This window comes from Primulina eburnea, chromosome 3 (genome assembly GCF_022965805.1).
Source record: "Primulina eburnea isolate SZY01 chromosome 3, ASM2296580v1, whole genome shotgun sequence".
In the NCBI taxonomy this organism is placed as follows: domain Eukaryota; kingdom Viridiplantae; phylum Streptophyta; class Magnoliopsida; order Lamiales; family Gesneriaceae; genus Primulina; species Primulina eburnea.
This window is the reverse complement of record NC_133103.1, coordinates 19,403,664-19,474,407: the sequence shown is the minus strand read 5'-3', so window position 1 is coordinate 19,474,407 and position 70,744 is coordinate 19,403,664. Positions and strand designations below refer to the sequence as shown.

At 36.3% G+C, this 70,744-nt stretch overlaps 3 protein-coding genes and 3 long non-coding RNA genes across 8 annotated transcripts; 3 read left to right on the top strand and 3 right to left on the bottom strand.

Moving 5' to 3' along the window:
* The first annotated feature begins 952 nt into the window (after nt 1-952).
* On the top strand, nt 953-5,284 carry LOC140827214 (syntaxin-31-like). Its single transcript, XM_073189841.1, has 6 exons — nt 953-1,307; nt 2,730-2,980; nt 3,070-3,215; nt 3,517-3,555; nt 4,444-4,641; nt 4,912-5,284. Exons 1-6 carry the CDS (start codon nt 1,076-1,078, stop codon nt 5,069-5,071), a joined length of 1,026 nt encoding a protein of 341 aa, XP_073045942.1. The 5' UTR covers nt 953-1,075; the 3' UTR covers nt 5,072-5,284.
* Nucleotides 5,285-12,681: 7,397 nt separating this feature from the next.
* LOC140827212 (uncharacterized) lies at nt 12,682-15,583 on the top strand. The gene is made up of 2 exons (XR_012116931.1): nt 12,682-13,348; nt 13,535-15,583. It is a non-coding gene; the product is annotated as an uncharacterized lncRNA (long non-coding RNA).
* Nucleotides 14,613-62,716, bottom strand: LOC140827213 (uncharacterized). The gene is made up of 2 exons (XR_012116932.1): nt 62,655-62,716; nt 14,613-14,791 (listed from the first exon to the last, which is right to left on the bottom strand). It is a non-coding gene; the product is annotated as an uncharacterized lncRNA (long non-coding RNA).
* LOC140828393 (uncharacterized) lies at nt 25,500-27,523 on the bottom strand. The gene is made up of 2 exons (XR_012117174.1): nt 27,371-27,523; nt 25,500-26,377 (listed from the first exon to the last, which is right to left on the bottom strand). It is a non-coding gene; the product is annotated as an uncharacterized lncRNA (long non-coding RNA).
* LOC140827211 (sorting nexin 2B-like) lies at nt 30,209-36,417 on the top strand. Its single transcript, XM_073189839.1, has 5 exons — nt 30,209-31,443; nt 32,863-33,072; nt 33,454-33,714; nt 35,180-35,266; nt 36,076-36,417. The coding sequence occupies exons 1-5, from the start codon at nt 30,460-30,462 to the stop codon at nt 36,148-36,150; spliced, it is 1,617 nt and encodes a 538-aa protein (XP_073045940.1). The 5' UTR covers nt 30,209-30,459; the 3' UTR covers nt 36,151-36,417.
* Nucleotides 38,780-50,388, bottom strand: LOC140827210 (clathrin heavy chain 1-like). 3 transcript variants are annotated; one of them, XM_073189836.1, is made up of 30 exons: nt 50,139-50,388; nt 49,670-49,874; nt 48,762-48,850; nt 48,549-48,627; nt 48,320-48,447; nt 46,949-47,047; nt 46,757-46,865; nt 46,521-46,600; nt 46,186-46,413; nt 46,037-46,102; nt 45,466-45,582; nt 45,092-45,289; nt 44,692-44,967; nt 44,476-44,562; nt 44,292-44,375; nt 44,060-44,194; nt 43,911-43,973; nt 43,737-43,841; nt 43,501-43,613; nt 43,155-43,407; nt 42,938-43,074; nt 42,579-42,857; nt 41,499-42,501; nt 40,888-41,373; nt 40,619-40,789; nt 40,362-40,547; nt 40,118-40,240; nt 39,814-39,924; nt 39,218-39,404; nt 38,780-39,116 (listed from the first exon to the last, which is right to left on the bottom strand). In XM_073189836.1, the coding sequence occupies exons 1-29, from the start codon at nt 50,181-50,183 to the stop codon at nt 39,255-39,257; spliced, it is 5,205 nt and encodes a 1,734-aa protein (XP_073045937.1). In that variant the 5' UTR covers nt 50,184-50,388; the 3' UTR covers nt 38,780-39,116; nt 39,218-39,254. The 3 variants fall into 3 exon arrangements, with proteins under 3 accessions (XP_073045937.1, XP_073045939.1, XP_073045938.1); XM_073189837.1 differs by having other exon boundaries at nt 38,782-39,404; nt 44,692-44,751; nt 44,851-44,967; XM_073189838.1 differs by having other exon boundaries at nt 38,780-39,404; nt 50,139-50,345.
* Nucleotides 62,717-70,744: the final 8,028 nt, after the last annotated feature.

Genomic DNA, 70,744 nt, shown 5'->3' with positions numbered 1-70,744 from the left:
TCTCTCCAAAATATTGTGTGTGCCGTGTATTTGCTTGGGGACAAAATTTACAATCTGATGTTGTGTGTGGGGCGGGGGGTTGTAGGGTTATGGGATGAGTTTTGAGTATTAAATATTTAATTAAGCCACTAATAAGGCTTAGGCCCACTAAAGAGGTTAATTAGGTCTATTAGTGCTCAATTAAAATATTAAAAATTATTTTTGATAGAAAAGTTTGTGAATTTATTAGTCGGGTGGGTTGTCAAAACGTTCATATAAAAATTACGTCCCGACGTTTAAAATCACCTCAAAACTCCTTATTTCGAAAATAATAATTAGCACCACCCCTAGTTTAAATAATTAAAACGATTAACTAATAAAAACATTTTCTATTTTTTCAGCCATCGGTCTCCATTCCTCGATCGCAACTCGAATAACCCTTATAATTATATTTTAATGCAACCATGTAGAAAAGTATATTTCAAACATGTCAATATGCACAACATACTTAATTTATACACCTAAAACAATTAATTGAAATACATAAAGAAATACAATAATAATATAAATAATAATTATTTAATATATTAAAACCATTCTATCATGTCGATTTCATTTATGTGTTTTAATTCTAATCTTTATGGAAATATCAAAAGTAGATCTTTTAATATCGACCATTTATTTTACGATTTGAACATTTAGAATTCATCTTCTAAGACACAAATATTATAAACTAAAAAAAACATCAAAGTTTTTATATGCATAGGTTTGTCCAAGAAATTGTTAGTACTATAATTAAACTCATGACTATAGACCAAAAATAACTCCAATAATTTGAATATCTTCAAAGGAAGATAATAAAGTATATTAACATATTAAATTAAATAAACATATTTTTTGCAATTTGAAAAATACTGTATTCATTATTTTTAATTTAGAAAAATTCAAATTATATTTGTCTCTTTAAATTCACCAAATTATGTTGTGTCCGACGGCAACAAGGGACAACGATCGAGCACCCTAATTCTGATGCTTGCTTTCAACCACGTTTCCCGCAGTAAAGTTGAGGTTTCCCGGCAAAATCCGGTGCCGATCAATGACCATGGCGGCGGCTGGTGCCTCTTCGTACCGTGATCGAACGTCGGAGTTCGTTTCTATAACGAAGACCTTGAGAAAATTTGTAGGAAATTCAGGAACTCCGCCCCAAACGCAATTAGACCAAGACCCGAGTGCTGCGACTCCGGATCGCTCCGAATTCAACAAGAACGCTTCCAAAATCGGTCTTCGAATCCACCAGACCTCGCAGAAAATCGACCGTCTATCTAATTGTAAGCTTGCCTATCTCGTCGAAACGAATAGATATAGCGGTTTTGCTTGGAATTTGGTTCATCCGTTGCGATCGTTGTTTCACAATCTGCTGGAATTTGTTGTTTGAGGTAGTGAAGTTATCGTGTTCAATGTTATTTGAGCAATTTTAGGTTAAAACGTTTTCAATTTGCTTATTGACCACAAGATTCATGGTGAATTTGCGATAATGTTCTAGCAGGTAAAACAAATTCTGCAAGTTGCTAAAATGAGGTCAAAATAAATATAATTGGACATTCTTCTTCTTAAATTGAACAGAAAATGATTCCATAGATTACCTCTATAAATATTTTCTTTCAAATTTCAGCTTATATACCACGCTGTTCTATCAGAGGAAGTTTGGTTGTTTATCATTTTGAATGACAATTGATTCCGAGCATAACCACTAAGTTTTAATGTCGATGCACTAATTTTTTTTCTCATATCATTCTTTTTTTTTTCTTTCTTTTTATTCTCATGTGGCGAACGATCATATTTAAAGTTACCATGTCTGTCTGGACGTAAGTAACGAGGCCAGTCATTTGTCAATTTTGATCTCTTCTTTTCGTCCACTAGAATTCTACTTTTAGATGTCGAACAACTTTAAAAGGGTAGTTCACTGGTCTCTTCCTTTAATGCTCAATCACGAAAGGTTCATCCTTATATCCAAATTTTTTCTACTGTGTTTTATTGAACGCATTATGCTCTTTTGGCGTACATCAAGAAGGTAAATAAATTCATGCTGAGTTTTTTTTTTTCTTTTCAATCTCGCTAAGTTTTTTATTCATTACTGCTCTCAATCCTCGTGGAGTGGTCAACAGATTCCTGTGTAAACTTTTCTGGCCGAATGTATAAATGGTTTTTTCCTCTATTAATTTTCTTTTCAGGGTTCTCTTATTGGAACTTATTGTTGATTATCTGTTGTTTCATATCATGCCCACTCCTTCAATAAACCTTTTAGAAATAACAGATGCTGTACTAGGTAGCACGAATCCTATTAACAAAAATTTCTTACATATTGGACACAGATACAACACAGATACGGATATGATACCGTGACTTTTTGTAAGTTTGACCATTTGGATACGTCTTGGACACTGCTAGGATACGCCACACACATGGCGGGAAATGTTCCGGCAAATGCTTTTTCTTCTTAAGTCATTCCTCTGAAATTGTAAATTTTATATATTTACATATGCATATATTATATATAATATTTATGTATATTTTAATAATTGTCGTATAACCGTATCCGTATCGTATTCAATACGATACCCGTATCCATATCCGTATCCATGCAACATAGATGTTAAACCATCTAAGTTGTAAAACTATCCATTAACACTAGATCGGTGCAGCTGTTAATCATAGTGACCTGAAATTAACATAATTTCATGGATCTGCAGTGACCAGAAGGTCATCAATATTTGATGATCGAAGCAGGGAAAATGAAGAACTAACAGCCCTGATTAAAAATGATATCACCACACTCAATTTAGCTCTTTCCGACTTGCAAAGTCTCCAAAACATGGAGATAACTGCAGGAAACTATTCAGGAGACAAAATTGTTCATTTGACTGCTGTTTGTGATGATTTGAAGAGCAGGCTAATGCATGCTACAAAGCAGTTCCAAGATGTCTTGACCAATAGAACAAAGGTACATTTGGTATATTGGATTATATCACATTGTTTTGGAGAAGAAAAACTGGCGTCATCCTTCTTATCACCTTGGTCGTTACTCTACAGAGCATTAAGGCTCATGAGAACCGGAAGCAGATTTTTTCCACAGTTGCCTCAAGAGAGACATTAAAGCATCCCCCTAATTCTCTGACAGAACCACCCCCTTGGTTGAGTTCAACTGGTACATCAGAAATGAATCCACAATCATCAGCGTAAATTCTTTTCTGCCGTCCAAATTTAGATGTCAATATTGTCCTCATAATTAACTTGTGATAGAAAAGATTACTTTTTTTACACGCGTCTCTAGCTATTTTATATGTGCCTATTTTTGTGGCTCAACAGTTTTTTTAATTTACTTTGTTTTAAATTATAATCTGCAACATGCCATGAAATGACCATTATAACACAGAAACAGTCCTGTTACAGTTTGATGTCTCTCAATCTTCTAATTGTGAAAATATTTTTTCCTGTGAAACTCTGATCTTAATCATCTTCTGTTTTCTTGTGTATCAGATCAATAACAAGTGGGGTTCAACTTGGCAGCCAACTAAGGTATGATCTGGCACATGATACATTACAGCTTTTTACTTGTAATCATGCGTGCATACTTTATTCTGTAGGTAAAGTTATTAAATGAAATGGATTGTTGTCTTAATTTTTTCACTTTATGTAACTTTTATTCACTCAGATAGAATGAGAGCATTGTATTGAACTTATGCCACATCTATGTTCTTGAGATTTTTTGCTCAATGAAATGTTGGATATACTTTATTCACAGAGAAACCAATCATACACAATGAGTTCGTATAGCTTAAGCGAGTGAAAGTAACCACATCTGTCAGGAAGAAACAAAACATATATATCGCTGATTCAAAAACGAAAAGAAACACAAATTTACTAGGAAAACATTTCTCAAAAGGACAACGGACTATTTTCATAGAAAATTCTTCTCGTAAATAAAACAGACAGACAGTGGGTGTAGCTTAAACCGCCTTCTTGGTTCAACTCTTGTTGTTTTATCAATATTCAGAGTTGATGGTTCAAGTTAGTTGTCCTTTTCACGTGGGAATTCTTTTTACTCCAGTAATTGAGAGGACATGTCCTTGAAACTATTTCATCACTCGTTTGGTGTACCTAAAAATCATGAACAGTTTTCACCTGAAAAGTATTTGTAGTTCTATTCATATCATGTTTACTGTTCTTTCTTGAAGCATCGTTGTTTGACCAATCAGTGTCAGTAGATATTGAATATATTGTAACAAATCGATGATAAAGATATTTTTCACCAGACAACATATATATATTTGTCTTTCCTTTGAATTTTTTGAACGGTCCATCTTTTCAAGAAAAACCACTCTATATATTTTCTTCTTCCTTGTACATGTAGTTCCACATGATTAGGGTACTTGTTGACTCTGAGTTTTGATATCCTGTATATAGGCGAAGAATGGCAACAGATACCAATCCGTCCCATCAAATGGAAGTGTCCATGTTGCAGCAGGTGGTTCCAAGGCAGGATAGCGAATCTCATAGCCGAACAAATGCTCTACAAAATGTGGAATCTACAATTTCAGAATTGAGTGGGATTTTCACTCATCTAGCCACAATGGTTGCACATCAAGGAGAGTTGGCTATTAGGTAATATTTCACCTTTTCCATCTATATAACAGATGAATTGCCAGTTTTTGTCCCAAAAATTCTAAGATGATCATGTCAAACAGCTGAAAAACCATCATGATTCCAAAAATACAGCTCGTTATTCCCAACTTGGGACCTTTGATGTTGTGATACGCTTTCTTAAAATCAAGGACATTTGTTTTTTAACGTTTCAACAAACAACCCAAGTGCAATTAAACGATTGACCACGCTCAATCAACATTCAAATTTTGGGGGGATTTATACACGCAGGATTGATGATAACATGGATGAATCTCTGGCAAATGTTGAAGGTGCTAGCAATGCCTTACTGAAATACTTGAACAAGATATCATCTAACAGGTGGCTCTTGATCAAACTGTTTCTGGTAATTATTTTATTCATGACTATTTTCATAGTTTTCGTGCTTTAATGTTCTTTCCCGGAGAGCTACATCTCTGGAACATGCTATCTTTTGTCTCGGTTCGGGGGTTTAATGTTGGTCCTGTGTATAATAGCGGGAAATGTGTTCCATGATTCAAGATGGATCTCTCATAATGTTCTATTTCAAGTCCTTCACAGTATATTATAAGGAAGACTATCGAAGCCAATAAATGGTGAATGGCATATGTTATTTTTTGTTGTATTTGGTTATCTGTCTTCTACAATGATTGAATTACTAAATACATCTTATTGTCTTTTAAATCACAAACATATGACTCAGTATCCAATTAATCTTGAAGCATAAGTTTTAGCTAAATATTTGAAATTCGAGGACTTCAACGGGCGTATAGTTTAAGGCTATGGTAAAAAATTATCCCGATTCTGGTAAAATAGAGCTTGTAAAAACTCGACCCATTTTCTTAATCCAACCTGTTTGACTGCTCAGAAAAATTTGTGCATCTAGTACGATATCACAATTCTATCCATTACCCAACTAAACGTTTTAACATAGTTGGAGCTAAGTTTTAGCTAAATATTGGATGATCTTCGCTTGAACAAATATTTTAAAATTTTTTTTAGTGTTTATTAGTGAAAAAACTTAAAGTGTATTTGGATAAGATTTTCGTGAATCGTTTTCAAAAAATATTTTAAAATTTTTTTTCTCCATGTATAATTTTAAAGTACAATAGAGATGTGTTTTTTGATGTTTTAGAGTAAAAAACGTGGGTTGAACAAGAATTAAAAGGTTTTTAGGACATCCGCATCCGTCAGAATTAATCCATGTTAATAACTCTCCATCTCATAAAAAATGATGGGGTCCACGAGTCACATATTCATTAACATTTCCCCATTATTAACACACACTCACATTCATTTAATTTCAACTTTCATTATTTATGGATCTCACTGTCCACTTACTCATTTTTTTTTATTTTTAATATTTCAATATCTTTCTAATATTTTTAAAATTTTACAACAAATATTACTAAAAATAAATAGTATTATTATTTTAAAAATAACTTAATTAGCGACGGTTTTTGAAAAACCGTCGCACATAGCGACGGGTGTTAAAAAACCGTCGCAAATAGCGACCTTTTTTAAAAAAAAAAACCCGACGTTTTTCACTTTGCGTCGCTTTACGAAAAACTGTCACAAATTTGCGATGATTTACGAAAAATCGTCGCAAATTTCGAAATAACATTATTAATTCTTGCGCCTACATTGGTGGGCGAAAATTAATGGATGTTATTAACACCCATTAACCAACTAATGTGGGTGCCCTTATAAAAGTAATTGCCGAATAATATGCTCACTTTTATTTTTTTAAAAAAATATTTCCTATATTTTTTAAAATATTCGTTGGAGAAAAGTTGTGTGTATTCACGTATTTCTACAGTAGATCTGGCACAAATAGATTGATTTATTAAATAATTTTTAAAATTAAATATTTATACAATTAAATCATATGAGTAGATCTGACACAAATACATTGTTTTATTAAATAATTTTTAAAATTAGAATACAGTAGATCTGCACAAATACATTGATTTATTAAATAATTTTTAAAATTAGAATATTAATACAATTAAATCATATGAATTGAGTCATGTCAAATTATAATAGATATTTTTTATGAAATTTAATTTACTATGCTCGGCATCCCCAGCCCACCAAATCATTAAATAAATTTCAATCCTATTGATTTAATGGTTTTATTATTTTAAAATTAATGTATTTGTGACATATCAATTATAGAAATTAGTGTACCGACGCACGCTCTTGTATAATATTTTTTATAATTCATTTGATTTATATACAATATTTTTTATAATTCATTTGATTTATATTTAAATGAGGATCAAAATATTATTATAAGAAATAGTGAGGGACTACAATGTAATTTTGATATATAAATTTTAAAAAATTGAAAAATAAAATAATAAAAAAATGACCTCAGTAAGAATTGAAGTTAGAACTCAAATCTCAAGAAATAATAACTCTATCCACTGAACTACATATAACTTACATTAAGGTTTATCATTTTATTAATATATATAATTATTAAAACAGAACATGATACCAAAATTAGTTACTTTAAGTGTCTCAAACTTAATAAAATAGTATATAAATATAGATAGTATAGATAAACGTGAGGTCCATACTCATTCTAACACATTCATATTAACTATAGCATTCATTATTTCTTGATTCACTATCCAATCATTATTCTTTATTCTTATTTTAAATTAAATAAATATATTTTCAATTTTATTTACACAATTTAAATGATTATTATTTAAAATAAATAATAATATTATTTTAAAATATATTTATTAATTAAAATTATTTCATCTTATATTAAATAATAGTAATATTAATATCCTCGATTTGAGCTTGAACGATTATACGGTCACATTCATCTTTGAAATACAAGATTAAAAAATTTCAAATAATATTATAATTTATATTTTTAAAACTAAAATATTTTTTTAAAAAATAGCCATTTAGAAAATGCTAAAAAAAGTAATTAATTATATGTTAACAAATCGATTAAAAAAAGGTTGGAGAATGTGGGCCTACCACTTGCCGTTTTGTGGCACACTTACGTTGATGAACACCATATTAATGTTCGCACATTGGTTCGCCGAAAAACCTTCAAGATGAAATGAACGGGCTTGAACAGAAATAGCAAGATGTCCCACTGAATTGATAATGAAGAACATCTACAACAGCTTAAATTGAATCAAGTTGTCCAACATATTTCGATCTCTGAATATTTGATATACTCTGATGGCTTGTTTTAACAAAATTTATATGTTCTTTAAAGAACAATATGATGACTGAGAGATTAGAATATATGCTTACTTATCAGCTCAAGATGATGACATGTGGTATGTCATTATAGACGGATTCATAAAGATTATGGGTCCATCAACAATTAAGAGATTATGAGATCACTGCATCTGAGTCACCTATCTTTTTTGTGATAATATGAGTGCAATTGACATCACTTACAATCAAGTACTACACTCAAGAACTAAACATATTGACATAAAACATAATTTGATCAGAGACCATGTGCATAAAAGGCATTTGCTTGGGACATGTGTATACTGACAACAAGCAACAGATATCTTTACCAAACCATTATCCAAGATCAGCAAACTTCTCAAGGATGCTGATTTCAGACTCACATCTGAAAAAAAAAAAATGGTACTTCAATCACTATGATTGATGTTGATAATGTTGTTGCCCTTCGACCTAAACCATCTGCCCCTGAATTTATCGCAGCAAAGAAGGAAATCGGGGTCCAACAAGAAGCTGGTCAAAAGCAGAAGAGGACCAAGATGAAGCTTATCAATGTGGTCAGAGATTCTGAACAAACAAGGTCTGAATAATTCTTTGATTTCATTCAACCGCCTCCAAAACCAACCTCATCAAAGAAGAAAACCAAACCTATTATCAGCATAAAGAAAACAACATCCATTTTTTTTATCTATCCAACCCCATCTGATAGTGATAATCTACCCCCATACCAAGTTTTCAACTGTTGTTGCCACTACTGTTGTTGCACCACAAGCCCCCCAAATCTCATCTACCCTAAACCATTCAAGCTCCTGCCCTAGAACCAAAGAGATCAATAACTGGAAGATTAAGATATTTTCTCATTGATCCCAGACCAACAGGTGGAGTGGTCATTCGAGATCCTTCCAGAATCAACTCGCTCTAGAAGTAAGAAATCAGTTTCCACTGAAAAGGCAAAGGAAAAATGGATGTTCTTCTTGAAGAACTAGTGGAGATAGGTCCCGAATCTTCTCTTTAGATAGCCATTGACCTTCACATGGAGGAATTAAAAAAATCCGCTAAAAAATATATTGCCTTTTTGATGACTGTGTAAATATCCGAACAGTTTGGAAGCTATCAACATTCAAGACCAATGGGGTGACTATGCCAAGGCCTTGAAAAATGCAAAAAATGGTGTTTGTTGCTGCCAAAACAGATTATGTCATTGAAGAAATGAACAAAATTAAATAGATAATTTTGAAGTTCAAAATTCATAAGTTGAGTGAAACACTGGATTTTCTGAACTCCAATTATGATTTCCAAGATTAAACTGTCTATCACGATCAAGCAGCGATCACTCATATCTCTTTTGATTTCAGAACCTTAGAGATGCCTTTCATGGTCATCGAGAAGACTTTGAGTGAAATGTGGTTGGAATTCCAGAACCATTCAAGGTCAAGCAGGTGAGGAAAGAACTAAAACCCTTCCAAGGGATGAGATCTCCAGCACTCCTAAACTCACATGCCTAGTTTTAGTTTTTACTGCTGCTGCTAATCCTGCTCCAGCGCAACAAAATTCCTCTTCACTCTCAATTGTTCAAGAATTTTCTGCAGTAGAAGAAATGAATAATTTTATTGTTCAAGAAGTTGATGTAGAAGTCACTACTGTTGCTCCTTCTTCTGTTGCTGAAGATTTGATAGCTTTTGTTGTGTCTTCTACTGTCTCAATCACCTTGAAATTGAAGAACGGATTGCTGATGCTCCCCTAGTCCATGAATATGTTCTTCTTGATCTTGAAATATTCTCTGTTGAACATCGACAAGAAATGAGAGAAATATTGATTGCTGATCAGGAACCATGTACATATGTGACTACATCTATTGTTCAAATGCCTACTTAACCATAATTTCCTATTGATCCAAATACTTCCATGATCCTACATTCTAATAATCCAATTGAAACTTCCTTTGAACAATCTGTACATATTGCTCGCTTAACTGAGATTAAAGAAAGCATTGGATGCAGCATCTCCATCTACTGATAATCAAAATTCCCTAAAACTTGAGATGGAAGATGATAAAAGCGGCCGAAACATAATCATTAAAGTCGTTAAGGGCATTACTTTTGAGCAAGCTGCTGCTAAATTTTCTTTCCACTTATTCAAAAACAACTTGGCTAAACAAATTTTGTCTATTAGCGAAGATGTGACTAAGATGACCTTTCAGCTTTCTGGTTTCAAATGCAACTTTATCAAAATTCAATCAGATTTTATACTAGCTCAGACTGATCTTTCATCTTTTTCTACCGCCCAAACAAAATTTCTCTGTTCACTTGATTCCAAAGTCGACGCTCTAGATGATCAATCTCAATCTCTTCAGACTTTGAATAACCGATTTGGTAACCTTTCTTAGAACTTATTTGAATTTGATCGTTGGGTAAAAGCCAATGCTGCCAAAAATGGGGAAGAAGATGCAAGAAAAAGAGCAGAAGCAGAACCCTTACAATATCAAGTTGAAAGCGAAGATGAGGAAATAAATGATGAGGGGCAGACTGAAAATCAACATTTTTAAAGCTTTTCTTTAATTTGGATAGAATATCTCCATCCATTGTTATGATCTCGATGTTCTCAATTTGCTTATTTTTGCTCTTATCTTGTTTTTTTATTTGCTTTTATAACCTTATGGGTTTTGGCATCACTACAAAAGGAAAAATTGTTAAAGAAATATTATTTGTGGTGATGTACTGCTTAAGGAAAACTAAAACCTTAAAAAAAACTAAAACCTTAGTTTTAGTGATGTAGGAAAACAAGAATACTGACTAAGAAAAAACTCTAGTAGATAGTCAAAATCAGACATCAACAAACCTAGAATTCAGTAATTCAAAACTAGAATGCAGTAATCATGATGCTAGTTTCTTATGATAACATGTCATACTAACATCAAATCATATAATCTTTAATAAGAGACTATTGTTATCCGTTTTATTCGTACTACATATCAAATGATATCTCTATTTAATGTGGTTGTTCTATACAATAGTACACATCATTTAATGTCATTAAATGAACCATACAAGATCATTATAACTTAATATAACAAAGTCTATTCTTGGATTCAGATATTCTTAATGGCAAAAGAGTCATATTTATTTGAACGTTGAAGATCAACTATGCTTTTCTTCGAGGATTCACAAAATAGTTCTCCGACTCTCGAACTGTAAATTTACTATGAATCATCTTTCAAAAAGACTAAAGCCTTTCAAAGTCTCAATAAAACCAGCAGCGCTTTAAAGCCTTGTCAGATTTTGAATATCATTGGTGCTATCTTTATTCAAAATTCTTCATTGTTTTAACTACTATAAAGGGTGAAGCTTTTGTAATATGAGTAAGATTTTTTTCCCATAATTAAATTTCATAAAGTGATTGCATCGTAATACTAGTAATTTCAGTAGGCAAATGTAAGAACTACTAAAGTGGGTTTGTAAAAGTTTGTACCAATCAAAGTTTCTAGTGATATATTCTGAAAATGAAAGAAGGGGATACGTAAAATAGTTTCGTCCTTCGAACTTCCAGAAACAAGTCTTTTGTCTTCCTGCTTTCTATTACTTTTAGTTTCATTAAAGTGTTGTGGACTGATTCCGCACTTCTCAAAATAATCTGCTGCAATTTCAAAGAACGAGACCAGCTTCTAACTTCTTAAAACATTTCAGAATCACAATTTTCAAAAGTATAAGAATTTGAAGTTTGAAATGTTTATTCAACCTGGTTCCTTTTAAACACTTCATCCATCCTAACAAGAAGATCACCCACTATGTCGCAACAGGCATGTGTTCGTCCATGGTAGAAGAATGTTTCATTCCTCCCCTATTTTTAAATGAGGAGATGAATTACTTAATGATTTGGACGATTTTGGTTTTATGTATTCGTATAAGGTTGACTCTGAGATGACAAACAAAGAAATATGTAATTTAATGAAATGTTGATGGAAAAAGAGCATTTTCTTGGAGGTTTCCTACTGGATTACCAACTTGATAAGATAAAAATTGGATGTCATGCACATTGAGAAAATGTTTTTGACATTGTCTTTAACATGGTGTCGAATATTACAAGACGTACAACGACATGGGTATAAGACAATATTTAAATCTTGATGGGGTTACAAAAAGATATCTTTAAGTGAGTTACACACTTGAAAAGCATGCAAGAAAAGTTTTATGTAGATGACTGAATGATGTTCAATTCTCTGATTGTTATGTTTCAAAAATGTCTCGGTGTCGACATGAACAATGTAGAACTCGTAAATTGGACTACGTATAAACCATGCATAATTCTTAGTATTTAAATTAAAAAGATTTTTCAGTGCAGGAGTATTTAAATTCTTTTCTTTAAACTTAAGTATTTTATTCAGTAGTTTAATTGCTATCTTTTCAGTTAAATACGCGAGGCCGGACCGGAGTTGGAGATTAGAGATAAGATTAATAATAAGAAAATATTCTTAAATTTAATTTAAGCCAAGAAATAATTTAATTTAATGATAAAGAATGTTTTAGGATTTTAATTAATTAATTAGACTTAAGTTGCTAATTAATTCTTTTATGTTCAATAATTAATTAAAAATAAAAACTAAATTAAAATGTGTAATCAAATGGGATAAATTAATCTAGGCCTATTTTATTTAAGAAAATTTCAACCTAGCATGTTAGTAATTTATTAGCCATGCCATGTAAAATGATTATCCTAAATTAAATTAATAATTCAGTAAAATATATATTTATTATTTTTTAAAACCTTAAGAATTTAAAAACACAAATCAACAAATTTCCTTACCAATTTCATAGCTATTTTCGGCCCCTCAACCAATTTAATTAAATTTGGTAAACCCCATCCTAGTCAAACCTCATTAGCTCTCCTTAGTATAATAATTCCCTCAATTCTTACTTATCAAAAATTAATCATTTATGCACTTGTATTCCACCTAATCAAAACATTAATCTAGCCTATCAATTCACATTTTTCGTACAGCAGCCAAGGAAGGAATAATTTGACATGCTAATCAATTCCTTGACTTTGAACTTTCATCCTAAATCATTGCATAACTCCTTCATTTTCCTTGCAACTTCTCATTCATTTTCCTAGTCTTCTCTCCATCACCATTCCACCGAAATGCAGAAGAAAACTCAGCACAATTCACGTGCAGCATATTGGAGGGGACCATGGGATTGACAATAAACACATTCTTTGTACCTAGCTAGCATCTAAATGCATGCATGACTTGACTTCTCCATTTTTCCTTGTATTTTTCCCCTTCATTCCTTAGCACTCCATACTTTTCCCTCATTCGAAAATATCAGTAAAATAGCAGCAAAATAGTGTGTGAGCAGCAGCATAAATCGAGAGCTTCCATCAAGACAATAAGAAAAGAAAAATCCGACTCCGCCGTGCCGTGCCGTCGTTTAGTTTGTGTTCTTCCTTAATCAATTTCCAGGCATGTTTATATCATTCTTTGCTCTTCAATCAAGTCTTATAAATATTTTAAAACATCACATGTTCATGATTTAACTTGCATAGAAAAAAAAATTCTGCACAGATTTGACTCCCATTTGTGTAGAAAAAAAAATTCTGCATAGATTTTGACTCCCATTTGTGCTTCACGTTTTCTGCTGTTTTGAAGGTTCAGGGTATGGCTCGACTTCCAGGCTCCCAAGGCTGCATCTAGACATGTACTAGGACATGTTAGGATCGTATTGGTCCGTTCGGTCAAGCCCCATACATGCTGGAAATTTAAAAACTGACAGCAACTCTCCCTTTATGTCATATTGTGTCTCGATTTTCTATTTTTGCTGTCAAGGGAGATGAATCTGATCTTGGCTGCCCCAGGGGCCATAGCCATGGTTAGAACATCTCCTTATTATGTCTAAGACGTGATCAAGTCGGCCTTTCAAGGCTTGGTCCATGGTTGCATCGGTTTTCAAATCAAAGAACAAAAACAGCCTCTCGGCCCTTTCATTTCTCTGCATGTGAAGTTTTGGTTTTGTGGGGTGGTGTGAATCTTGGTTGGTCTCTGGCCCTTAGCCACGGTTCATACCATGACCCTTGATGTATGGATCGTGTCATGGTTAACCAAATGACCACTGGAAAGATCCATGACAGCAAACGAAGCAAAACCCCCCAAGCGAGCAGATTACGTTCTCGGCTAGGAGTGAGGTCGTGTTTCTGGTGTGGTTCGGATTGTGGCTGGCCTAGGCCCCTTAGCCATGGTTCAAACCATTCCTTAGGATGTTGGTAAGAGGTTCTGGTCGGTGGTTCAAGCCCAATGGCCATTAGCCTCGCAAACGACGCAAGGAAAACAAAGCGCTGCTGCTTTAATTTTTGACAGCAAGTGTGCTGCAGTGCAGAGGTGAATTCCGGGTCCTTGGTTGGCTTTTAGCCTATGGCCTTGGACTGGACAGTACCTCAATGAGTTGGGAAGGTCATGTTTTTGGCCTCCATTCACTAAATTTCGAGTACTGTAAATTTAGGAGCATTATTTCATCATTTTAGGCGTATTTTAATCATGACTAAATGATGGTTCGGTGTCGGTTCGGGTTGGTACGGAGTCACGATTAAATACGAAGTCGATAGGCGTAATTGTCTAAATTTTTGGATTCAATTACAAAGTTTGGTCAAGTTAAATCAATTGCATAATTTTCATGTTAGATTTAAGTCGCAGGGAGCCTGGGAGCGATCCAACCCAATCAGTAAAATTATTACAGGATATTTAATGATGTTATTTAATTATATTACGTGCAAAATATTCATTTTGAGATTTATGCGATATTGCTTGTGGTCACTTTACTATCATGGGATTATTACTTCACCCGGTCGCCAGTTACCGGTCAGTTCAGTTTTGTACCACCCGGTCGCCAGTTACCGGTCAGTTCAGGGGCCACTTGCGTAGACCATAATCTCACCAGAAAATTATTACAAGTTATTTCATTACAGGGCTTCAAGGAGCAAACATTATCACTTACGATATTTTCATTTCAGTTATGCACGTATTATAATTACTCATGGAATGATATTTTACGTTAAACTTCATGACATGATATTTTCACATGCACATGGAACATCTATGTATACATCTTCCTAACCAAGCCGGCATAGCGGGTCCTATGCAATTTAGATGGATGTATTATTTTGAAAGATTTCTCCAAAATTTTAAGGACACAGTGTTTAACAAGACACAAGCTGAAGGATCCAAATGCAATGCATACTTGGTTAGAGAAGTGTCTATATTATGTCAGCATTACTTCCGTGATTCAATAATAACCAGGGAATGCCCGCATGAGCTTAGCTCAGTTGGTCAGCAGCAGTAAATCTTGGAGCAATGACCAGGGATCGAGTCTCGCAAGCGGCAGTGTGGGAGTTAAATTTCCTCCAATGAGAGGGAGCTCCTTGTGCGCGGCGTAGCATAAGGTCTAGCTGCTGCTGGTTGGCTGAGTCACCATGATTTACTTCCTCTCACATTCCTATCGGGCCGAAGGGTGAGGGGCGCCTAAGGTGAGCGATTTCACCTTTTGGAGCAATAATAACCAGAGAATGAAAAATTAGGCAAGTACCACATCATAATGTCAATGATAACAAAACTCAGATATGTTAACCATATTTAAGCTTCGTTGTCGGCTGATTAGCACTGCAAGATCTAAATGGCTTATGAATGAGTAATATCATATTGTTGCTACTTTCGTTCTACTTAATTGTGTTGAAATCAAACTCTTTGTAAGGTATGAAATGTAAATTCATTAAGTGAACATAATTTTATTAATAAAAAATTATATAGTCCAAAATTTATATACAATTGAATCATTGAATTTAATTAAATACAGCAGGTACAAAAATAAAATGCATCCACAAAATTCAGATATAAGTGTATATGGTGTTGAGGCGTTGTTGCAGACAACTTTTTTAGGATGGTTCAAATGTTATGTAAGACTATATAATTAACATTGTTATTTTTCTAACCATATATACATCAACTAACTTATTTTTCGTCATGCGAAACATTGCAAAGTATTGAATTCGATTCTCCTATGATTAAGAAAGTTTCATTTTGACCGTTGAAAAAAGTGAATATTTATTGAGTTATTGTGTCAATGAGTTTAATTTCTACATTGTCAATGAGTTTAATTTGCTACACAAGCTTTACAAGTTGTTTACTTTACTTACCCAACAATTAAAAGAACAAATTCAGATTGGCTATTCGTGAGCGTTTTAGATAAAAAGCTTATGTTAGTAACAAATATAGAGTCAAATGTCAATTCAGTTGATGTTAATAAAAATTATTTTCAAAAACAATGAAATTGAAAATCATTTCATCAAAACTCAATTTTTGTTTACGTCACAAAATCTTCTCATTTTTCTGCCATCTTCTCGATTTCACGGTTGTTCACATCAAGTTCATTAATGAACTTGATGTGAACAACATTGACAATGAGAGAGATGATGTTGTAACGTCAAGCGACAATGTCTTTCAAAACGACTCTAACCGTTATTAGAGTTAGCATTGCATGTATTTTGTACCTTCGATTGTTTTTGTTCTAAAATGACATGTCTTCCTTATAGTAATATTCTATTTGTATGGTTGTTTATGTTAAACTTACTTAATCTGAAGTTTGAGATTGGTCAATTTCAGTTTGGGTATCGACATTTAATTCAAATTATATATTTACATTTCTCACACTAGAATTAGCATTAATATATATATATATATATATATATATATATATATATATATATATATATATATATATATTTTGCATGTAGTTTGTTTAGTTTCAATTTCTAGGTATATAGTACTTATGGCTTCAAAGAAGCAGTGCGGCGCTCCTGTGGATGGATACACTCATACACATAGATGGATGCACGGTAACATGTAAGTTGATTAGTTGTGTTAAATAAATTATTTAAAAAATAGTATTATATTATTATAAATGTTGTTGTTTGTTAATTTATTACAATATTTAACTACATTATTCATAACAGATTTATGTCAGATAATAACAAGGTGTCGAGATACATTACTTTTAGATTTGCGCTGTAGGCCTGCCTTAGTAGGCATTCGTGGAAGTATGTCATGCCTGATCAGAGGCATTGGTACTGAGATAAGTTCTTCGTAACTACTATAATACTAAAACTTTAATTTTGTTTTTAAATTGATTCAATATATGTTAACTTTTTAAAATTTACATTTAAATGAATAATAAATGTTACTTCAAAATTTTCCGATTAAGTATTAGTGGGTCAAACAAGATGATGATTCGGTAAGACAACTATGGTTTAGGCAATGTTGTAATCTTCATCGTCCCACCATAAACTTGTGGAGAAATTCTGGGTAGTATCCTCAAACAGTTAGTGAGGAAAATGGGCCATGTGGAATGTTGTTTGGCAGAGTGAAGGTTGAAAGTCAAGGGCGTCAAAGAACAAGGACAACAGAAACAGTGAGCCTGCTGCCCAGGAATTGGCACGACCAAGCATGTTGCAGGCTCAAAGTCATATGCTACACACAGATCTACTATGGTAACTAACTTGTATATTATTAACGTTTTACATCATACGTATTTATTAGAATCAAACTTATTACATTAAGTAATATTATTATTTTATTGTTATTCAATTTTGAATGCAACATCAACGGCATGGGTGAGACCCTACACTATGGGAGCTCTATGTGCACACCCATACGAACGAATATGGATAGTTCGTTGATGAGTTGTCACGACTTGTTAATGTAAGTTTTATGTTTGAAATTTACGATAATTGGATGAAGCAATTTCTAAAATAATAGTAATTCAAATAAGTACTCTACTACCGACAAAAGTTATGAAGTCGATTAGTTTATATTATAAATGGAAATGGGGCGTGCCAACAGTTCATCACGGAAATAAAAATTGTATTCTTCCTCACAGAAATCATGGATATATATATATATATATATATATATATATATATATATATATATATATATATATATATATATATATATATATGTGGCTGAGTAGTTGATACCTTACGAAGATGGGATGATACTGAATACTCTTAGTTCATATGTGGTCAACACCATGTTCAAGTTGGTGACAGGTAGGGCAAAAAAAAAATAAAACGGATGTATGGTTGTGGTTCCATGGATTCCATGATTTATCATAAGGAGATGACTCCACGTCGACGTAGAGGTTCTAGTAGCACTGAGACATCAAATACTACGGAGGATACATTTATCCGCATAAAGGACGTGGTCTGATGTACTCCAAATGGATTTTCAAGAGTCGAAGAAGGAGAATGATATGATTATTCAAGAAAATGAAAAGCAGACGCGATCTAGACAAAGCCATGCTCTCGATTCAATGAAATGAAGAACCCGTTGTATTTTCCCGATTTTTTGAAACAAGTATTATTGTGAAATGAAGAACCCGTTGGCCATTTTAAATTCACAATAAATATATTGGGAAAATGGAGTTTGATGTACTCCAAATGGAGTTTGAAACAAGTATTATTGGGAAAATATTGTGAAAAAACAGATGATATGCATTGGAGATGACCTTATTAGTGATTATTTGTTAAATAACAAAACACAAATTGATCATTGAAAATACTAATAATCTGAATCACTATACTCCTCCAAAAAATGGCCAATAAGATCATCCTGAAAGTGGATAGTGACACAACTTATCTTTTATTTGACCATGTCGTGCAAGAAACTCTCGAAATCGAACATGCTCATCACGTGCCATTTCGACATCTAGGTGGGTGCTTCACGATAATCTGTGACTGGAAAATCCTCATCCCTTTCATCTTCAATAATCATATTATGCATTATAATGCATGTTGTCATGATATCATGCAAGACTCGTTTGCTCTAGACTCGGGAGATAGTATCCCATGATGTATTTTTTTTCTTGTATGATATAGTTAGTGGGAGGAGCTACCCCATGACCAAATTAGCATATAGATGAGATTTTGACAACACATTAATGTCGTTGTTTGAACATGACAAACCAAAGTATGCATGCAATATCCACAACTCGTAATCTGCTACAACCTCCAAAATGATTGCTGATTTTCTGATACGACCTACATATTGTCCAGCCCAACCTGTTGGACAATTTTTTCACTTCCAATGCATACAATCGAGGCTTCCCAGCATCCCAAAAATCCACGTTGTTTTCCAATATGGAGAATCTTTTTAATGTCCTCGGCATTGGGAGACCAAATATACCAGTCACCAAACACCTCCACCATAGCCCGACAAAATATTTTCAAACTTTCAATCATAGTAGACTCCCCAGTTTTAATATATCTATCCGTTGAATCTGCCGCCACACCATATACTAAGATACACATTGAAGCAGTTATCTTCTAGTATGGGGACAACCTGAACCTCCCTAACGCATCTACTTTCTGTACGAAGTAATTTTCATGATGTTGAACAGATTCCATAATTCGCAAGAATAGGTGACGAGACATTCGAAAAAGTCGCTTGAACATTGACTCACTGTACATTGGAGACTCTAAAAAATATTCATTGTATAAGTGTTGTTCAGTGGCCAATATATCTCGATTAATCACAATATGGACAGGAGTCGACCCTCTATAGTGCAAATTATCACCTTCTTGGAAGTAATTGGTGACAATGGTAGCACTACTTATTAGTTGGCTTAAAACTGTTTGTTGTTGGTCAATGAGATGAAACTCATTGTTTTTTTTATCTTGGCACTAGGCTTCTCTTTGCCATCAGATGACGACGAGGATGCATAGAAAGAAATATTTGAAGGAACACCCTTATGAAAATTCATTTTGAGTAGGATGAATAAATGATGACCAAGTCAAGGGTCTTAAATAGTCATTTCAGTAGGATGGGTAAGTGTCAGAGTTGTGTATTTGCAACGAAAGCAAAAGTACGGGTTATGTCATTGCAATAAAATCCAAAGTTATCTAGTTGTGTATTTATCCTTTATCTTAAATAAGTGATGTGAGTTGTAGTTTAGATATGTTACATATCTTTAAAAAATTTAATATTTGATTCTTTAAAATTTGTCACAGGTTGTGTCATTGCAATAAAATCCAAAGTATGAGTGGTCTAATTTGCAATAAAATACACAAGTATTTGTCACGGGTTGTCTATTTGCAATAAATACCAACTGACGGGTTGTTTATTTCCAGCTGTCGCATGTTGTCTAGTCATAATCAGAGACAACTCATCTGTCAACTCTTGTCTAGTTGCAGCTGTCACGAGATATTTAGTTGCAGATGTCACGGGTTATCAAAGATGCATAGTACAGTCTAAATATTGTTTTTTCAATAAACACCTTCAGATCAAATTTCGTATATCCAGAAAAATAAATCAAACTAAATTGAATTTCTATCGTAATATCAGATATCCTTTAATCTAGACCGTTGACCCGGATTTCTTATCCAAAATTTTTGGGTATAAATTGAAGTATCATTCGTGGCATTGATGTATATCATACACACTCTATAATTATTTACAATCAAATGACTTCATCTAAATGTGGTGTTGCTTTCTCAATCGAGGAGGTCAAATTCCTTGTGACGACTTATCTTGACGTCTCCCAAAATCCAGTAATTGGTACCAATCACGTGATAAGTTGTGGTCACGAGTTGCATCTACCTACAATGAACAACTCACTAGTAAATCAACAGAGCCTCATACTATTAAGGCCCTCCAATGTCATTGATTCAATATAAACAAGATTGTCCAAAGCTTTAGTTCATGTGTTAGCCAGGTGGAACTTAGCCCCAAGTGGTGCTTCTGAAAAAGACATTGTGAGTAATTTATTTTGTTAACATATATATGTCAAACTATTTTTTTTTTTAAACGTCTGCTACTCGCTTTCTTATAATATGCTAGAAATTTTTTTTCTCCTTAATCTCCATAATTAAAAATATACACATATATAAATAATTTAAAATATTTTGTCACCATTTTAAAAATAAACATCCAACTACCATTTAAAAATCCAAAGGAAAATATTTTAAAACATAAAATTGTCAAACGTTTTACCAACCAAAAAACATTATTTGAAAAGTATAGCACATACTATAACCTCTCAAAAATCTCTCATAACATAAATAAAAGACGTAAAAAATATTTTTAACATTACTTAATATCATAAATCATAACTAGTGCGGAAAACCAGTGTCGGTCCTCGGGTTATGTGCACCTTCAGTCCAGCGAAGTCAACCATCAAGACCTCCACTAATCATAATCACCTGCATCAATCACACCTAGTGAGTCTAAAGACTCAACATATCATATCCTTGATAATAAGTAATAAGTAATACAGTTCACATACAACAATGAAAAATACTTGTACTTAGAATATCATTTTCGTACTAATGCATAAACTTTAAACTTAAACATTTTCATAAACATAAACATATCAACATAAACATATTCATATCATATCCATATTTGTATTCATATTAATATTCATATTCATATTAATATTCGTGTTCATGTTTGTTGAATTCAGATCGTGATTGTGACTCATATTCTTTATCGTATTGGCCGATGGATCCATCTAAAGAAAACCACAGTACTGGGCGGCGGGAGACACCAGCAACACTCTTACCGGTCAACTGGGCCCTGGCCAACGTATTAACAATTCGTATTCATATTCGTATTCGTATTCGTATCCGTATCCAAGGAAACACGATCGTCGTGCTCCCACTAGGACCATAACCCTCACGATGTTTCCACATATTTAGTCATAATCCTTTCCCATCCTTCAATATTTCTTATTTCCATCACTTAATAAAAACATGCATAATAATATCGTTTTATTTTGAAACCAAGCATGCAACATGTCTTTTAAATGCCCATAATTAAATCATAAAAATCATAGACATTTAAAAATCGTACTTTAACATATAAAATTTCATAAACATCCATAAAAGTTTTAACATCATAAAAATTTAAAATAAACATTTAAGTCATAAACATTTGAAATAAACGTTTTAGAATATTAATTCATAAAACATTAAACATATTAACATCTTAAAAATCCATAAAAATTTAAAATTGACATATTAACATATAAACATCCATAATCATTGAAAATAATCATATTATCACATAAAACAACATTCAGGACACTGTCACAACGTTTACTAGTTTCTAGGTCTAAAAAGAGCGTTTTACCTTTAGACGTAAAATTTCACGTTTTTGACTTTTTCTTAATTCCATTGACTCTAACATGTCCCAAATAATTATTTAAGCTTACATGAATTTTCTCATATTTTTATTTAGCATAAATCGAGGACTTTTAAATTAATCTTTAAATGTGACGTATTAATGCGTTTTAATTCCGAATAAAACCAACCTTAATATAAAATTCCTAAATTCAAAACTTAGACTTTTACTAATCATTTGAGCTTAAATATAATTTTCCATAATTTTATTAAGCATAAAACTAGGCGTTTCAATTGATTCGTTAATTAACGTTTCGTGCAGCGATAAAATCCCAGATAAATCCAAAACTCATTATTTTGAACCCAAATTTTAAACATAACATTTTTATTATTTATTATACCCTTCCAAGTCATGAGCCACACCCGTGGACCCATGAATTCATTTTTAGCCTTTTAATTTTCGAAATAGACACCTTATCGAACATACCAAGCCATCTCCTAATTTACTCGAGCCACGCCCGAGCCACCTCAAGCCAAAACCTATCCAACCCATCTAGGGACCCTACTGATCAAGCCCAGCCCGAAAAAACAGCCCTGGCCCGCACAAAAACTTCCTGGAAGTCGACCTAAAATTCTGCACGTGTGTGTGTTTGTAGTGTCCTTGTTGCATTGGGACTCCTAGCAGCCTAGGACTCTACTAGCCCTTAACCACCGACCACCCATGACCCTAACCTTCCCTGGACCACGCCCAGACCAACCCAAGCCCCTGGACGTGACCAGAAAACCACTGAACTAGTGGCAGCATCCTCGCACGTACATGCTTATCCATGCTTCATCATGTTTCTACTCGACCAGCAACCAACCAGGCCGCACCAGCCCCTGTCCAGACCCTTTTGCACTCACCTAGGACCATAAGGATGCACCCTAGTCCAGCCCTTGACCCCCAGGCCGAGCCCCCAACTCCTGCACCAGCGCAGAAGCTGCGCCCTTCCTTAGCAGCTCTCGGGTAGGAGTCCTTGTTGGCAAGGACTCCTCCCAAACCCCTTAGCTCGAGTCCTAGCATGGCTAGGACTCTTCCCTTCACTCCCCCATGACCTTGGCTAGCCCTTGAAACCAGCCAACGCCCAGTCGAGCCATCATGGACCAAGACCGAACCCCCTTTTTCCCATGACAGCAACATACTTCTCCAGATTTTTGTTTCGTGATTTCCAGCGTGTGTTGTGATTTTGGTTGAGTTTTATGACCCTAAAAATTGAGTAAATTCATGCTTGATCAAGTCCTAATCATGGCAGACCTTTTTCAACACATTAAACATGATTTTTGGAATAAAAAACTCAAGTTTAGAACACATAGGCATGTAGTTACGAAAATTTCAACTTGTGTGCTATGTTTTTCCTTAAAAATTATGCATAAAAAATTACTATAGTGTGATGATGAGTAAAAAGAGAATATGGTGGTGTGCCTTTGTGTTTTAAACACACAATTATTTGTTGACGATTGACGAAGAACGGAGCAAGACCTTGGCTTTGAACTTTCCTTTGAGCTTCAAAATTTCTTCTACCGAATTGTGATGAATGTGTGCTGTGAATAAGGTGGAGAGAATTGTGAAAGTGGCGTGGGAAATTTTGTGTAGGGTCTGGGTGATTTAACATATATTATATACTAATTAAACCCTAAATAAGGCTTAAGCCTAATAATCTAACAATTTAGGCCCATAAGTCTCAACTAGGATTTAATTAAATATTAAAATAGTTCTGGTAGAAATAAGTCTGTGAATTTATTAGCCGGGTTGTCAAAAAGTTCGTATTTTTGTTGAAAAATCAACACCGATAAATTTACGTCCCGGTGTATAAAATCACCTCAAAAACTCCTTATTTTAAAAATAAGAAAAATCATCACCCCTACTTTAAATAGTTAAAAACAATTAATTAATAAAAACTTTTTATGTTTTTCCGCCATCGATCTCCGTTCTTCGATCGTAACTTGAATAATCCTTAAAAAAATACAGTTTTATTGCAATCATGTAGAAAATATATTTTAAACATGTAAACAACACAATTAATTTATGCAATTAAAACAAGTAATTAAAATACAAGAGAATTTAATAATTGCATGCATGTGACTTGCGTGGAGCTTTAAATTTTCGGGGTGTTACATTTTTAGTGTATGTAACTAAGATACAAATTATTAGTTAGATCAAGCAAAAGTCTTATTTAAACAATAATCTTGGTCGACTTGGAGGTTGGATCATGTTTGCTCGTTACTTAAGGATCATGAGAAGTTTATACCATCCAACGCTGTATTACCTAATTTCCTACCAAACCATGGAATATTGATTCTTCCCAGTCAGACTATTCCCCCAAAACAGAATCACCAACACCCAATTCTCTAAGACTATCTGGGTATGATATAAACCTGGATAAAAATAACTCATCAGGGAGTTCTCTACGTCCAATTGTCGTAAAAAGGCCAAAGCCAAAAGAAAAGCTAATGAAGAACACTTGAAGGACCTCTTTCCACCATGGCCAAGTTTAGTGAGAAAATGGTGGCTGTGATGGAGAATGATGAGGTCCATCGACAATAGCTCATTCATATTAAGAAACAAAGGAATGATATAATGACTTGTAAGAAAGATAATATAATACAAGAAAGATAATTAAATACTAAGGTTGAATCCCATGTGTGTTGATGAATCAGTTCAGGCATACTTGGTCAAAGAGCAACAAAAAATTTGACAGAAAAGATTAGTGAAGGGGGATGGCTTTTACAAGACTTCTACACCGTTTGGACAATTCTTCGAAGAAACTTCACCATCTGGGCCCGACTTTTGGACTACTAATATATTTTCATGATTGCAATGAACTAAAAATGTGCTTATTTTTATTGTACTTTGTGTTTGTATATTTGTTGGTTGTATATATTTAGTATTGTCTATTTTTCTGTGTCAAAAAATGTCGCATGTTTATCAAGTTAAATTAAGTCGATAATAAGTGTTTTTAATAAATTGTGTTATGTGTTTTTTTTGTCATGACCTTGTTCATTATTTTCATTTGGTTTTTATTAGAAATATTAAAATTACAATTAATTAATGAATAAAATAAAATACTTCAAATAAATTAGAAAAAATTTTAAAAATTGAACTCTAAAATTAATTTAAAAAATATAGAAAAATAAAATGGACCAAAAAAGTAAAAAAAAAAATTACAAAGGACCATTTTGCAGTTTTGGCGGATGACATTTTCGTAATTAATGCCATCCTCCAAAATTGTGCTCCAAATCTATATGGAACATCAATGTAGCACTCTCCAAAATAAAAGGTACATTTGGAGTATGGTTGGAGAGCTTTCCTTCCTCTAGGAGAGTTGGAGTTGCTTTAAACAATTGAATTCAAGAGAATATTCGAAGAATTCGTTTTTGACAATCCGCGTGAAAAAAATTGACAACTAGAATAAACTTCAATAATCTGTATGATAATGTCAAGAATTCGTCCATATATATTTTTACAAAACCAAAAGATAATGATTTTGATGTTTCCTAAATAATTTGGACTCTAATCTAGAAAATAAAACTTTTTATGCGCGTCAATGCATGCAGGTGCCTGTGGGCTGCTGTAATTCTTTATGTTGGACAGCAGGGGGCACCCAAGTGTTGCCGCAGTGCTTTTTTGTGCCGCTTTTTGCGTTTCGCACATGGCTGAGCGCTCAGAACACGCGGGGTGCATGGTTGCTACTTTCCTCTTGATCTTTTATCACTTGAATGATACTGCAACAACTCTAACTTTGTGGTCATGCTCCCCAAACCATTCTAAACTTGGCGATATGTTTGTAGGCCCTTATTCGTAGCTCACCATGATCCCTTGAAGCGCTTCCTAAAATTTATTGATTCATCCTCTCTTTATATGTCCTTTCGACAAATTTAAAGGATCCCATGTTTTTTTGAAGCTCGATCATCCATGGTCTCATCATCATCCCCTTCTTGAAAAAGATTTGTCCTCAAATTTTGATCATCTCCTACATCAAATAACGAAAGATCAGCAACATTAAAGTTGAACTTACATTATACTCACCTAGTAAGTCCAATTGGTATGCATTGTTGTTGGTATTGTTCAGCACTTGGAATGACCATCACCCCTTGGTAAGAGTTTTGAAAGACGCTTCTCCAAAAATCTCTCCTTCCTGAAATCCAATCACACTCAATCTCCCGGTTCAAAAATCACATTCTTTTTCCCTTTATTATTTGTTTGGTGTATTGCAAGTTCTTCTTTGCCTTGACCTTCTCATGCAAGATCTGAACAAACTCCGCCTTTACCATATCGTCCATGTTTAACCTTTCCTCATAGACAAAGATATTAAATTCAAATGAATTAACGGGTTAAAATCATAAGCAATCTCAAACAACGAATAATTTGCAGTAGAATGCACATTACGATTATAAGCAAATTCAAAAAATGAGAAAACGTTCTTCCCAACCTTTTAATTCCTTTTGAGGATAAAGTTCCTACAGTCATATTTTCAACTTCGGTTTGTCCATCTATTTGAAGATGACAAATAGTAGAAAACAACAATTTTTTTCCAAGTTTAGCCCACAAAATTTTCCAGAAATAACTCAAAAACTTGTCATCACAATTTGACACATTTGTCTTATCGTACCATTAAACCTAATGACTTATCTAAAAAACAAGTCCGTAATGTTAGATACATCGTCAATTTTATGACGAACAATAAAAGGTTTCATATTAGAAAACATATCCACACTAACAAATATAGAGTATCTCATTTTCTTAATTCTAGGAAAAACCTAAAACAAAGTCTATAGAAATGTCAATCAAAGCTCATTAGGAAAGGGGAGTGGAGTATACAATCCATGTGGTTGTCCTAGATTTTGCTTGTCTACAAGTTATGCACTTTCCACACACGCTCTTTACATAACGCTTCATATGTGGCCAATAAAAATGTTCATGAAAAACATTCAATATCTTCGCCATACAAAAGTGTCCCATTAAGCCTCGTCCATGTGCATTCCTAAGCAATTCACGAATGGAAGATCTAGAAATGCACAATCTATCCTCTCTAAACAAGAAACTATTATGAAAATAGAATTTATAATGTGGACCATACATACATATTTCAAAAATATTCTTAAAGTCCTCATCCATCACATATAATCCCTGCTCAAAATAGCTGCAACAAATGTGGTAATACATCATACTCCTCCGTCAGGCAAATGATAAATAAAAATACAAGAAGATCAATTACTGGATAAAAACACTTACATTCATTACTTATGCAAAGTAAACAAGCTGAGGGAGACAAGGACGTACCTGTCTCAGTTGGTGCAGGGGACTGAGCAAGGGGAGTAGCCAATACAAATACAAGAACGGATGTTGTAACATTAGAAGAACCAGTATGAACACTGATAGATATGGATGGGACAACAACTTCTTATGATAAATTTTTGGTCCAGCCAAAGTGATCAGAGAATCTGTAAGTCAATAAAGTCATGTGCAAAGAAACTCTCCACACAGAATTAGAGCAACAAATGTGCATACTTATTGTCTTTGTTGTACTTAAGAATAGCATCAGAGGCCAGCTCAGACCAGTGACTAGCCATGACTAAAAACAACTGCAAAAATATAATGGCTGCATATGGAACATCGTCAAGTCAAGGCCAACTGATGGCCATCTTATCACCCACCACCAGGGCAACAAAGATTAATGAACAACCAAACAACACAAAGCTGCCAACTTCCTGCAAGAGCCAAAACATGAAAAAAAAAAAAATAGATTTAACAATGAGTCTCACATACATATCATTACTGCATGTCAAAGCATATTAAGAAATGCACACAAGAGTAAAGACAAAAGACTCATTCAATACTGACAATAACCAACTTCAGATACCAATTCCACTCCCCACAAGAATTCAAGTAAATCATTTTTAGTGAATATAAAGAATAAGTGTACAAGAGAAAATTAAAGAAATAAGAAAGATAAATGTTGAAAAGATGATATTGGGAGATGCATATGGAACAGTGACATCTAAGTGTGGATTTGTCATAACCATGTCAAAGTTGGAAACACCGTGTGCAATAAAAGTTTCGAAGGTTGGAATAACCAATGAAGAAGGTGGCCAAATTGTGAGTTAAGGGTAAAAGAACATCGGCGGTTAGAGATGCAGGGACTCGCGACGGTTTCTGGTGGAGTCGTGAGAAGGGGCCGACAATGATGACTCGTGCTTGTAGTTTGGTCGAAAACCTCGATTGGATGCCGGAGTGGAAGAACTATGACAGAGATGTAAAAAAAATGAGAAGTTGGTGAAAAATCCCCAATCAAAACATTTTTTTGGGTTCACTCCCTACCCACAAAATTGTGGTACTATGTCATACAAAATGTGGTACACTTCATGTGGAAATGTGGTACTAAAAAAGTACTCAGGGACTGAACACAAAAAAAAAATGACAGGCTGAGGACTAAAGGCCAATTTCCTCGTAAAAAAACATGACACAAGCACAAAACCCAATAAAGTGACATTTGGGTCTGATTGTTGCAAATGTATAAAGTGAAACGAGACATGACCTTTATATACAAGCATTTTGGTCCAGTGACATTTGTTTGACCTAAAATTATTTGGCCCAAACCCAATAAAATAGATTGAAAGAGAAAGACCCGTCAATTGTTTCACTAAATCTGAATTGGTTTGGAAGCGAGTACCGAGCAAACAAGGAAATCGTGGGATGAAGTCATGACTGTTGGTAGAAGTAGAAGAGATCGTGAAGTAATCATGAAGATGAAAGGATTGGGGAAACCGTTCAAGCAGAGAACATACAAAATAACAAATAGCGTTTAAAAAAAAAAAAAAAAAAAGAAAGAAGACAACACAACTCAAACACATCATTTGAAAATGCTACAGCATCAACTTTTCAAATTTTAGTAATTCGATTCATGTTTTTTCCTTAATTTTGCAAAACCCACCATTTACTTTATTTTTTAAATTAATTTTTTAAAAATTAATTTACGTAAAAAACCCTTCAATTCAAGTATTTTTATTGTTTTATTCTAGATTCTAGCATTTTTCATTTTTTCATGCCAGATTTCACCATAATTTATCATATTTTTCATGTTTTGTAATTTCACACTGATTTGCATACATAATCATGATTGGATTTTATTTCTTCAAGTTTCATTATCGTTTTTTTTAGTTTTAGCGCCATATTTTCTTATGAGATTAGAACTAACAATCAAATTAAGAATTCATAGTCGTTTTGTATTTAAAAATTAAATTTTATTCTTTTTTTCATTCGAATTTGTTCTTTTATTACCTGACACGCTCATAACTCAAAAAATATTGTGAATACACTTACCTTCCACGAAAAGTAAATAAATAAACTCCATTTTAATATATTTTAGAACACTCTTAACAATTTCACAATACATGTGATAAGCACAAATTAATTTATACGTTCTCCATCATAATATATATTTATTATTTAAATTCTAAATGATTATTTAATAATTATAAATTTTTATTTATTTATAAACATAATTTTATTATTACATAATATTATAATACAGTATATTAGCACATTCGAATTATAACTGTGTTACCAAAATTTATGAATCGTCTAAAATAATTCAAATATTTTAAATTATAGAGTCGACCAAATGCAACATTACAATCGTTCGAACTTTTTCCAACCTCGATAATCCTAGTTTTAATTTTTTTTTTTTTTGTCTATAATCATATCAACTTATAGTTCACAGTATTTGATTTTGACATCAAATACAACATTAAGTATATTGTGCTACTTAAATAAATCTTATGATTATATTAGAGTCAATTTATCAAAATGTCATTTTATTTATCCTTTAAATAATTTTAGTTACTAAAAATTTATCAAAATGTCATTTTATTGTGATTTTTAATTTTTCATAAAATTTTTAAGACGTTTTTAAATTACTTAGATTAAATAGAAAATTTTAATATTCAACATATTTGATTTCAAATTAATATAAAATGTTTACACTTAATTTATTTGCGTAATCGATTAAATTATACATAATCGATTTAGAATAATGAAATTATAATAAAATATCACATAAAGCACAATCAATCATTTAATAAAATTTAAAAAACTTCTAAAATAAATATGGAAATTTCTAGCAAATTTTTGTATGATAATACATATCGCCGGCCGCATCGGCAGTCCTCTTGCCTCCGCCTCTCCGCCGCCGCCGCGAACTAAAATCCCCCTTATTTCTCTACTCTCTGTCACCCAATATCATAGTAGTTACATTTACTGTATTTGATAATTACACAATCTTCACTCCACTTTTGGATAAATTACTCATTTACTCCGTCGATCTTTATCATCTAAGCTAAAGACCTCCAATTGAGAGTACCTAGGGCATAATGATGGAGCATATGGAGTCGTTAACACTAAATGATGATCCTTCATCGTCATCCAATGGCTCAAAACCATTTTTCGACGACCCTCTATTTGCATCTTCGCAGTTCGTGGAGATTCCAACTGATGATGCTGGTGATTTGCCATCTCCACAGCAGAAACAGGCGCCAATCCCTAGCCACAACTCCATACTCGATCCCCCTTCTTATGCGGAAGCTGTTTTTCGGTCCTTTGATTCGGATCATCAGGTGGATTCTTCTGATATCAACGGGCACGATCACGATCACGCTGGGTTGGAATCGCGTTCTTTTTCATCTGATTTCCTTCGAATCTCTGTTTCCGATCCATTGAAGGAGCAGGAGGTATCTGGGTCGTTGGTGCCTGGGGGAAGTTCGTATTTTTCGTACTTGATTACAACCTTTACAAATTTACCAGAGTTTAATGGGACGGAGTTTAATGTTAGGAGGAGGTTTAGAGATGTTGTTGCCTTATCGGATAGGTTAGCCGAGTGTTACCGTGGGCTTTTTATACCAGTAAGACCGGATAAGAGTGTTGTTGAGGGTCAGGTGATGCAGAAGACCGAGTTCGTTGAGCAGAGACGTGCTGCATTGGAGAAGTATCTGAGGCAGCTCGCTGCCCATCCAGTTCTCAGAAAGAGTGAGGAATTACGGGTGTTTTTGGAGTCTCATGGGAAAATGCCATTGACGAGGACTACGGATGTAGCATCAAGGATGTTGGATGGAGCGGTGAGGCTTCCGAAGCAGTTGCTTGGTGGGGAAAGTGGGGTTGGGGGAGCGGATGTGAGTGAGGTGGCGCAGCCTGCCAAGGGAGGGAGGGATTTGCTGAGGATTTTCAAGGAACTGAGGCAGTCTGTGGCTAATGAATGGGGTGGGGCAAAGCCTGCGGTTGTAGAGGAGGATAAGTATTTTTTAGAAAGGAAAGAAAAGTTGCAGGGCTTTGAGTACCAGCTCAGTAGTGTGTCTCAGCAGGTTACATTACTGTCCTCTTTGATTTTGCAGTTGTTACTACTTGATAAACGTGGCCGTGAATGTTGATATTTTGAACAACTTTTAACACTTAAGAAACAGCTCAGTAGTGTGTCTCAGCAGGTTGCATTCTTGTCATCTTTGATTTTGTGATTCCAAGATTGTTACTTCGTAAATGTAGGCATCTTTTTGTGTGAAAATTATGTAAATTTTTGTTCGTGGTGATTGATGGTGGAGCTTTGAATAACCAGTTGGTTAACACCAAAATGGCTGATTTGTCTCATGACTGGAAAACAACAAATATATGCTAGAAAAGATGGATTCACCATGATTTTCAGAAATAGCTGTTTCTGAATTAGGTAGAACTATGTTTTCGATTTGTTTTGCCAAGTTCAAAATTATCCATCTCTGAAAGCAGTGGGAGTGCACCGTGCTGGAAAGTTCCATGAGTTTTACCGGGGAATGCCAGTGTTCTAAAAAGTGGTAGGCCGTGGGCGCCTCCTAGGCGGCGGGTGCCAAAGAAGTTTTTTTTGGGCTACATATCTAATTTTTCTTGTTTATTTCTTTATCTGATTCAAACTCAAAGTCGATGACATATTATTCTTCTTTATATGATACAAATTGATTAAAAAATATGTTCAATTTTTTTTTTAAAATAAATAAAAATTTTAAAAATTAAATTTTTTATACATTACATTAGGCGATCGCCTAGATGATTTTTAAAAATCGGGGCGGTGAGCGACTGTCCAGCGCCTAGGAACCGCCTAGGATCGCCTAAGCGACACCTTTTAGAATACTAATATGTTGATACCATGATGATTGGTCTGAATGAATACACACAATTTTCTTAATAACTTGTGAAATTTAAATATGGTAGTAGCTGTTACCAGTTTGCTTGTTATTTCATGTCGGAAATTGTATTTTGGGGGGCAAGTTCTTGATTATGGAGATGTTTCCTAGTGGAGTGAAAACTAACACCAAATGGATGAGGACTTAACCTTTTTAAACTACTAGAATATTCCCATAAGACACATTGCCTTAAAAAATATATGTTGATATCAAGAATGTGAACATTTATGCTGCATATTCCATCTTGGAGATTCATTAATTGCTAAATTTTTTCAAATGTTCTAGGTTCTGTTATTTGAATATGATATGTCATTTAGTAAAATTTTAAATATTAAAACAAGTTCTTAGATCCTGTCAATGCAATGTTTCCTCTGTAATGTAACTATAATCTTTATTGACATAAGTGGAAGTGTTTGAAATTGTGCTTGGTTTGCTAGCAGAAGACTCACATGATGGGAAATGAGAACTGTGGAATACGTGTATTACTGCACACTTTTGTTATGAATTTTTTTTGCAAAACTCATGGTCGGAGTTCTTCAGTTTGTAATTACGGGGTCTCTGTTTTATTTACAGGCTGAATCTCTTGTCAATGCTCAGCAAGAGATTAGTGAGACAATGGGTCAACTGGGTCTGGCGTTTGTCAAATTGACAAAGTTTGAAACAGAGGAAGCTATATATGACTACCAAAGAACACGCGCTGCCGACATGAAAAATGTGGCAACTGCGGCTGTGAAAGCTAGCAGACTGTACCGGGAATTAAATTCTCAAACCGTTAAGCATTTGGTAAATCAATTGGATTCCCCTTGATTATTGAACTTGGAATTTTGATGAATGCCATGCTATGTTTCGTACTTGGAATTTTAATGAATGCCATGCTATGTTTCGTAATTGCAATTTTTAAGCGCATTCTAGTCCTTCCATTTGTGGTTGTTTTACTTTGTTGTAGTTGTAGGAAGTTACGTGATAATATTGAATTACACTTCATTCGTTTCATATTTAAGTAAACAATTTTTACCAACATTTGTAGGATCAAGTAGTAAAGAGCTTGGTTCTCCTTAAATAGCATCTCGAGATTGAGTCCATTGTTTCTTCACCAAAAAAGTAATGTTTTTTTTTCTCCCCATCATCAGATGTTAGTCTCTCAGTATCTTTGGTCTAATTCAGGATAAACTTCACGAATATCTTGGGGTGGTGCTAGCTGTAAACAATGCATTTTCCGACAGATCTAGTGCTCTGCTCACTGTACAGACCCTTTTGTCAGACTTATCATCATTAAACTCAAGAATTGAAAAGCTTGAAGCAGTGTCATCCAAAATATTTGGTGGGGATAGATCAAGGATGCAGAAAATTGAAGAGTTACGAGAGACTGTGAGAGTAACTGAGGCTGCTAAAAATTGTGCCGTCAGGGAATATGAACGAATAAAGGTATGGTCTCTAGCTCTGCTAGACATGAGGAGAAACTAATAGATTGTTTTTTTATTAGTATGCCTGTTAAAAGTTTATCTTTGAGCTTTTAACACCTTTAGGCTAATTGAAAATTTTCCTCCTAGAGCATGCCCGATGGGCGCCCGAGTAGTTTCAAGGGGCGAGGACCTCGCACGTGGATGTTTCCGCATGCAGATCCCAATTTTTTTTTAAATATTGAACGGCCAGAAGCTGTATATTAATTATTAATTTTTTTAAAAAAATAAATGCTGTGATGATTTGACGGTTTGAAATCAGCCATGATCATCTCAGCCATGATTTAACTTTTAAAAATTGATTTTTTTTATTGGAAACAAATCCAAATAAATTGTAAAAAGTCCAAAAAATAAACAATAAATAAGAAAAAATATAAAAAAAAAAGCCCAAAGACTATATTTTACAAAATTCAACCATTTGTCTATAAATAAACCCCCATTTTCTTTTCATTGTTGCACACAATCTCCAATTTGTTCACACAATCTCCAATCTCTCTAACCCAATCTTCAATATTTCTTATGATAGATTTTATAGTTTACGTGGAGATGGATCGTGAAATTCGTTCACTTTTTAATAATGTCATTTTTTATTATGTGTATGTTTTTTAAATGTGTTTTTATTTTTTATGTTGTGTTTTTTTTTAATTACATGTAAGTTTTTAAATTAATTTATGTGTAATTGTAATTTTTTTTTTTAAATTATGCTGCAAGTTTAAATATAATAAAAAATTAATATTTCAATATCATACATGAAAGAAAATAAGATGAAGTTACCAATGCTGACATTAACATGTGATGATGAAGTTCATCACACCGTTGTACATTCTCTTATGTGCATGTGTACCAAGTTGTTGCTCATTTTACATTGAATTAGTAAAAGCTGATAAAGACTCCATTATTACTCGACAAAAAATAGATAAAGTCGATCCAGTACGCAAAACTTGCAGCATGGTTTGGAAACAGTTGAAATCCTCGATCTTTTGATCAAGTTAGTGGAGAAAATGAAATTGCATTTAAGTTTGTTATAAGTGATTCCACTCCTCGACTATGCCTAGTGATAACAATTCATTTGTGTGTGAAGATTCCCTCTTTGTTATCTGGTTAAATTAGATATTTTCTGAATAATTGCAGTTTGTTGCATCTTTGATTGCTCTGATGTTCTGGTTTCGCCTTTTGATTTATATGCACTTGCCAGACGGTAATTTTGCTGTTCAAACTCATGCAGTCTATGATTCAGTAATTATGTTTGTGATTGTTTTATTTCTTGATGACCAAACAGCTGAATACTCCAGAAAAGAAATTTATATCCTCATTGTTTTTTATTTGTTAATTTGAGAATTGCTAAGGTTTAGTTGAACGACAGAAAAATTTCACATTCTATGAAGTTTTTATTCATCCACTAAACTAATGAACACTGGCAATACATACAGGAAAACAATAAAAATGAGTTTGACAGACTGGACAAAGAGAGGCATGATGATTTCTTGAGCATGCTTAAAGGATTCATGGTTAATCAGGTATTTTGTTTTCTCCTGATTATTGTTTATACTGGTTCGGTTGGAGCCAACTGTAACATGATAGCGGATTCTTTGGTTCGAAAATCAGAGCTGAAATCGAGGACTTGTGATAAGATTAGTCCTAAAAAACAAGAAATTGAAGCTGAAACCGTATACCTCTCCGAAGCTCTTGAAAGCCCAAGTATAAATAGACAGTTTAACCCAGACAATAAGCTCAAGCCTTGTTTTAATTTTTTTTACAATTAACAGCGTGTAATATAAATACTGAACTCGCAGGCATCTTTTTTTTTTTTAGACCGTTCAAATTCAAAGTAGACATTAAAGTCAATCATAACTAATGGAACCAAAATAGAATTATCTCCTAATGGTTTGGTCATGCTTCCGTCTTCTATTAGGGTCGGAGTTGTCGATTTTAGAATCATGGTTGTATTATGTACGGCTTTGTAGCAATATTTTTACGGGAAAAAAATTTATTTTTTTATGCTTCTCAAATAAAAAAAATCATGTTCTCTCTTAGTAAGATCTTTAATGTACTAAATGTGATATCTTGACCCTCCATCCTTTTGAATTAATATCACTAGTTTCTAAGGAGCTTGAACAATCTTGAAAAAGTTCTGTTTCTCCAGTTTTACTATTTCATTCCTGGACCGGATAGATTTTGGTTGCATTTCATAGAATCAGAAACATGCCCCCGTAGTGCTATGTGACACCATTTATCAATGCCTATGCGTGTTCTCGTTATCTGTATGCTTTGATTCCTCTACTTCTGTGCCTTAACTTTTGTTTTCTTGTTATGAAATTGATAATAGGCTGGATATGCGGAAAAGATAGCCAACGTCTGGGAGACAGTTGCTGATCAAACACGTGAATACATGAAGAATTGATAATTGCCTGTGTAGCCTTTCTCCGTGGTAATCCCCAACGCCTTTGATGACATCCTTTGTATTTAAGGCATGTAAGGTTGCTTTAGTACAACGACATATGACATGGCTATAGCTCTGGATAGTCTAGATTTAGTTGCCAATTTTCTTTGTAGATGTAATTTGTTCAGAGAAACTCATCAAGGACCACATTTGCAAAGTGATAATTTTCATGTGTACTTTATCTGTGCGACTCTTGATTTTAGACCTGTAAGTATTGTTAGGTTCTTTTGAGCTGGAATTGTTGATTTGGGCGATGGATGTTAGTATTTATGCAGAACAGAGCTTTGTGAGGCTCGAGAGTCGAGTTTGGCTAATGCTTTATGTACTACTTTGTCAGTTTCATACTTCTTAAGCAGTGTAGGTAACTAGTACTCTTGAAGATTGGCTTGAAATCAACCACAAAAAAGATTGCACTCAAAGATCCACACTGTTGGCCCACTACATTCCTCCCCACATTTAAAGTGCAGCCAAAAATACACTTTTGAGCAATGGATCAGAAATCTCAACGAATGAATCAGCATATGGAGTTGTTAAAGGAATCGAAGACCAAACGAAAAGTGCGATTGGGAATGAAAGATCATTCATTTTCTGAGAATATGAGAAATAATCTGTACAAGCAACTACCTACCTATTTATATACGACTATGTTACTTGAAATGAAGTAACAAGCTTCTTATTTATTTACAACACCGATTTAACACTACCCCTCAAGCTTAGAACAAATGGAACATCCCAAGCTTGGATAATGAATATTGATGTTGGCTCTTGCCCAAATCCTTAGTGAACAAGTTTTCTGGTTGTTGGTCTGAAGATATGTTCAGTATTGATGAGCTTATCCAGAATATTTTCTCCAATCAAGTGACAATCTATTTTCACGTGTTTCATTCTTTCCTGGTATAGTGGGTTTGCTGCAATGTATAACGCTTTTGTGCTATCACAGTGCAAAGCTACTGGTAGTTCTAATTCGACTCCCATATCTTTTAGTACTTCAACAACTCGATACACTGCCACCGCTGAGGACCGCGAAACAGTGGCTTGTTTCTTTGTCTTCCAAGAAATTAGAGAATGTCGGAGTTTGATACCGTATCCGATGACTGATCTCCTAGTCAGTAGTCATAGGACAAGTACCCCGGTCCAAGTAACAAAATGTCGTCAACTAAAATGAACTTTGTGAGGAAAGCAATATCCCTTATCCAGGCGTGGCTTTCAAATATTTTAACACTCTCAGAGCCGCCTCCATGTGCGAAGTTTCGGGATTATCCATGAAATGGCTCAGTGATTGCACCGCGAAACATATGTCGGGTCTTGTGATGGTAAGGTATATAATTCTTTCGATTAACCTACGGTAAGAACCCAGATCGTCCAGTAAAGGATCAAGCAAAGTGAACTTGTCCAACAGCATCATCATAATCTTTTGTTGTAAGTTTCAAGTCATCTTGGTGTGTCACTCACTTTAGCACCAGCAAGCCCTGCATCAGATGTAAGTTCCAATGCATATTTTGTTTGGTTTAAACAGATTACATCCTTCCGAACGAGCCACCTCAATCCCTTGAAAATATCTCAATGTCCCCAAAACTTTGATATTTATCTGAGTGCAAGTTACTCTTTAGATTTGAGATTGAGAGCTCATGATTCCCTGTTATGACTATACAATCAACATAACTTTGAATGCTTTCTCTCGTTTCACAAACAGATAATGATCATGTTACGATTGAGCAAAGCCAGCATGTAGCTTAATCTGAGCAAACTTCATGTTCCCCTGTGGCCATGTAAGGATTTGTTTAATTTGCACATTGTCTCCCCCTCGCTTCAAAGGTTTTCTTTCACTGCCCCTGACTTTGAAGACCTTGAGGTGATATCACAACCGCATTAGTAACGTCCATTTGAAAAAACGGCCATTGGAAAATAGTTGCATCTCTTTAACTTTTTTTTATGTCACTTGTCAAGAAAAAAATATGACGGTTCAGTTAATGAACGTACTATGTACTGATAGTTTATGGTCGATATATTGTTGGTCAAGAGGTGCAACATTTATTAAGAAATAATCGAGTTAGAGTTGTAGTTATGTGTTCTACATATGGTTCGATTAGATACATTGCTTCCGATCAGAAAGAAGCTATCCATGTGTGTGCTACTGCTCTAAGGATTTTAATAATGATTTGGATGGCATGTTTTTGACGTACTTTGATTAAAGGTGTAATAACCTCAATCACGCCCTTACGTTTATGGTCTAAATGTATATGTTTATGGTCTTGGTGGTGCTCATGCGCAGAGGATAACACTATAACCTCTGTGGGTTTTATTGCTCTATTGCGTACGTGGTGCTTGTTGGTGTTATTAGTGTTGTAGTGATATTACTACCCAACATTAACACTGTCTCGCAGCTACGCGTTTTAGTGGTCTCGTACACATTATTTAATTGGTGTGTATGCTGTGTTGTTTTTCTCATTGGCCATATGTACAAATTTTATTTACCATGGAACACAGCATACACACCAACATATATATATATATATATATATATATAACAAGCACACTCAACTATCAAAAGACATCTCATTCGTTTCAGGTTCAAAAAACACTTCACCCGAATTCTTAGACAACAGATTAGGACAAACTCATCGAAATATATTAAACCTACAAAATATCCTCCTTCGTTTCAGGTTCAAAAAACACTTCACCCGAATTCTTAGAAAACAGATTAGAACAAACTCATCGAAATATATTAAACCTACAAAATATCCCTTGCCTTGTTTTTCTCCTCCCCTTTATAAAATGCAAAAAATCCTTCACCAGTTCAACTTGCCGCCTATAGCTGCAAAAAAATTACCTCGACTACGAAAGAATATTACAAATGTATTGAATATATCCACAGCTATGACAGACTGTCGAATCACATAATTTTCTGACTTGAACTCAGCCAACTCAAGCCAGTCAAATTTCGGTTTTGAAATGCTTGAGAAACAAACAAGAAATTTTATGAAAATAACCCCAAATATTGTGTCTTCTTATGTCATTGAGAGAATACCTTCAATGAACCTTCGACCATGAAACATGTCAATATTTCAATAAGACCCCATCGGTGGCATGCCAAATGGCGGCATCGGAGGCATGCCCATACCACCCATTGGTGGAGGCGGTGCACCATAACCACCTCCCATTCCTGGCATAGGTGGAGCCGGTAAAGCAAGAGGCAGCAACTGGGCATACAAATTCTGCAGTAAATGGGATTTTTATAAATTTGATGTATATATCAGAAGCAAAATTCTAATTCGACAAGTGTGAAATGTCTACATGTTGGTTGCATATTAGGAACGGTGATGCTACTGAAATCTTATGCATAAATTATATGAAATTGCAATTCTCGTTTAATTGGGTTCAAAAAATACTTGTACCCAAATTTTTCGAAAAGCCATCAGAACAAACTCATAAGCAAGCAAATAAAAACTTGCTCCAAAATCAACACCAGATGCATGATTTAATTATATTCAAGTTGCTAAAAAAATATTCCTGCTCCCCCTCGAAAAAAACAAGAGTCCAACACAGATTGAGTAAGAAATGATTTCAAAACCGACATTCCACAAATCATTTAAGAGTATAAAACTTTAAAACCAACAGGATTACCTGTTGCAAGATAACATCTTTCTCCTCATTCTCTTTTGCCTTCACTTCCTTCAAGGCCTCAATCTTGTCCTTAATTAGTTCATCAACTTTGCCAGTGTATTCACGGATAAACTGTGACACAGGGAACAAGCATTACATGTTTGCATATGAAGTGTGTACAAAAGAATACAAGAGTCAAGACCTCAAGAAAAATTATAAAATTAACTTTCTATTCAACTTTTTAGGTGATCAAATGGATCAACAAGCATCCCAATAAAACAAGCACCCCGACCAAGGAGGTACAAAAGGAAAGACAGAGAATCACCTGTAACAGAAATGGAAAGGCAAAGTCAAACATGTTATTCATCCACGCAAGCTCAAGTGCGACATCTGGGCGAATCAGATCATAACAAACGAAGAGGCATGATGCAAAGCACTCCTTCTTACCCTACAAAACCATACAAAGAACAGAAAGAGATTTATATGGTATATAGAACAGTAAAGCATCCAAATTGAAGTGATATTAACATGCCGAGATTTACTGTCATAAACATAATGATAAATTGTACCTGCTCAATGAAGTAAACAAGCAACTCTTCAGCAAGTTCCCGATCACCCGATTGTGATGCTGTCTCCATTGCATCTTTGTAAAGGTTGTCTTTCTTGGACAATGCAATTGATAACTTCCACCTGCCGGCTTTCTTGTAGATGTAAGCAGCAACACGCCTCATCTCAAGAAGCTCGTGCTTTTCAATCTACTCAAGGAAAAAGAGAATGGTATATTAACCTTCAAAAGGAAGGATATAAAAGAGGCATCACACTTTACCTTTTGAGCAAGGCCAATCTGATCGAAATTATCGTGTAAATCAATTGATTCACGCAATCTATCATAATCCTCTTCCTCGACATATATCTCATTGAGAGCTTCGTTCACTGCAGACACATTATTGCTCTGAACTGCTACCATATAAGGCTTAACAAGACGCAGATGGCCCGCCTGTAAAGAATCAAACAATATGTTGACAAATCTCATCCAAGATTTCCCAAAAAAATATTGAGAGGTGTGATGAAACAGGAAAATCAAAAAGAACGAACTTTTCTCATTATGTCTACAACACGAGTGTGATCAATGCGAAGAGCAAGGACATTCAAGATATCATTGATGAGATCGGGGTGCTCTTGCAAATAGAAGTGCACAGCTTTGTAATATAGCTCGACGTTGGCAACTTTGACAATAATGTCTTTGAATTGCATGTGTTCCCAAGCCTCGGGGGAATGATTCATGACAGTTGTTGCCGCATTATCAAATTCGTCATACTGGGCATATAGATAAGTCAGTTCTTGCCAATGCTGCTGTTCATCGCAAGCTCGGATCAGCTTGGGAATATTTAGACGAGTAGAGAACAATTTGATGTGCTCCATAAGCTTCTCATGGCGGTATCTAGCATAGAGGACACCCAACTCGGTGAAGATCCCCATATGGGCTCGTTCCAATCCTAAACCGCTCTCCATAAGAGATATAAGCTCATTAAAGCATCCCCTGTTTTGATAAAACTCACTAACCTCTTCCAGATCATCAACCTATAATAATCACAAAATTAGTTATACTGCAATATTTGTTGTCTAGAAATCTATGACTGAAATAGGACAGGCTGTTGAGATAAGGCTAATCATACACAACAAATAACTTGAGAATCTGCAAGTACCTGTACAATGATGTTGAGACCACATATCTGAGCCAAGCGAAACTCCTCAGCATCAACACAGGCAAAGCAGACTTCCTTCCATGTCTTGGCGCTATTAGCCTTCCGGGCTGCATCAACAGCACCTTGAAATTGCTTCAACTTCACAAGTGTGATTGCCAATTTACCCCAGTTAGAAATAAAGGCGAAAATAATCTTCGCAGCCTCGTACAAAGCTTCATCATATAAGCGATCACCAACATTAGGAAGATTAGCAACATTTGGCATAAGAATAAATTCTTCAATGTCACCAAGCCTATCAATCTTGGCGTATGCATAAATGAGCTCACTGTCCACTTTGGGCTCTTTGGTTTTTTGCCTAACCATGAGAAGGTACTTCACCAGGTCATGATAAACATCTGCATCTTCTGCAGCTCGGATGACTTCCAAGAATTGGGTGGCATCATCGGCACGTATAAATGACTCAATCGCATCACTCAACAGGCCTTCCCTGAGTTGAGCTCTGGCCACTTGACTCCAAACAGCATCTTCTTCAACACGGAATGCAAATTCTACAGCTCGGTTGATGTCTCGAATGTTATCCAGTAAAACATTGACAGCCTGAACATTCAAATTAAACTTCTTAAAAATCGCAAAAGCTTCTTCATATAGTTGAGCTTCCACAGCAACTTCTCCAACCGCCGGGCCGTCAAAGTTATCAAGCCTATTAACGTAGTCCATAACCCTGGATGGATCTGCCTTGATGGCAGTCAAGATAAGTAAGTTTTGCAGGTTAAAGTTCCCGCTAAATGCCGAATTTTGAAGAACAATCTTTTCAAGCAATTCAATTAGTTCGTGCGGAAGATCAGCTGTCATAAAAGCTTTAACAGCAGCAGAGACTTGCTCTGGACTCTTGCTTTCAGGCAAAGCAGTTGATACAACTTGATCGATGAGCAGCCTTCTGAATTCATTTTCTGGATCTAGAACCTTTCCCCAGAGATCAGATTCCATTCTTTCAACCACATATCTGATAAACAAAAGCAGTGAATTAAGTACTAGGAAACAAGAAACTAAACATACACTAATACTATACAACTTACGGACCTGGCTTGCAGCTTGAACAAAGAGTTCTTATTTGTCACATTAATGAGTTCATCATCACATTGTCCTCTTCTGTACGCGATGACAGCAAGGGTAGGATCACGCTTCTCACAATACTTACCCACAACACGTGAATCATAGTACGGGTTGGTGTTAAGAAAGTGCTCTGGATTGTTATTGCTATCAATTATGATTTTACCTAAAGCATTGTGGACATGCACATCTTGGCTTCCTTCACTCACAAGATGTTCCAAAAATTGAGTAAGTAGGCGGAGGCGATTCCTGCATACAATGCACAAAAACACAAGGATATGAAGGAAAAAGCTACCTTAAAGTGAAATTCGAGAGAGCAGACAAGGTACCTTTTCTCACACTCTTCCACAAGAGGCTCAACTGGAAGCAGAGAGCGGACAGAAAGGATCAGACCTTTAATGAAATCCTCAGGACATTCGTCATCTAGGAGTTGGCCAACAACCAATGGAGCATTTCCAGGATTGACCTATCCATAAATCAAGCGATATTAAGTGCACGAAAGATGATTTCCCCGATTAATAGAAAAACTTCAAATGAAAATAATACCTTTTGCACATAACCTTCAATGTAGCGAAGCATGTTGTTAGAGTATAAGTAATGTGTGAGGTCTGGAACAAAACCAAAGCGGTCACAGACATTGATAAGTGGTCTTGCATCTGGAAGTTTTGCTTCCATTAAAAAGTTCTTGGTCTTTTCAGCATCATAGAAATTTGATTCTCTTGTCACACGCTCCACCTCTTTAATTTGTCCCGTTTTGGCAGCAGCTTCAATGTACTTGAAGTGAATCTCGGGATCCTCACTGCAAAGACCAATCATATTTCCACAAACAAGTAAGTAGCAAGACAAACATTACCTATAGCGATTAAAAATCCAGTAATTCTACAAAGATTACCTAGAGCTCAAATACGACCCCAAGAAGAAATATAATCCTTCATAGGACTTAAACTGCTCGAATAGCTTTATGCATACTTCAACACCCAATTGTTCACAGTATTCTTTCGCAACCTATATACATTCGAACAATACGTCTAGCGCATACTAGAATACTAAAATTTTAAAAATTGGAGTAACAAAATATTTCACATTTCTCGTTCCGGTCTCTGGAAAATTTCTAATTGAGTTTCCTACCTGAACAATTATCTGAAGGTTTCCCCTCAAATTGACAAGTAGAAGATCTTTCATACATTCCAGCGCCCATTCCGGAGAAAGTGTCCCAAAGAACTCCACGAGTGCCTGAAATTACTACATCATTACTCACTAACAACCAATTAATGAACACAAAACAGTTCTAGATGTTATAACCTGTGGCTCAATTGCATGAGTATTGACAATAACACGTTTGATATCTGGCAGCTCAGAGTAATGCTGCAGGCACGGATAAAATGTTAAATTAAATGGAAAACTAAGCATGCATAATGAATTAATTATGCTGAATGACAGAGACATTAAACCTGAAGTGCTCGAACATAAAGGCCAGCTTTTTCACAAAGTTGAGCAATCCGCGGTCTATCATAATGACTAAACATGCCATTTGCCAAAATAGCATCCGCTACATTCGGAAAGGTGACGAGGTTGATCTCCAGGACCTGAAATAATAGAGAAAAATCATGATGACATCCATCAACATTATAATCAAAAATAGATAATGATTTAAAAAAGGAAAAGCTTTAGTTACAGATTAACCTTAGTTTGCAGGAATGCATGCTCTGACAAATTTGGCTTCAGTACATCCAAAAGAAATGCCGTTGCTTCACGAATCATGTTTCTCTTGACCAAGATGATAAAACATTAAAGCATAAAATAGGCTTTAACCAGAATGAAGGTAAGAAAAAAATCAGAAAGTTTCAAATATACAAGGCGTTCAGACCTGTAGAAAGAGATCAGTAATGGTATTGTAATCAACAGGACAACCTCCCTCCATTTGAGACATCATAAGTGCAAAATTAACAGCTCCCTGAAGGAACATACATGATCATTGTAAAAATCCTTTAAGATATCAAATCGCTCTCATCATAATGAAACAGAGTAAGTTGAACAGCATCCAAAGATATTCAAATGCCAGGTAACATGGATCCAAGCCTACCTGAGGATCTGACCGGAGTATGGTTTGCAAAAGAAACAGGTAGTCTGGAGTATAGCCAACCTGTTTCAAGATAAATAGATATTCTTTGAAATCTAACATAACAGTAGGAAAATTACGATAAATGAAATGAGCGAAAAATCCAAAAGTTCTAATCACTACCTGTTTCGAATATATCAAGATTTTGTCAAACTCACGACGCTCAGCAAAGGCTGCAACAACTTTTGGCGTAGCTCTGGCTTTGATAAATATTTTAAGTGCAAGGTCGTTGTCAACAGTCTATGAAAAAGACAAAAATTGCAATTTCGGATTATAGAATAAATAGTGCAACCTTAAACCACATTATTTGAACAGTATACAATCTGAAAATGGTTGAAGTTTAAAATTCATAAAAGAATCTGACCTTTACAAGGTCTCCAAGTTCCTCACTGCACTCAAGTTTATCTTCAGCCAACCAGTTCTCCAATAGATTCTTCTTGTTCTGGTTGACAACAAGACGAGATAACTCCAAAGATTCAAACACATTTAGCTTTCCTTTAGTTAACAGCGTCCCAAAATACTGCAGCAATGGTGGTGTCTGCCCAGTTTGAACAGGAACACTCTGAAAAACAACACATTAAGTCAAAAGAAACTCAGCACGTGTTGAAAATAAATAACAGTTTATTTTCATTCCCACCGCAAAAAAATTCTGCAGATATCCCATGGAATAATATTTTTGGTCACTGCTTCAGCAATGAAAAATAAAACACTTGATAGCTAATGTAAACTATGATGTACCTGAAACTTAGCAACAGTGTCAGGTGTCCGAAGGATGCCTTGAGGAGATTCTGCAGCAAGCTCTGCGGCCTCTTTATACTTTGTCTGAGCAAACAATTCTTGGAAACGTTGGACAACCTGAGATGTATTTAGAGAGCAAAAACAAAGATTATTTGTCGCTCATAAGACTACATATTTAGAAACAAAACATATTCAACAGAACAAAAGGAGAGAGCTCCACAATCAAAAAACTGATTAATTAGATTACGGAAAATTAAGCGAGGCAGCTCAGAGTAATACTCCAAAAACTGCATGCAAATCACAGGAAGATTTGAAGTAATAAACAAAATATTGTTGTTACTTAAGATGACGTAACAAAAGAAATCGGATGAAAATTTTGGTACTTCACAATTCAAGTCCAGCTGTTAATCAAGAAACAGCCCAGGACTAATTTGAACCTCCACCATAGTATGCTTAATATGAAATCATATCCCAAAGGTTCGTCAGTTATATGTGAAGTAATGTCATACTTCAATCCATGCACACACCTCTGGAAAAAAAAAAGATGATTACAAGGACAAAATGAACATACCAAATTCTCGGCACCAGGAAGGTTTCCTCTTTTTGCAAGATTGACAGCAAGCTCCAGATTGTTTAGCTAAAAATAACCCTTAAAGACTCAATATTTGAAACTGTAATATAAAATGATTATTCATAACACACAAAAGATGATGAATATACCTGGCCACTGACAAATGGCACAATAGTTGCTTCATTAACTGTAGCGAGTAAAACCTGCCCTCGCCTATTAATAGCATAGAAACCTCCAAGAGATGAAGCTTCTGACGTCAGGAAAATGGGATCTGGACTGATTCTATTTCTGTATACGGCAGCAGCAGAATCCAAATCATAGACAAAGAGCAGCCCCAGCTTTGTAATCACATAAATAAGACTATATTTATGAGATATCTGCAATATTGGCAGAAAAGCACATTAAATGGACACCAGCTGCAGAATGGACACAACTAGATAGGCTCGCTAGCAGAGAGAAAACAAGTTGCTTCAAGAAGGAATACCTGCATGGCCACAGGAAAGTCGTCTGCAAAATCTGGAGGGAAGAACAGATCTGCTTGTTTTTTTGTAAATGAAGGTTTCCCTAAAAAAATTGTCAGAGCCAACCAATAAGCATAAACCAAAAAAAATCAACATTAAAAGTATCTTGTACAGCATATCCCAAATCAATAGCTTTTGAAATAATACTGAAAAATTAAAATTATTATCAAAATCAAAATCAAATGAAACTTCTATCCACCTGGCTGAGCACCAAGCTCAATAACATGCAACTTTGATGAAATTTGACCAGAATTTGAAGATTTTGTAGCAAAAGAAATAAGAATTGAATCTTTATCATTTCCTGCGACCTGCCCAAAAATATCAGAGTTGAGAACGGATTTTCTCATTCCAGAGCAAATCAAACATAAGAAACTGAAGAAAAGATACGTACTCTGAAAGAAGCAAATGAGGCAGCATGTGCTTCAAGGGCCTGACTGCGTTGCTGTTCGACAGAGAACAGCTGCATACTTCCTTTGACCAGTTGAGGCCGCTAAAAAGGAATTTAATCTCAGCATAATTCTTGTCAAGGGAAATTCACAAAAAGAAAGAGCGGTCAACAAAAACCTATATCTCTACACTAAAGAACAGAACATCCAAACAACAATGACGCACTCAAAGACATCATATTATACATGTGGCGTAACAGGAAAAAACCCTAAAATAGAGTCTACCGGGATCGAAATAGCAAGCAAGAATTGAATAAAGAACAATAGTACTGACCCAAATCAAAGAGAGCATATAAAACTCCAATAAAATTATGAAAAAAGTCAAAAACAATGCATAAGCAATACGTCAAAATTCAAACAGCAGTAGATCAATAGATAAATACAAAGTGTGCTTTGGCACAATATGATACAATGATGCCTTAAAAGACCGTCATGAATTTGTTGATCAAAAATTCATTAACAGAAACTATTATTATGTATCATGCATCCGAAAATAAAAATAGGGGCTACCCAAAAACCAAATGGTACATAGTCTAACATAGTTATCATTCCTTACAAATTTTCTTGTCTCACCCCCTGTTTATTAAATAAACTCCAACAAATTTATTCATATAAAATTCACTTCAATGAAAAAACAGCAACCTCAGATGTAAATTAGTTGCCAATGGTTTATCAACAGAAGAAAACACACCACTGCTACTTATTTTCTGAATCATATGGAACATTATAGACCATAGAAATGGTAATGGATGGATAAACTCTTCGCATTTCATAATAGTCACCATCATTGTCACACATTAAATGTACCATCAATTAATGGCCCAACACTAAAATTGTTGTGGGGCATGTACATATTAGAATGTCCTCTATGGAAAGTGCCACAAACCTGACAACTCTAACATAGACACGATCATGATAAAGCAAAGCACACGAGTGTAGCAGATATGCATTACGTGCACACGAGGAGGCACAATATTATTTGACACAACTCTATCTCAGAGTCTAGAAAAGTTTTACATGCTGAATGAAGTGATGGCCCACTCTGAGTCATACATTAGAAAAGTACAGAGAACATTTGTTTTTTTTTAATATTATTTTAACCTTTTATAATTGATTAGTGAGCTGCATATGCTTCAGTGTGTAAACATTAATGGGAAAATGATAAAATAACCATTTGTCTACCTGTAAAAAACTATTACCACGACATTGCAGGAAGTGCAGAAAAAACAAACTATACATCACAACACATCCATGCCGTTGATGACCAAAATTCTAAAAGACACAACTAAGTGAAGAAAACAAATGCTAATACCCACCTCAGGTGAACCAGGAGCAATGCCAATCAAAACCAGCCACTTTTCAGAAGGATCACATTTATAATTGATGATTTGATTGTTAGCTAAGTTAGCCGTTCTATCGAACATCTTTACAGGTTCAGAATCACCTACTCAGAATGAGAGACTTTTAAGGAAAGACGGTATAAGACCCTTTACAAAAACGAGAAATGTAATCATGTAAGTAACAGTCCTAACAATGAGATCTCACCTTCAATTGACCAATGATATACCGAGGCCTGTGTCACCAAACCCAACATCTTAGGGCTAATCCATTTCCAAAACACGACCTGTCAAAAATCAATAAATGCAGATTAGCCAACAGCAGAAGACTTTGAACATAATACACAAAGTGACAGCTTGTACTTGCAACCACCTATAGCATAGATATGCTCAGTTGGTTCACTTGGTTGTAAAATCTTACCTGCTCAGGCATCTGATGTGACTTGATCTTTGCTTTGGCTTCAATGTTAAATATTTGTAAGTGATCTTGAGTGGTTCCTGGAAGTTGGGCTACATCAAAGAAATAGTTTCAACAAATTGATGAAGATAAAAGAAAGACACGACCAAGTATATAAAAGTTTTCAAATTTTTCCATTTATGATGTTGTAAAACAAATTTAACATGTGAATTCATACCGTCCAATTTTACAAATCCGGGAATGTAAATTAAATTGTCATAAACACCAAAATATTTTTTCAAGCTATATAATCGGTGACGACTCTTCATCCCAATAATCTTATCAGACAGAAGGTAAAGTTTTCACATATCAGATAGCATAGCATGCTTCAACATAACCAAACTAGAAGGAAGTTCATCTTCATGCCATCTCGAGGATCAGGATATTGACATAGATTCCCTACTTCCCGCGATTATTATCGGTCCTTGTCCTATCATTCATTGAAACATATCTCAAGTCTCACGCCAATAGTCTAAAATAATTTTCAAAGTAAGAATTAGGTAGAACAAGCTTAAAGGTAAATAGGAAGTAGCCATCATCTGTACATCATTTCAAAAATCAGACTCCTCACTTCAACCTATACTACCCATTCTTACAGATTAAGGATATCTTCTGATTTAACTAAAAGAAATATAGCTTCCAAAAATATCCGACTTAATTACCTTTACCTTTTTTGCAAGCAGTTTTCTCAAAAACACCAAGGACCAGAGAGAATACTCTAGTAGTAACTCGTATCCGTGCAAACTCGAGTCAGAATAGATAACCATGTATTTAAATTATATATCTTATTTTATTTGGATTATTCATTACCCATAAACAATACAACCAATTAACCATAAATTAATTAGAAATGCTCGGTAGAATTAATTTACCTTTCAGTGCCAAAATCCTAGTATTTGGATTCATAAGCGCAGAATCTGCAGTAATAGGCCGCCTCAGTGGTTGATTTGGCATGCTCATATCAATAATCACCACGCTGTTTTGAGGAGAAGTCTCACGAACACAAATATACTTATCAGATTCCATCGTCACATTTGTAAAGGTAATGAATTGAGGATTGATCCCTATGCTAGTCAGCTGCAATCATGCTACAAAACGCTAAACATTCCATCCCAGTACCAAAATCTCAAATCAACAAAAAACTCAAAAAAAATAAACAGATCAGCAATTTAACTACTCAATACAAATAAAAAGGCACAACTGCAAAATTTTCTCCAAGTCGCCAAACAATGAGCGCACGAATCAACCAATTATCAACAAAAAATGGGATTAAAAAAACACAAATGAGTAGCCAGCGATTAAAAATGAAACATTTGTGACAAAAATCAGTTAAAAAATTACCGTAAGGGCTTCTTTCATGGTAATCGGAGCGTTAGCGGCCGCCATGATGAGCGAGTTCACAGAGCCTCGAGATCGAAGCTCCGGATCTGGAAAATGATGGGGGAATCGAGAGCCAAAAACAACGGTGTTACGGCAGGTGCCTCCGAGATCTGGAGCAGCAAAGAGAAACACTCGTGCGTTCCGACTACTGATGAGAAATGAGATAGGGATCTAGAGAGAGGGAGACAGGCGAGACTGCGAGGAAGTCGAAAAGTATGCCTTTAAAAATCATATCATATAAAAAAAATTATATTTAAATTAATATATACAGAGTTTCGATATAATACATATTTGTCATTCATATTTATTTGGAATCGTACTCACTTGTTAGTTGAACAATTTTTTTTATTATTATCACATTTTATAGATGAGTAATATCTCATCGATGTTCAAATAAATATGTTCGATAGATGTACATCATATCAAAATATTATATATATAAATATTATATTGTATATTAATTATTGGGATTTTTTTAAAAATAATTTAAATTTTAAAATTAATTTCAAAAAATAATTTTAAAAAAAAATATGTTTGCAAAAATACCTCAATCCGCGTTCACGAAACGTGGACGCTGTTCACGTGGAGCAGTGTCCGTGCTTCATAAGCGCGGACGATGATCCACGTCCGCAGGAATATTTTAGCGACGGCATATATATGAAACCGTCGCTAAAATTGAATCAGCGACGGTTTGTAGAATTGACGACGGTTAAAAACCGTCGTTGCAATGGAATCAGCGACAGTTTAAACGTCGTCGCTCAAACATCGCTAAATGCCGAAATATTTATATTAACCGCGGGCATATGCACGCCGCAAATAATTTTGAACTTTCAACGGCTTGTATCTTTGCAGTATGTAATGTGCGCTGTGGAAAGAGAATTTGCGCGCTGCGAAAAATCATTTTTGTTGTAGTGAAGACAGAGAAAAAAATAGACAAGAAATTCTGTAGAACCCGTAAATTGGACTGCGTATAAGCCATGTATAATTTCTAGTATTTAAATTAAAATGATTTTTATTGCATAAGTATTTAAATTATTTTCTTTAAATTTATTTATTTTACGTAGTAGTTTAATTGTTACCTTTCCAGTTAAATAAATGAGGCCGGACTGCAGATTAAGTATTGAGATAAGTTAATAAAGACTTATTTAAGAAGTGGTAATTTAGCATGTTAGTAAATATAATTTAAAAATTTGGCATGCATGCAAGTTATTAAACTTCTTTGATATTTTATTTAAATGTTTTAAAGCATTAAATGCATGTTTATTTCATTAATTTATGTTTAATTATTTTTATTCATTTTAGGCATAATTCATGCAAGATAGGATTTGTTTCATGAAACTTTAAAAGTTCGAGCATTAAGATTTTTAAGTTGCATTCGATCGAGTAACGAAGACCGGAGAATTTTCAGAAAATTATTTTATTATACGATTTATTTTTTTTAATTAATTTAAAGCATTTTTAAATATATATTTTTCGAAAATGGGGGTTTTGGGTATTTTTATCCGCATCATTTTAATTTTTAGCGGTACGATAATTTTATCGAATCGGGGGACTTTTTAAGGGTTCGGCTAATATTTTCAAAATTTTTTCAACTCGAAATATTTTTCGGGAGTGGGTTTGAGCTTCATGGAACTGCTTTTTGAGTTTATAGGGCTTAATTATCTTTTTAATCTTTTAATTAAACAATTTAGGCCCATAAACTATTTTGTTATCTATATAATTAAGCCCTTAAGCACCATTAACCCTAAACCTAATCCCACAAAGCAGCCGACACCCCACTTTCAGAGTTCATCACCCTCGGTTTCGGAGAAGTCACGAGCTGAAGGTCACAGTTCTTGATTGTTCTTCCACTACAAGAAAAGTGGGTTTCCGCAGCGTGCAATATGCGCCGCGGAAAGGTATCCGTAGCGTGCATTGCAAGCTGCAACGCACGCTGTAATGTAGAAAGCCGTCTTAAGTTTGACACTATTGGCGGCGTGCGATTTACGCTGCGGTTTAGTTTAATAACGGCATGCAGAGTATGCTATTGATAGTTAAACTATTGGCAGCGTGCACATGTACGCTGTTAATACAACTTTCTGCAGCGTGCACATGTACGCCGTTAATAGTCATAAAACAAAAATATATTAGCGACGCTTTTAGTAAAACCGTCGCACACTAGCGATGGTGCCAAACCGTCGCTAAACGCTAGTGCCAAACCGTCGCTAAAAATTTAGCGACGGTCTTAAAATTTAGCGACGGTGTTATAATTTCGCGACAGTTCCAAAACCGTCGCTAAAGCGTAAATTTAAAAAAAAAAATTAGTTTTATAATTTAATACATTTTATAAAAATACAATACAACTATAATAATAATTCTCATAATCTTAATTAACAATTAAAAAATATTCACGATCTTAATTAACAATTAAAAAATTAACCAAAAATTGAAACAAAAACAAGTATTTAAATCGAAACTAAAATCATGTAAAGAGAAAAATTTTAAGTGTTGTGAAGAAAATGGAACGAAGATCGGGAATAAATAGAGAATTTACGATTTTTTAGCGACGGTTTGTTACTAAACGGTCGCCGATGTAAGTCTATTAGTGACAGTTAGTTGTTAAATCGGCGACGGTTTGTTCTAAACCGTCGCTAAATGTGGCCTTAAATCGGCGACGGTTTTCAAGAAACCGTCTCTTAATGTGGCCCTAAATTCATCGCAACTTTAACATTAGCGACGGCTTTAGTCGTCGCTACGTTAAAATTTGAACTCGTTTTCCGCGGCTTGCTTATAATATGCATGCCGTGAATAATAATATTGACGGCGTACGATTAATGTACGCCGTGAATGTCTGAACACCATTTCTTTTAAAAAAATGATTTATTTTTTGCAGCACACATAAACTTGCACGCCCTTAATAATAATAATATTAACGGTGTGCCTTTATTGTGCGCTGTCGTTTATATATTTATTAACAGCACATATAAATGCAAGCTGAGAATATTACTATCCGCAGCATGCTTTTAATGCACGTCGTTCATAGTATCAAGTTACTATCTGCAGCGTGCTTTTAATGCACGCCGTCCATAGTAATATCCGCAGCGTGCTTTTAATGCACGCCGTTAATAGTGTCAAGTGCAACACTATTCACGGCGCACATATGGGTGCACGCCGTGAAAAGTAGTATTCGCAGCGTGCGTTTAATGCACACTGTTGATGACGTGCTGCGGAAAATCATTTTTCTTGTAGTGTTCCACCCCATTCCTCTCTGGCGCATTCCTCTTCACTCTCCTCGCGATTTTTATCATAAGGCACGCTTGTATCCTTTTACTCATCACATACGCCCTTATTATACTAATATGCATATGTCTGTACGTAAATGTCTCGATCTCATGCATACTTGTTCTTTTAATGAAAAGCATTGCAAAGTTGCTTCCATCTCACGATTTTATTGTCTGTGTGCAAAGGGGCTGCCGATTGGTGGTTGTCTAAGGGTGATCTTGCTGTGTTAAGACGATAGTATTGAAGGGGACCAGAGAATAACCGGCTGTAGGTGAGAGCCGAAGAGTTCACGTGTGGTGCTAGGATCTCGGGTGGTTCGAAGATGAAAAGGCAAGGGCTGCGGCTGTGCATGGGCTCGATCCCAGCCGTGTATCAGCCTTTGTTATGTCTGGTAGGAGACTAGGAGAGGACTAGGGGCACTTGAACGAGGGAGAAGTTCAGATCTTGGAGGTGTAGATCGATAGGGAAAAGATGCAATATCTTGCTCGGGTTTTCGTATGGTAGCACGGCAGCATCTCGCGTTGGTTTTGGCCTGGTTAGGAGGTCTCTTAGAGCCTTAAGGATGAGATAAAAATGTTGGACAGGTGGGGAGATTAGAGGGGACCGAAAGGTAAGGGAGTGGAGGCCATGTGTTGCAAGGTGAATATAGGATGGGAGGGGCCGAGAGTTTTGTCCTTTGTGGGATATTTCATCCAAAGAGCTTTGGGTGGTATTAGAGTATTAGGGGCTTTTTAGCATTTTTTTTTTAAGATAGGATAAAAAGTTGGGAAGGTTTTGGTTAAGTTTCGGTTCGATTCGGGTTAAAACCGGGACCCCGGTTCAAGTTTCAAAACGAACCGATTAAGTTTGAGATTTGGGCTCGAGTTTACGTCTAGGAACGCTTTTAAAAATGTTTTGGGACATTTTAAGAAGTTTGGTAAGCTTCGGGTCAATTTTAGAGGTCCAGGGTTGAAACGATAATTTTTGGGTTTCTAGGGGCAAAATGGTCATTTTGCACCCGATGTGAGATTTTGGTCCTGACAGCGCCCTGAGCACAAATCATGATATTTTTAAATGTTCATGCATCACGTTTACGATTTTTACGCTATTATAATAATTATGGTGCATGCTTGGTTTAAAGGAATTAAGAGAGAAAAAGTGAGAAAGTGAAGAGCACTCCGTCTCCGCCGCGCCGCGTCGTTATTTCGTTTGTTTCCTGTCAAAACAAACCAAGGCATGTTTATATCTTCTTTCACTCTTCAATCAAGCCATATAGGTATTTTTAAATATCGCAAGTAAATGATTTTAATGCAAGAAGATCGAAATTGTTCATATTTAATTATGTTGGTTAATTATATTACGTGCATAGAAAATATTCATTTTTGAGATTTATGCGATATTGCTTGTGGCCATTTCACTATCATGGGAGCATTTTATTATCCGGTCTCCAGTTACCGGTCAGTTCAGTTCAGTTTCACCCAGTATACTGTGGCATTAGTCTGATCACACAAACATTACTAAACCCGGTCGGCAGTTACCGGTCAGTTCAGTTCAGTGCAGGGGCCACTTGCGTAGACCATAATCTCAACAGAAAATTATTACATGCTATTTCAGTAAAGGCCTCCAAGGAGCAAACATTTTCACTATAATTTTCAGTTCAGTTATGCACGTATTATAATTGCTCATGACAAGTTGTTTTCACATTATGCCTCATGACATGATATTTTTATCCCATGTAAATTTTACTATATTATTTACTCGTTATTTACGATATATGTATGCTGAGTCTTTAGGCTCATTGGACTTGATTGTTGTAGGTACTGATGATGTCGAGGCCGAGGGCGAGGACCAGTGAGCTAGCTTGGGTCGGTAATAGTGGCACCCGAGGACCTCATTTACAGCACTTGCCATTTTTTATGCTCAAACATTTTATCAGTTGTTGGATACTTTAACTTGTTAATTTGGCGAGTAATAATTTCTTCCGCTGCTATTTTGAACATTTAAACTTGATTTATCAGTTGATTTTGTGAATGAGGCAAATTTTGATTATTTTAAAGAGAAAATTTTTAATTTTTCCGCAAATTTTCAAACATGAATTTTCGGGCCATTATAGCTGGTATCAGAGCAATGATTCTGTAAAGGGTTGCACTACTACTGACCACGAGAAACTCATGAAGTCACGTCTTCGGTCTGTAAGTTTTACATTTGTGCATTTTATTCAAAGCATGAATTATTTGACAGCATGTTTCATGAATTATTTTACGTCCAGATTTATTTTATGGTTCAGTATTTGAATTTAAATAAATTATGGAATTATGCATGTTGGTTACGTATGGGTTATGTATGGAACAGTATGACCCCTAGACGCATTCTCGAGCGCACTAGAAATGAGGAGCCTCGCCAAGAGGACAGGGAGGAGCAGAGGCAGGAGAGAGACTTACCACCTCCACCACCCCCTCCACCTGACATGAATGCCCAGATGCTAGCTGGGATGACTCAGTTCTTCGCACAGTTTGCGGGGAACCAGGCTGTGGCGACCAGGCCGACAGGGCCCGAGGCTGTCTACGAGATATTCATGAAGATGCGTCAGAAGAAGTTTTCGGGGACGTCTGATCCCATGATTGCCGAGGGCTGGATCAAGTCCCTAGAGGTTATCTTCGAGTTCATGGAGCTTGGAGATGCAGACAGAGTCCGATGTGCCACATACTTATTCGGAGGAGATGCCCGCTTATGGTGGGAAGGAGCGTCAGTAGCCCTGAACTTGGCTACGCTGAGCTGGACAAGCTTCACGGAGGTATTCTACTTCAAATATTTTACTGAGGAAGTGTGCACCAGGTTGACCACTGAGTTCATGAGCCTGAGACAGGGAGATCTGACTGTTACGGAGTTCATCCGTAAGTTTGAGATGGGTTGTCATTTTGTACCCCTGATCGCGAATGATGCTAAAGCCAAGTTGATGCATTTCTTGGTGGGTCTACGGCCGATCTTGCGCCGTGATGTTAGAGTGTCTGACCCTACTTCTTATGAGGTCGTTGTCTCCAAAGCTCTAGCCGCAAAGCAGGATCAGCGTGATATCAAGAGAGACCGCCAGGGCAAGCGCCCAGTCCAGTACCACACCGCCCTCCTCCTCAGCAGCATCAGCAGCAGAACAAGAGGCCTTTTCATGGGCCGCCTAGAAACAGGGGTCAGCAGCAGCGGGGACGCCCAGCCCCGAGGACTTTTGAGCACCCAGTTTGCCCTAGGTGCTCACGCCGCCATCCTGAAAATGTATGTTTGGCTCCGGAAAGTGTTACAAGTGTGGTAGTCCAGACCACTTATTTCTGCAGTGCCCTCAGAGGAATCTGCCTACCTAAGGCAGAGTGTTTGCTCTCCATGCTACGGAGATGAACCCAGATACGATGCTTATGACAGGTACCTTTAAGCTTTAAAGTTTACATTTGGGATTTAATGTTTTGGGGGTTAAGAATTTTGAACATAGAATTGCAGTAGGATTGCATGCTCTACTCAGTATTATTTTCGGGAATTAGGTTAGAAGAACTCTGGCCTTTGCATGTCTATAAGTTAGTTCTTGTGATTATTGGGTTCCGCTTAGTATTCCAACCTTTCAGGGAGAATATTTATATCTGGTTCCGCTACGAAGGCCTTGATAGATTCAGAGTCCACTCACTCATTTATTTCGGAGGTCTTTGCTAATTTCCTCAAGGTCAAGACAATCGGGCTAGATATAGCCTATTCAGTAGTATTGCCTTCTGGTGAGGAGATGGCAGCTACCAATGTGATCCGAGACATAGATCTTGAGCTCCATGGCAACCTCGTTTATGCGGATTTGATCGTGTTGCGATGCCGGAGTTTGACATCATCCTAGGGATGGACTGGTTATTGCGGAACAGAGTTTTGATTGACTTCCAACAGAGATCTGTTCAGTCCGACCGCCTGGAATGACGCAGTTCTTATTCGAGCCAGACATGTACTTTCCTCTACCGCGTATTATTCCTTATGTCCAGGCTAGGAAGCTCATGCATAGAGGGTGTCGAGTGTTTCTAGCAACTTTTATATCTGTCCCCGAGGCACCCAGTCAGTCAGCTTCAGATGTCCCAGTTGTCAGGGATTTTCTAGACGTTTTTCTGGAAAACGTCTCTGGTATACCACCCGAGCGAGAGGTGGAGTTTTCTATTGAGCTTATGCCAGGTATGGCTCCGGTCTCCAAAGCACCGTACCGACTAGCACCGACAGAGATGGCAGAGCTTAAGAATCAGATTCAGGAACTTCTTGATAAGGAGTTCATTCGCCCGAGTTTTTAACCATCGGGCGCGCCAGTCTTATTTATGAAGAAGAAGGATGGCTCTATGAGACTTTTTATTGACTACCGCGAGTTGACATGGTTACAGTGAAGAACAAATACCAACTTCCGAGGATCGAGGATTTGTTTGACCAGTTGCAGGGAGCTTCGATATTCTCCAAGATAGATATGCGTTCCGGTTATCACCAGTTGAGGGTGAGAGATGCTGATGTTTCCAAGACTGCCTTCAGGACTCGTTATGGCCACTATGAGTTCCTTGTGATGCCGTTCGGTCTGACGAATTCGCCAGCTATCTTCATGGATCTCATGAATCGCGTATTTCAGCCGTATCTTGACCAGTTTGTGATAGTATTCATAGACGACATTCTCGTCTACTCCAAGAATCAGGAGGATCACAGCAGACATCTGGCCACAGTGTTGCAGACATTGCAGAAGCACAAGTTATTCGCAAAGTTCAGTAAGTGCGAATTCTGGTTAGAGAAGGTGGCGTTCTTAGGCCACATTGTTTCTAGCAGTGGTATCGAGGTAGACCCATCGAAAGTTGCAGCAGTCAGAGATTGGGTTGTTCGGTAGAATGCATCAGAGATCCGCAGTTTTCTTGGGCTAGCAGGATATTATCGGAAGTTCATTAAGGGATTCTTCTCTATTGCCGTTCCACTCACATAATTGACCAAGAAGAATGCTAAATTTATGTGGAGCGAGGAGTGTCAGAAGAGCTTCGATACTTTGAAGTAAGCTCTTATCTCAGCACCAGTTTTGGCCATGCCGTTAGGACCCGGTGAGTTTGTTCGGTATACCGATGCTTCGAAGCTCGGTCTCGGCGCAGTATTGATGCAGCATGGGAAGGTGATAGCATATGCTTCCCGTCAGTTGAAGACTCATGAGAAGAATTACCCTACATACGATCTAGAGTTGGCCGCCGTTGTTTTTGCTTTGAAGATCTGGAGGCATTATTTGTATGGAGAGAAGTGCCAGATCTTTACCGACCACAAGAGCCTCAAGTATTTCTTTACGCAGAAGGAGCTGAACATTCGTCAGAGGCGTTGGTTGGAGCTTGTGAAAGATTATGACTGTGACATTAGCTACCACCCGGGTAAAGCTAATGTAGTTGCGGATGCATTGAGCAGAAAAGTCGCAGTGATGACTCATTTGACGATTCAGAGACCTCTTCAGACTGAGATGCAGAGGTTTGGTCTAGAGACTTATCCTCAAGGTAGAGTTCCCCATCTATCTACCTTGACTATTCAGTCCTCTCTCCTTGACCGTATTCGCAGTGGGCAGTCAGCAGATGAGCAGTTAGCAAAATGGAAGCAGAGAGATGAGGCCAAGGGCAGTGTCTTGTATTCAGTTAGTGGCGGTATTGTGAGATACCGAGACAGGATATGGGTTCCTAGCAACGATTCTATTCGAGCAGATATCCTATCAGAGGCACACATGTCCCCATACTCCATTCACCCTAGGAGTACGAAGATGTACAAAGACATGCAGTTATTGTATTGGTGGCCAGGGATGAAGAAAGACATTAGACGATTTGTATCCGAGTGTCTGACTTGCCAGTAGTGAAGGCGGGGCATCAGAGACTAGCTGGTTTGCTCAAGCCTCTTCCTATTCCCGAGTGGAAGTGGGAGAATGTCACCATGGACTTTGTGACCGGTTTGCCGAAGTCAGTCAGAGGATCAAATGCCATCTGGGTGATTGTAGATCGTCTTACCAAATCAGCGCACTTCTTGCCTATTAAGACGACTTTCACCATGATTCAGTATGCGAAGTTGTATATTCGAGAGATAGTCCGACTTCATGGTATTCCAGTTTCTATCGTATCTGACAGAGATCCCAGATTCACTTCCTCGTTTTGGAAGAGTTTGCATTCGACTATGGGTACGAAGTTGCTGTTTAGCACAACTTTCCATCCGCAGACAGATGGGCAGTCAGAGCGAGTTATTCAGATCTTGGAGGATCTTCTCCGTGCTTGTGTGATTGATTTCTCTGGGAGTTGGGAGTCGAACTTGCCATTTGTAGAATTCACCTACAACAACAGCTTGCAGTCGTCTATTGGTATGGCTCCATATGAGGCACTATATGGCCGTAAGTGTAGATCTCCTGTTCATTGGGACGAAGTAGGAGAGAGAGCAGAAGTTGGGTCCGGAGATTATTCAGCAGGCTGCCGATGTAGTAGTCAAGATCCGCGATAGGATGAGGACTGCTCAGAGTCGACAGAAGAGTTATGCAGATCAGAGGAGGAGAGACCTAGAGTTTGCCGTTGGCGACCATGTCTTTGTGAAGGTAGCACCTATGAAGGGTGTCATGCGATTCGGGAAGAAAGAGAAGCTCAGTCCGAGATTCATTGGACCATTTGAGATCCTTGACAGAGTTGGGACGCTAGCTTATCGTGTGGCTCTTCCGCCGAATCTGGCCGGAGTACACAATATGTTCCACGTCTCTATGCTGAGGAAGTATATGGCGAATCCTTCGCATGTCTTGAAGCTTTGAGCCGTTGCAGCTTACTCCGAACCTATCTTATGAGGAGAGACCAGTGCAAATCTTAGATAGACAGGAGAAGATGCTTCGGAACAAGCTGGTTAAGCGAGTGAAGGTCAAATGGCTCAACCATTCAGAAGAGGAAGCTACATGGGAGTCTGAGCCAGAGATGAGGAGTCGGTATCCCGAATTATTTGGTGAGTTTTTCGAGGACGAAATTTCTTTTAAGGGGGGAGGATTGTAGAACCCGTAAATTGGACTGCGTATAAGCCATGCATAATTTCTAGTATTTAAATTAAAATGATTTTTATTGCATCAGTATTTAAATTCTTTCCTTTAAATTTATTTATTTTACGTAGTAGTTTAATTGTTACCTTTCCAGTTAAATAAGTGAGGCCGGACTGGAGATGGAGTATTGAGATAAGTTAATAAAGACTTATTTAAGAAGTGGTAATTTAGCATGTTAGTAGATATAATTTAAAATTTTGGCATGCATGCAAGTTATTAAACTTCTTTGGTATTTTATTTAAATTTTTTAAAGCATTAAATGCATGTTTATTTCATTAATTTATGTTTAATTATTTTTATGCATTTTACCCGCATCATTTTAATTTTTAGCAGTACGATAATTTTATCGAATCGGGAGACTTTTTAAGGGTTCGGCTAATATTTTCAAAATATTTTCAACTCGAAATATTTTTCGGGAGTGGGTTTGAGCTTAATGGACCTACTTTTGAGTTTATAGGGCTTAATTATCTATTTAATCTTTAATTAAACAATTTAGGCCCATAAACTATTTTGTTATCTCTATAATTAAGCCCTTAAGCACCATTAACCCTAAACCTAATCCCACAAAGCAGCCGACACCCCACTTTCAGAGTTCAACACCCTCGGTTTCGGAGAAGTCACGAGCTGAAGGTCACGGTTCTTGATTGTTCTTCCACCCCATTCCTCTCCGGCGCATTCCACTTCACTCTCCTCGCGATTTTTATCATAAGGCACGCTTGTATCCTTTTTCTCATCACATACGCCCTTATTATACTAATATGCATATGTCTGTACGTAAATGTCTCGATCTCATGCATACTTTTAATGAAAATCATTGCAAAGTTGCTTCCATCTCATGAGTTTTCTTGTCTGTGTGCAAAGGGGCTGCCGATTGGTGGTTGTCTAAGGGTGATCTTGCTGTGTTAAGACGATAGTATGAAAGGGGACCAGAGAATAACCGGTTGTAGGTGAGAGCCGAAGAGTTCACGTGTGGTGCTAGGATCTCGGGTGGTTCGAAGGTGAAAAGGCAAGGGATGCGGCTGTGCATGGGCTCGATCCCAGCCGTGTATCAGCCTTTGTTATGTCTGGTAGGAGACTAGGAGAGGACTAGGGGCACTTGAACGAGGGATAAGTTCAGATCTTGGAGGTGTAGATCGATAGGGAAAAGATGCAATATCTTGCTCGGGTTTTCGTATGGTAGCACGGCAGCATCTCGCGTTGGTTTTGGCCTGGTTTAGGAGGTCTCTTAGAGCCTTAAGGATGAGATAAAAATGTTGGACAGGTGGGGAGATTAGAGGGGACCGAAAGGTAAGGGAGTGGAGGCCATGTGTTGCCGGGTGAATATAGGATGGGAGGGGCCGAGAGTTTTGTCCTTTGTGGGATATTTCATCCAAAGAGCTTTGGGTGGTATTAGAGTATTAGGGGCTTTATAGCATTTTTTTAAGATATGATAAAAAGTTGGGAAGGTTTTGGTTAAGTTTCGGTTCGATTCGGGTTAAAACCGGGACTCCGGTCCAAGTTTTAAAACGAACCGATTAAGTTTGAGATTTGGGCTCGAGTTTACATCTAGGAACGCTTTTAAAAATGTTTTGGGACATTTTAAGAAGTTTGGTAAGCTTCGGGTCAATTTTAGAGGTCCAGGGTTGAAACGATAATTTTTGGGTTTCCAGGGGCAAAATGGTCATTTTGCACCCGGGGTGAGATTTTGGTCCTGTCAGCGCCCTGAGCACAAATCATGATATTTTTAAATGTTCATGCATCACGTTTACGATTTTTACGCTATTATAATAATTATGGTGCATGCTTGGTTTAAAGGAATTAAGAGAGAAAAAGTGAGAAAGTGAAGAGCACTCCGTCTCCGCCGCGCCGCGTCGTTATTTCGTTTGTTTCCTGTCAAAACAAACCAAGGCATGTTTATATCTTCTTTCACTCTTCAATCAAGCCATATAAATATTTTTAAATATCGCAAGTACGTGATTTTAATGCAAGAAGATCGAAATTGTTCATATTTAATTATGTTGGTTAATTATATTACGTGCATAGAAAATATTCATTTTTGAGATTTATGCGATATTGCTTGTGGCCATTTCACTATCATGGGAGCAATGTATTATCCGGTCGCCAGTTACCGGTCAGTTCAGTTCAGTTTCACCCAGTATACTGTGGCATTAGTCTGATCAGACAAACATTACTAAACCCGGTCGCCAGTTACCGGTCAGTTCAGTTCAGTGCAGGGGCCACTTGCGTAGACCATAATCTCAACAGAAAATTATTACATGCTATTTGTGAAGACCATGCACTATGGAAGTGCACCAATTGTGGAGGAACTCATACAGCCAAAATCACTCCATTTCAGCATAAATCTCGAGTGAGCACCTTGAACCAAAAAGTGGCCACATTCATCCGGGAGAGGTTAGTGCAATCACCCATTGATTAAGCCATCAGCGTCATTCGTGGAGCCATCAACGCAGCGTCATTCGTGGAGCGACTTCAGAGCTTACCTTGTAGAAGATTATTCGTGCCTATAAAAAGGAAGGCTCCTCATTCGAAACTGGCACATCCAAATTCTCGAAATCCTCTCTAGCAGCACCGTATTCTCGAAGCTCTTCGCCCTCTAGTAACAAAGCTCTGCCGCAATCTCACCGTTCACGTTTACGTTTCCTTGAGCAGTCAGAATACTGTAAGTGGGTTTTTGCTACTATTTCAATTGGCATAATATATTTCGAAAATAGCTATGACTTTGAAAATTATATCGGCATGATATATTCGTTCTGCTTCGTATGTAACCCTTTTGAAATTTTCGTTTATTGAAAGCATGTTGAGTATTTGTAAAGTACTGTAATGATTCGATTTAGAAATGGTAAAGGAAATTCCGAACTTTGAAATCTTTGTTTAGGCCCTGATGCGGTGGGTTATAATAACCGTTCCTTTGGCCTCGCCCCTTAGAGGAGTAACATATAGGGGACTGATCAGTTAAAAACCATAGAAAATGAGATGATTTCAGTGCTGTATCCGTTTTTTTTGTATCTGATTCGACATGCTAAATATTGAAATTGTGATAATTCGTTTATATGTATAACCTCGATATTTTTCATGCACGATTGGCCCCATTTACTGAGTATTTTCCCCAAAATACTCACCCCTTACTTTCCCACCCAGATAAGAATGAGAATCAAATTGAGGATGAGGAGCAAGAATACTTTTGGGGATGGTGAAGAAGCAGTCTAATTCGTGACCGATTGATTATTCAGTCTTATGATTTTAGTATTACGTATTTACGCTTCCGCATGTTTCTATTTCTTTCTGAGTTGTAAAGACGTTGAACTTTTGGGAAATTTATGATAATAAACTGGTTTGGTAGATGCTGTACTACGAGGCTAGTTGTTTTGCAATTATGTGATTGCGAGATAACGCCGGTGTCGACTAATCCCGGTCTCGGGGCATGACATTTAAGTGGTATCAGAGCCGCCAGGTTCATAATCCGGTTGGGAAAGGAAATTGTCAAAAAAAAAAAAAAATTCTTCGGTGGAATTTTATAAATCGGCCAATGCTATCCCCTCCGAAACGGCCCAACCATCAAGACTCCCTACCTTAATCGGGAGCTACATCGCAAAATCGCGAAATTCCTTCGTTTAGGCCTCCGAAACCTCGATTTTGCCGTTTTAGGAAAGTTTCGTAACTCCTATAACTTTTCGTAGGAAACTCCGAATTCGATTCCGTCAACTGTTCTGGAATCCTCTCGACATATGCTTCGAATCCATATGTCTATCTCGAAACTTTCCATTATTGGAAATTTTCGAAAAGTTTTATTTATTTTCCTTTATTTGACTCTATATGACTCTGATATCTTATTCTGTCCTATTTTTGATATTCTGAGCATTTCTTTTTTTTCCAGGAAATGGCTCGCATACGTTTAACTGCCCGTAAGAGTGTAGTTTCGATTACTCATAGAGAGACGTTTCAGCTAGACAGTCCCCGACCTCGCACACGCGCTCAGTCTCTTATACGTTTAGATGATTTGGCTCTAGCACGCTACGATAGGATGGTTAGGAGGCTGAGAGCTAGCAATCTGGAGAAGAAGAAGCAAGTGGAGGATCTGACTACCAAGCTATTGGCAGTAAAAAAGAGGATCGATCAGGTATATGAGATGTTCCAACTCGTTAATGAAGATAACGGCGAACTGAGAGAGTCATTACAACTGACGAGGGGCCAAACCAAACAAGCTATGGATGAATTGGACCGACGTACCGTAGAATTGGCTGAAGCTCGTCACGCACGGGTAAGAGATAAGGAGAGAATGGAAGAGTCCTGGAAGGTGGTCATGCAATTGTCAGAAAATAACCAAAGGCTATCAAAGGAGATAGACGAAAGGAAGGCAAGGGAGAAGGCACTCATCCAGAAGGATCAAGCAAACTACGCGCGTGCAAAGAATGAGTTGGACAACGCGATAGGGAAGATTCTGACTCATAGGGAACAGATTGCTGAATTAGAATCGGAGAATGAAGGCCTGCAAATGCAGCTGGCAGAGTTTTTAGACCCGGATGTGCCGGAGGAGGATCCCGAGGAGGAAGAAGCCCCACCTGACGTAGCCGTGGGGAATGGAGAGATAGCAGATTAGAATATTTAGTGAACCATTTTTAGTTTATTTCCGTTGTTGCTATTTTCCATTCCAGTAAATTCCCATTCAGTTGTTTATGTTTATTTGAGAAATCAATAAAAGTTGTTATTTCGATTACTTGTTGGCGTCAATTTATTTTCGCACAAATTATTCAATGAATTCTATCAGTTTGTGTAACAAATATCTTAGAAACTTGTACGCTTGTAGGAGATGGCCGGAAGACCTCCCCGAAACAATCGCAACCCGCGATACGCAAACGTTAACAACCGCAACAACAATGATGAAGATCCGAATGCTGACGGCAATCCACCTCCCAGAGTGGGCATGAGCCAAGTAGATTTAATGGCTATAGCCACCATAGTGGCAACAACTATCCAGGGTTTGGGAAACCCCAATGGTAACAGTAATCAGCAGCCACAACCACCACCAGCACAGAATGGGATCAAGTATCATTATGAGTCCCTTCGTAAGAACCGTTGCCCAGTGTTCAAGGGAGACGCCGACCCTGAGAGTAGCCAGAGTTGGTTGAAAAGCGTGGAAACCCAACTGCGACTGCTAGAGATCCCTGAGGCACTTAAAGTAGAGGTGATAGTGCCATTCCTGGAGGATAAGGCAAGCAAGTGGTGGGAAACCGTCTCACCTACCCTGACAGCCGCCGGAGCAATCACTTGGCAACAATTCAGAGATGTCTTTCTCAAACAGTATTTCCCAGCAGAAGTCAGACTTTAGGAACTGAGCGAGTTTGAGAACTTCTCGCAAACTCTAGACATGTCAGTGGTAGATTACACCTCCCAATTCAATGACCTTGGAACTTATGCCCCGACAATCATGGCAGATGAAGTTCTAAAGTTGCACAGATACAAGAAGGGTTTGATCAGCCGTATCCAGTCATCCTTAACAGTTTACCAACCTACAAGCTTTGCTGATTTAATGGGAGCAGCGTTGTGGGGACCCGGACGCTAATCAAGTTCTTAATCATCGTTGGGATTAATTATCTGTTCTGATAAACAGGGTCTAAAATTTTTCTTTTTAAATTATATAACTGCGGAAGGTAAGGGAATCTAACTATTACACATGTCTGTATATAAAAAATACAATTCCGTATTAAAAATACAATAATGTACAATATTCTAATTCTAAGGTTCACTACTAAAGTTCTAGTAGTAAAAATCCAATCTACTGTAAGTCCGGAATCACCACGCTACACTCGTCTTCTCTCATCGTCATCTTGACCCCGATCCTTCCCCACCTGTTGTCATGCACACATACAAAACAAGACAACAGCCGGATAACTCCGGTGAGAATAAATCCCAGTATAAAACATGGTAAGCATGGATATAATTAAACTAATTCATAAAACATGCCGTCATGTATAAACACAATATATTTCATAATCTATGAAATTAAGCATGCACCTCAAATCAGATAAACATGCATATAAACAATCTAAATCATAAAAACATGCTAGCACAACTGGAAGCAATAACGATGGGTCCCATGATCTAGGAGCCACATCCATATAAGCATGAAGTCCTAATCAAATCATGTCTAGACTCGACTCGATCTATAACTCTAGGGATCCCGGGGTGAATAAGACGATCTATCACCTACCCTACCACTCGGGGTGATTGTACGTCTTATTCCTAGACTTCGGTCTGATCTGTATCCACATCTACAATAGGAGAGGTGATCTTCTCCTAAGCTGTGATATCACCGAACGTCTAGCAGTCTGGCTGATCTCCAAACTGTCCTATCTTAAATGCATGGATACAATCAGTAAACAAAGCATAATCATATAAAACATAAACAAGAATATAGTATGTGATTCATTGGGCAACTCAAGTGGTGATCACAATTGAGTTGTTTCTTCCCGAATATCACATGAATTATACCTTTGTCGTCCCGGTCTGACGAAGACGATGATCTGTATTCAAATCTGTCCATATCAATCTGAAATGACAATATCGAATACATTGTATCAGTGAATAACTCAATATACAATCTGTTCTGATCAATACTCAATTCAGTATACAATCTGATCAATGTCTGAACAAGATACAATCTGAGTCTTATCAATAATATCCCAATCTAATCGACATCATATCTGAATCTGATCAATCTAAATCAACTGATGTTTAAACGGCATAACACACAGTCTCGATACCCCGTCAGTCTAAACATCATAAATATAATATCAGACTTCATAATCAATAACAATACTAGTCATAATCTCAATAACAATACAATTCTGATATGAAATCTCAGTCAAATCAACTCTGAAAAACATAACAAATACAGAAACAGTATGTTCTTTAATCTGTCTTCAATTCTACATTGTCTACGGTAGTAGAAACACCATATCTGAATCTCATGCAATTCTAGCAACATCATATTCTCAAAACATCTCAAAACGTAATGAAACTTACGTCCTTGTATAGCTCAAGTCGAGAGAAGCTCAAAAATGAAGTCGGATTTGAATTCTGATCGACGGATTTCTCACAATCGCGAGTTTAAAAGGCGTAAGGATTTTCTCTCCAAAACCTCGACCTTATTCTGATTTTTCTGAGAAATAACGTGTCAACCATTTATATATATTGCATGCAAACTCTGAAACGTGGCATCATTTTTCAGCAACCACGCATGACCGCGGGTGCGGTAGTGCAAGGAGCGCGGGTGCGCTCATGCTTCGGCATTATCTTCATTTTCTGAAATTCACCACCGCGGGTGCGGTACATCTTAGACCGCGGGTGCGGTCTTGTTCTTACCGCGGGTGCGGTGTCGCCTCGAATAAAACTGCCAACTTTCTGTCCATGCACCGCGGGTGCGGTCTTGGTTGCACCGCGGGTGCGGTGTGGCTTCGGCCTTTCTTGCAAAAATCCACCATTGCATGTCATGCATTCTTCATATCTTCCGAGTCTCACGTTAATAACGATTAATAATCTTGGTTTATCAATTCTATACTTCTTGGGCCTTACATTTCTCCCCCTCTTAGATCTGAGTTCGTCCTCGAACTCACAACAATCAATTCAAAGATATCAGAAGAAATGTATCACAGATTTTAAACTAAACTCCCATATCTAATTCCAGTCTGGAATAAGAATTCGTTACGTGTCATGTCATAACACGTATTCAATTCTTCTGACAGAATCAGTCTCGCATTACTGGCTATACACGTCCGTATAAACCAATCTACAGCTCATAACAACCCAATGCCAGTAGTGTTACCCAGTCTGTTTATCCCAATCAAAGACATATACCATCTTCAGCTTCAAATACCAATCGTCATCATCCGACGTTGGTTTCCTAAGTCTGTCCATTCTGAACTATCTTAACAGCTATTGTCATATCGTAATTCATACAGTGACAATAAGTCATAACATCTAGTGCTAACATCCAGCACTAAAGCTGTATAGTACTAACATCCAGCACTAATACTGTATCAAAATCTTCTAATATCTGGATAACCCATTCTGACTGCATGTCAATCTGTGAAACAATCTAAGAAAGAGTTCATGATATATTCTGTCACGAGTACAACTCATCAAAATCACAATCCGATATCATCTAATTCCTGTATTCTAGTCAATCTGACCATTTCTTTGACATCGATCTCTGTCATCTGGTTCTGTTTGTACGTAATCTGGTACAAACTGATAGATATAGATTGAGTGATCTATCAATCATAATCATATCCTATCATACTCTGCAGAAAATGGACATAATTTTATTACAAAAGCTATAGAAATGCATTCCCATTTCTATTCAGAACGATACAAAATCTGTAATAATCTTCTGATTTCTATCTTTTTGTCTTCTTCTGTTAGCAATTCAGACTTATCAGTACAATTTCTGCCAACATTTCTGTACACATTCTGTTATAACTGATCTGATCTGTTTATATCACGACTGTCTGTTCAAATATCATACATTCTCAACTATCTGAATGAAAACTGAATCCATAACTGTTCGGTTCTGACGTTATCTGTGAATTCAGATTCGAACCATTCTGTATAAACACTCGGTTAATAACATAAATTAAGAAAGAAATACCTACCTGGTATTCGGCTCTGACTATCAATATCAAACTCTGTAAACAAATCTGAAACATGTTGATATCATAAAATAATCAGTCCCATTCAACACAAAATCACAGATCTGTTAATTCTGATTGATGTTCTGTTCTGATTAGCCAAATACAATTCTGAACCCTCTGATTCCTGAATTGATGCTCTGATTCCTGAACTGATGTACACTCAACTGGTTACAATAAACTGTATCAGCACTGATTCACAATAACAGTAATATTACATCAGATTTAGAATAGAAAGAACCTATACAGATCTAGTGAGTTTAAGAAAACTCATAAAATAACAAAATCAAGCAACTGTAAATTCTGGCTGTCTGACCAATCCTCATACTGCCCATATCAACTGCTATATCTTATCTGCAAATAACATATGCTCCCAACAATATAAGATATCGCGCAAATACTGATGTAGAACAATAACAATACTCAGCAGATATATAACAATAAGAGAATAAATAATCAGAATAAGATAAGCTGCAGATAATAAATTTCTGACATTTCTGGAATTCCTGATCTTTCTGTCTTAACTGTCTAAATCAACCTATCTTCAGATACCGCATATTCTGAATAAAAACTGTATCCATAACTGCATACTGGATTCATACCTGACCCATTTCTGTATACAATGATCACAGTTCTCTGAATATTTAACACAGTCTTCGAATATCCAATATAATCAATCAAATGCTGCAATATATCAATAAATCATAGATATACCAAGCGTAATTTTCAGAATACCTCTGAACATAAAATCTATCAATTTAGAAACAGAACGGAAAGGTCTTCAAGAGAAATACTCAGTCAACTGGATTCTTCAGCCCATACGTGAATCTGCCAATTCTTGCTGATATAAAACACATCTGACATCTTATCTAGGCAAACCCCCGGCAATTATTATATTTCTGGCAAATCTATCACTGCTAGACTCGATTTCAATGGCTCTACTGAATACATAAGGATGCCATCTGTTCCTTTTTGTAATAATCGAGTCATAAACAGTACAACGATCTAAGGAATTCTGGATCTAGAATCCTTACCGGAAAATCTCTGTTTATCAGCCAGATTTGGTCTGGGTCTTACCATTTCTGGAACAATTTCTACAATATTTCTGTACTTGTTCAGCATATAAATGACAATAATGCTTCAATCAGAAACACAAGTACATCACAATCTAATTCCATCTCATTCTTGTCTAACTGGAGTACATCATATGTCACAGAAATTTCTGATATCAACATATTCCTCAACAACCAAGGAATCAATACTACAGTATATACAGACCCAACAGATACAGCATATCTCCATGCTACTCATTCACAGATACTCATAAAGAATGCATTAGTACACATCAATACGTATGCAATATAATCATAAAAGAATAGTACCTGCAATATATTCTGGGTCTGTTTCTCAGTCATTATCACCAATGACTCTGCCTTCTAAAATCTTCGAGAACCCTTATGGGGACAAACCTTAGCAAAGTATCCCGTTTGCTTACAAACATTGCATTTACCAAGCACTCCTTGACATTGTTCTGTAGAATGTCGCCCTCCACACGTCCTGCAATACACTCCGGT

Bases quoted from the DNA above. Each gene is read 5' to 3' on its own strand.
- LOC140827211 (XM_073189839.1), top strand. From the start codon at position 30,460: ATGATGGAGCATATGGAGTCGTTAACACTAAATGATGATCCTTCATCG. The intron at 31,444-32,862 runs GTTACATTACTG...TTTTATTTACAG, and splicing joins TCAGTAGTGTGTCTCAGCAG to GCTGAATCTCTTGTCAATGC. The intron at 33,715-35,179 runs GTATGGTCTCTA...CAATACATACAG, and splicing joins GGGAATATGAACGAATAAAG to GAAAACAATAAAAATGAGTT.
- LOC140827210 (XM_073189836.1), bottom strand. From the start codon at position 50,183: ATGGCGGCCGCTAACGCTCCGATTACCATGAAAGAAGCCCTTACG. The intron at 46,866-46,948 runs GTACGTATCTTT...ATTTTTGGGCAG, and splicing joins CCTCATTTGCTTCTTTCAGA to GTCGCAGGAAATGATAAAGA. The intron at 42,502-42,578 runs GTCCGTAAGTTG...TTTGTTTATCAG, and splicing joins TTGTTCAAGCTGCAAGCCAG to ATATGTGGTTGAAAGAATGG.
- LOC140827214 (XM_073189841.1), top strand. From the start codon at position 1,076: ATGACCATGGCGGCGGCTGGTGCCTCTTCGTACCGTGATCGAACGTCG. The intron at 2,981-3,069 runs GTACATTTGGTA...GTTACTCTACAG, and splicing joins TCTTGACCAATAGAACAAAG to AGCATTAAGGCTCATGAGAA. The intron at 4,642-4,911 runs GTAATATTTCAC...TTATACACGCAG, and splicing joins CAAGGAGAGTTGGCTATTAG to GATTGATGATAACATGGATG.